General features: G+C 48.1%; 1 protein-coding gene across 1 annotated transcript; it reads left to right on the forward strand.

Annotated features, from left to right (window-relative positions):
- Nucleotides 1-11,257: 11,257 nt before the first annotated feature.
- midn (midnolin) lies at nucleotides 11,258-32,733 on the forward strand. Its single transcript, XM_072661100.1, is given in 10 exon segments — nucleotides 11,258-11,344; nucleotides 12,127-12,341; nucleotides 13,928-13,967; nucleotides 13,969-14,016; nucleotides 14,111-14,140; nucleotides 14,143-14,175; nucleotides 21,292-21,774; nucleotides 21,886-22,006; nucleotides 22,392-22,706; nucleotides 29,519-32,733. Coding segments are annotated over 10 exon segments (1,635 nt in total). The 3' UTR covers nucleotides 29,782-32,733.
- Nucleotides 32,734-71,920: the final 39,187 nt, after the last annotated feature.

Genomic DNA, 71,920 nt, shown 5'->3' on the forward strand with positions numbered 1-71,920 from the left:
AACACGACTGCAAAAATAGACACATCACATCACCCTAATTACGCTGCTGCTCTCTGTGTCAGATAACATGAGCAGTAATGATATACTGACAGAGCTAAACATAGACCAGGTGATGCTGAAGATGGCCAAGAGGGGGCGGGGGGTTGTGGGGCACTTTGGGATCCACTGTAATGGAAAATACCCCAATAGTAAGTATTACTGTGGAAGGTCTGCTGCTGTACTCGAGTATTCTTCAGTACTCAGTATTATGTACTATATCAGCTGAATTCTCTATTTTATTATAGTTATTATTTCTATTATTTTATATATATTTTATCTTTAGTAAAGAAGCAGGAAAGCTGCTGAAACAGAAAGCGACTCCTCACCAACTGATGTTGAGGTCTGGACTTCTAGGGGTGGTCAGTCCAGTGTTCTGAGAGCAGCAGCAGCTTCAGCAGTTGGATTTGTCTGTGAGAAAGTGGCGAGAGTGGAGGTGGATTCTCTCCACTCTCTCAAAGACGAGAGCAGTTTTGGTGGTCTATCAGGGCTTGCAGAGGGTTGCTGGGGGTCCTGTTTATTTTCAGGCCAATTTAGGGACTCTTAATGTTTAGAAATAAATATCCACTTTACTTTTCTGTGAGTGAGAGTGGGTGAATGTGGAAGGTGTAGTAAGGCATCCTAGGCTCACAGCAGGTAAAGCGTCTGCTTTTCTCACCTAATGTTGTTATAGGCTGTTCTTAGCTCCTGTAATGCTGGAGAAGATGAGGCCATCAGGTTAGGGGTGTGAGTGTGGGATATAAGCCTCATTTAAAGGAGAGTGTGAACAGACTGCTGTACCTCAATGTTAAACTCATCTTAACAAGGAGAGAGAGAGAGAGAGAGAGAGAGAGAATGAGTACAGTGTGATGCTCTTTTGACCATTTAAGACGTGCTCAGAGCGTTTGGTGAAGATCAGCCCTGGTTGCAGGTCCTGCTGTGCTGTTCGGGGGCTCAGAAATGCGCTGATGAGATGCTGACTCAGGCGTCACAAGGTTGGTAAAAATTCTCACTCTGGAATCACGATGTTTGCCACCAGTTAAAGCGTGAGGAGAAGGTGACCGCAGAGCTACTGTACGTCCTGATGTGAGAGTCTCTGAGTCAGGCCTGTTAGTCAAAGGAAATGTCACCTTCTAAAGTGAAACTCCAGACTAGTACTTGAAACCCTCCTGCTTCCCCAAATCAAATGCCAGACGGGCGCAGCGAGATCGAGCCACATGAACCCGGAATCAGGGTGGTGTTTTTCTGCAGATTTACGGTTCTGCTGGAAAGGAGAAACTCAGTTTACAGGTTTGCTTTGAGCTCTGTTCTCCAGAATCTGCTTGTTTAGGGCTGACGTTCAGCTCAGTTCTGTATGTGTGTCTAGAAGATCCAGCTCAGATCCAGATCCCCTCTCCCAGAGCACAGGCCAATGACTCCAATGAGGCTCTTCAGAATTTCTGCCTGTGAACATCTTCAATCAGCCATAACATTACAACCACCTGTTTAACAATGTGTAGGTCCCCCTCATGCTGCCACACAACAGTTCTGACCCTTAGAGTCATGAACACAAGGCATCTGATGGTGTCACCAAGACTAACGTTAGCAGCAGATCCTGTAAGCTGTGGGGTGGTACGTCGATGAGCATCAGCAGCCTTGAGCTCCCATTGGTTGGTTCTTCCTTGGAGAACTTTTGGTAGGTACTGACCACTGCATACCGGGAGAGAACGCCCCACAAGACCTGCCTGATGTTCTGGAGATGTTCTGACCCAGTCATTGTCTAGAACATCACAGTTTGGTTCTTGTCAGAGTGTCTCAGATTCTTACTCTCGTCCATTTTTCATCATGTCATGCGTGACCTCAGCTTTAAGGAATATTACATCAAGTTTACACAGTTTCCCCCTTCAGCCGTAGTTGATTGGCATAAGGGCTGATTAACTGACATTGTGTCGGCAGGTGAAAGACAGGAACAGGGGCGTCCCGCTTCAACCACCGATATTTACCTTGGTTGTCTCTCGGCTTCCTGACTCACTTGTGAGAGTTTTTAACCACAACGCTGGTCATCAGAGTCACGCTGGTTAGGGAGATCACTGGCGTTTCGGCTATCATCTTTATCATCTTCATGTGCTGCACTGTCACAGTTATCAGGCGTATCAGAAGTGATGTCATCAGAAACACCATGATCACACCACGAGTTGTCAGGTTCAGTGTCTGACAGTTATCTACACTAACATTCACACAAGGATGTCTGCTGTGTCCGCTGTTTTACATTACGACCTGCTCCTCTCAGATAACTGCTTAATCCTCCTGTGGATGAGCAAACTGATGCTTTCGCCACTGTTTCGCGAGTATAAAGTCTAACTGAGCCTTTAGGAAGACGTGAGATTGGCTGCTTCTTCATCTACATTCATCTACTATCATTTGAATTCCAGCCCCCTGTGAACTTGTGGTCCAGAACGGCAGCCCTGTCACTGCGACTGTGTGAATCCTGTTGCTCCTGACGCCTCACTTACCTCCTCCCAGCTAACAGCCAGTGTTAGCTACATTAGCCTCGTACGGAAGAAGCAGTGTGTCCTGTTTGAGGTGAACCTCTGCACTGAGGTGCACTGCTGCAGAACTGCTGTTGTTGGAAAACGGCTATAAAACTTTATATTTACTCACACTTTTATGTGTGCTATATGTCCAAATGTTTGTGGACACCCCTTCTAATGAATGCATTCAGCTGCTTTAAGCTGCACCCATTGCTGACACAGATGTGCAAATGCACACACACAGCTTGTCTAGTCCCTGTAGAGAAGAAGTACTGCCAATAGAATAGGACTCTCTGGAGCAGATCAACATCATGACCCTATTGGCTCCATGCTGCCTAATGCCAGGCGTGGGCTAGAGGGGTATAAAGCCCCCCAGCATTGAGGAGCTGTGGAGCAGTGGAAAAACTGTGTTCTCTGGAATGATGGTGGAGGAGCTCCATCCAGTACTTTTGGGATGAGTTGGGGAGTTGGGGATGATGAGGTTGGGTGGTGATCATTCAATATTGTGACCTCATCGATACTCTGTGGCTGAATGCAATCAAATCCTCTCAGCAATTCTTCTCCAGAATCTAGTAGAAAGTCTTCTTCTCTGGACAGTAGAGACAGTTACTCCAATAAAAGCAGGATCAGCTCTTTAAATACCCTTGATTTCAGAACAGGTGTCCCAATACTTTTGTCCACATAGTGTAGCTGTAATTGATATTTTGGGTTCATCAGTTTGAGATCTGGCACAGTGTTGTCCTGGATAAATCAGGAACCCTTTATGTTAAATCAGGAGGTCAGTCTAATCACAGTATGGGGAGGTTTCACCTCCTGCTGCTGCTGACCCCCCCAAACACTTTACAGTTCGCCCACAGCTCGGAGGTACAGTAAACTGTGTAAGGCCGGCCTGTTCCAGGAATCCATAATAACATGATCATACCTGTGTGTGTAACTCACCCCAGCTCTGACAGCCGTACACTCAACACACACTCATGTAAATGAAGTTCAGGATGGATGATGGTGAAGGAGGAAATGGACGCAGGATGGCCGACACAGACGTAAAGAGGAAGCATATGGTGAGGTGTGTGTGTGTGTGTGTGTGTGTGTGTGTGTGCGTTGTGTTGTGGGGGGTATGCAGAGCAGAGGATGTCGGGAAATGGTCCTGTCGTGGGCGCAGAGGCCTATTTATTGTAAATGGGCAGAGTCAGCCTGTGAGGTCACTGGCCATTAAGAGGGAGGACCATGTGACTCCTGATGACCGATGACTCTTGATCAATGATCAGGTTTCTGGCCACAGAGAGTGAGGTGGGTGGGAGGGGGAGGGGGAGGGGGGTTCAGGAGGTGGGAAAGGTTGCGGAGGAGGGGGCTACAAGGTGAAATGTCAGTGTGCCTCGGCTCAGCCACGCTCACCCTGCCACGTTCCGGCTAAATTAACCACACGTGGGACGCTGCTAATCCCAGCCAAAGCGGGATTAACAGGGAGAGCGCGGGGGTGAATGTGTGTGTGGGCAGGTGAGTGGGCGGTGGATAACGACTGCATCTGGAGAACAAACACCGGAGAGCAGGCAGCATTTGACACTGAGAGATCCCTTTGTCTTAACCCATTTCCTGCTGCTGCCAAACGGAGTCCTAATGATACGAGAGGCCGCTCTGAATCAGGGTATTGTCCATTGTCCTCTTTGTCCACTAAACGCTGCGAAGCCTGAGCGGAGCGTAATTTGGACGTTTTGGCAGACGGAGCATCCTTTGTTCGAGGCTTCCAGACGGGGATGTTTTCCACTGTTAGCGCTCGTGCTGCTGCAGGCAGAGGCCTGAGGCAATCCTTCCCAGATTTCCAAAGAACACAACTCCCTGTTTTCATCTCTCTGACTCGAGGCGCAGTTCCTCCGCTGCTCTCATCGTTTCCTCCTTCTATTTATTTAACTCTGAAATCTGGGGCATTATCTCCTGATCTGATATGGGTGTGACTCCCTCGGGCCGGAAGTGTTCTGTGTGTAATTCCCACAGCGTTCCTCAACCCCTGTGCCTTAACTTCCTCCCGGCGAGGCTGTAAACCCTGACGCCGGCCTGACGCAGGTGTGCTCATACGCGCTCCTTTATGATTCAAGGAGTAGAAACAACAGCAGACGAGACCAGAGACCAGAGTTCTGTGACCCGAAGCGGGTCAGGAGAATTACTCTGATGGATCGGAATGCTGCTCACCCACGTCTGGATGAACGCCCCGCACATTTAGAGGCTACGCACTAACCTCATGTGTAAAATATGAGGGTTGCAGTTCCCTCGCCGTGCCCGAAGCTGACAGTCCGGTGTTAATATTACTGCTGCGTCTCCGTCTCCAACATCTCCCCTAGAATGTCTGCCTTCACACCGGCCTCCCGAACTCAACACACCCCTAAAGAAACAGTGGAGGACAGCAGGGGCTTTGTGGAACGGCGTCAGGGCGTTTTAGAGGGTGTTTAAGGCGGCTGGTGAGTTTAGAGACTCAGACTGCCTCACAGTGGGGTCAGAGAGCAGCTGACTGACCTCTGGATTCGGGCACTAAAACAGATCAGGTTTTCAGTTCAGGTTTGTCTCTACAACCACTGACGTTCCCTCAAGGCAGCTCAGAGATCCAGGTCCGAGCCCCGAGTGAGCAAGCCTGACTCCCTCAGAGTGAGAGGAACCCGTCCTGCTCTGGGAAAACAAACAGAACAGAGCTGAAGGAGACGGAGCCCTGAGACAGCGCACAAAGGGTTAACCCTAATCCTAACCCTAACCCTAATCCTAACCCTAGCCCTGAGACAGCGCACAGAGGGTTAACCCTAACCCTAATCCTAACCTTAATCCTAATCCTAACCCTAGCCCTGAGACAGCGCACAGAGGGTTAACCCTAACCCTAACCTTAATCCTAATCCTAACCCTAATCCTAACCTTAATCCTAATCCTAACCCTAATCCTAACCCTAATCCTAATCCTAACCCTAACCCTAATCCTAACCCTAATTCTAATCCTAACCCTAACCCTAACCCTAATTCTAATCCTAATCCTAATCCTAATCCTAACCCTAACCCTAACCCTAACCCTCACAGCAGTGCTCAGACCCAACCCAACCGATTCCACAGAACCAGCGCGCTGAACCGTCCCTCAGTTCACCTCACCAGTGCGTCCGACTGAAGAGCAGCGGTACACTCATGTACTAATGTGCTCCACCCTCCACCCTCCACCCTCCCACCCTCTGCACCATCTCTGCATCTCTGCTAGAGGAGCAGCACTGAGTAAAAACTTAAGCTCATCCTCCCCTCTTCATCCTCGTCTCCTCATCCTCCTCTCCTCAATCTGCCCTCCTCATCCTCGTCTCCTCATCCTCCCCTCTTCATCCTCCCCTCTTCATCCTCCCCTCCTCATCCTCCCCTCCTCTTCCTCCTCTCCTCAGTGAAGGTGGGGCTGATTTGGTCTGAACTCGTTTCCAGTGAAAATGATGTGAAATTCGAACCCTCTCGCCGCCGTTGGTGACGTCACTGCGTCCTTTCTTTCATGCTGTAACAGTCAGGCTTCTGCGCTGTGACGTCACGGCGCTACGTAAAAGTAAGTAACTAAGCTCGTGTTTACCGCCCTGCTCTTTGTGTATCCAGGCAACGTGTTTTGCTGCGCTGGTTGCTTAGCGTCGCGCCCTCTCCCACCCCTCCCCTCACAGATGTGTTGTCATTGCTGGCCACGCCTCCTCCCTCCCAGGGGCGTGTCCCCCGTTACTCGGCCCCGTGTTTAAGGTGGAACTGCCACAAACACAACGAAACGTAATGAAGTGAAACACTGCGGCTGCGTTATTACAGCGTTATAACACCCTAATGTGCCTCTCCTGCTTTGAGTTTATTTAGTGAGGGATTTGATTTGGTAGATTTTAGTTTATTAAAACTGGAAACAGTAAAAACAAGGATAAAGAGAAATGTAGCCACTGTTCCTCCGTACTCACTATATTATCATTTAGACTTTATATTTAATACACTTTAATTTATTACATTTATATTTCACTTTAATTTCACTTTATTCCCAGATGATGCAGAATATCCACACACTGCGCGCGAGTGGAGTAACTGCTGTTGTGTTTGATTATTTATTGTAAAGTTTGTGTCCAAAAAGCCGTAGATTCTATTAAATAATAAATAAATAATAAATAAATAATAAATAAATAATGTGTCCATTGTTATCTCATCTTACTGTTTCCCATGACTGGGCGGTTCTGTGTGACTGGGCGGTTCTGTGTGACTGGGCGGTTCTGTGTGTGACTGGGCGGTTCTGTGTGATTGGGCGGTTCTGTGTGTGACTGGGCGGTTCTGTGTGATTGGGCGGTTCTGTGTGTGACTGGGCGGTTCTGTGTGACTGGGCGGTTCTGTGTGTGACTGGGCGGTTCTGTGTGTGACTGGGCGGTTCTGTGTGACTGGGCGGTTCTGTGTGTGACTGGACGGTTCTGTGTGACTGGGCGGTTCTGTGTGACTGGGCGGTTCTGTGTGTGACTGGGCGGTTCTGTGTGACTGGGCGGTTCTGTGTGTGACTGGACGGTTCTGTGTGACTGGGCGGTTCTGTGTGACTGAGTGGTTCTGTGTGTGACTGGACGGTTCTGTGTGACTGGGCGGTTCTGTGTGACTGAGCGGTTCTGTGTGACTGGGCGGTTCTGTGTGTGACTGGACGGTTCTGTGTGACTGGGCGGTTCTGTGTGTGACTGGGCGGTTCTGTGTGACTGGGCGGTTCTGTGTGTGACTGGGCGGTTCTGTGTGTGACTGGACGGTTCTGTGTGACTGAGCGGTTCTGTGTGACTGGGCGGTTCTGTGTGACTGGACGGTTCTGTGTGTGACTGGACGGTTCTGTGTGACTGGGCGGTTCTGTGTGACTGAGCGGTTCTGTGTGACTGGGCGGTTCTGTGTGTGACTGGACGGTTCTGTGTGACTGGGCGGTTCTGTGTGACTGAGCGGTTCTGTGTGACTGGACGGTTCTGTGTGACTGGGCGGTTCTGTGTGACTGAGCGGTTCTGTGTGACTGGGCGGTTCTGTGTGTGACTGGGCGGTTCTGTGTGACTGAGCGGTTCTGTGTGACTGGGCGGTTCTGTGTGACTGAGCGGTTCTGTGTGTGACTGGGCGGTTCTGTGTGTGACTGGGCGGTTCTGTGTGTGACTGGACGGTTCTGTGTGACTGGGCGGTTCTGTGTGACTGGACGGTTCTGTGTGACTGGGCGGTTCTGTGTGACTGGACGGTTCTGTGTGACTGGGCGGTTCTGTGTGTGACTGGACGGTTCTGTGTGACTGGGCGGTTCTGTGTGACTGGACGGTTCTGTGTGACTGGACGGTTCTGTGTGACTGGGCGGTTCTGTGTGATAATACAGGTTGTGTGTTTGTAATTATAGATATGGTCGTTGTGTGCAGGCTGTTGGAGCACTCCACCTTAAGACTCTCTCACACCGCAGTAACCCCACTCTCCACCCACTCTCCACCCACTCTCCACCCACTCTCCACCCACCCCGCCGGAGCTGCTTTACCCCCAGCTCCAGCGTTAAACTCGGCCAGGTCACAGCGAGCCGAGCCGGGAGAGAAGAGCAGCGACCCAGCACCTCTCCGGCAGTCCGGTTCTGGTTCTGGGAGGCTGGTGGATGTGGACTGCAGTAGCGCGGATTTCCACCCGATACATGCCCAACCCGGGGAGTCCTGAGGACTGTGGATCTGTACTGCGGAACTTTGAGGTTTTCGCCACTATTATTGGTAAGTTCATCAATACCACAACTGATCCAGGAGAAATGAAATAAACATGAGCTTTAATATGAGGTTTGATCTGATTGGTTTAGTCGATGATACATTTGTTAGATGGAATAATTAAAACTCAAAATAAGAGTTAAACTGCTTCCAGGTCCAGAAAGTAGAAACTCCACCCCGCGGTTTGGTTCCAGCGCGGCTGCAGCGGCGGAGTCAAATCCTGGGGTGGATTTTCTACTTTCTGGACCGGACCATTAGTGCACATGCATTTGTTCACCACTAGTGGGCGGTGTAGCATCTGTTTCAGCCACTGGGAGAGAAGCAGCTATGCAATCTGCTTTTCGGCTTTCATTAATCAATCAACCAATCAATCAATCAACCAATCAATCAATCAACCAATCAATCAACCTTTCAACAAGAAATAGATAACAGTCACGATAATACAAGATTAAGAGAGTCATGTATGAATACTGTATGAAGGGTATATGAGGGCTGTATGAATACTGTATGAAGGGTATATGAGGGCTGTATGGATGCTGTATGAGGGCTGTATGGATGCTGTATGAGGGCTGTATGGATGCTGTATGAGGGCTGTATGGATGCTGTATGGATGCTGTATGAGGGCTGTATGGATGCTGTATGAGGGCTGTATGGATGCTGTATGGATGCTGTATGAGGGCTGTATGGATGCTGTATGGATGCTGTATGAGGGCTGTATGGATGCTGTATGAGGGCTGTATGGATGCTGTATGAGGGCTGTATGGATGCTGTATGGATGCTGTATGAGGGCTGTATGGATGCTGTATGGATGCTGTATGAGGGCTGTATGGATGCTGTATGAGGGCTGTATGGATGCTGTATGAGGGCTGTATGAGGGCTGTATGGATGCTGTATGAGGGCTGTATGGATGCTGTATGGAGGCTGTATGAGGGCTGTATGGACTCCTGTATGGATGCTATATGAGGGTTGTATGGAAGCTGTATGGATGCTGTATGAGGGCTGTATGGACTCCTGTATGGAGGCTGTATGGATGCTGTATGAGGGCTGTATGGACTCCTGTATGGATGCTATATGAGGGTTGTATGGAAGCTGTATGGATGCTGTATGAGGGCTGTATGGATGCTGTATGAGGGCTGTATGGACTCCTGTGTAAAAGCTACATGAAGGCTGTATGGATGTTGTATTCATGCTGTATGAGGGCTGTATGGAGGCTGTATGGGTGCTGTTTGGGTGCAGTATGGAGGCTGTATGGATGCTGTATGAGGGCTGTATGGAGGCTGTATGGGTGCTGTTTGGGTGCTGTTTGGGTGCAGTATGGAGGCTGTATGGATGCTGTATGAGGGCTGTATGGACTCCTGTATGGATGCTGTATAGAGGCTGTATGGATGCTATATGAGGGTTGTATGGAAGCTGTATGGATGCTGTATGAGGGCTGTATGGACTCCTGTATGGATGCTGTATAGAGGCTGTATGGACTCCTGTATGGATGCTGTATAGAGGCTGTATGGATGCTATATGAGGGTTGTATGGAAGCTGTATGGATGCTGTATGAGGGCTGTATGGATGCTGTATGAGGGCTGTATGGAGGCTGTATGGGTGCTGTTTGGGTGCAGTATGGAGGCTGTATGGATGCTGTATGAGGGCTGTATGGAGGCTGTATGGGTGCTGTTTGGGTGCTGTTTGGGTGCAGTATGGAGGCTGTATGGATGCTGTATGAGGGCTGTATGGACTCCTGTATGGATGCTGTATAGAGGCTGTATGGATGCTATATGAGGGTTGTATGGAAGCTGTATGGATGCTGTATGAGGGCTGTATGGATGCTGTATGAGGGCTGTATGGAAGCTGTATGGAGGCTGTATGGATGCTATATGAGGGTTGTATGGAAGCTGTATGGATGCTGTATGAGGGTTGTATGGAAGCTGTATGGATGCTGTATGAGGGCTGTATGGATGCTGTATGAGGGCTGTATGGAAGCTGTATGGAGGCTGTATGGATGCTATATGAGGGTTGTATGGAAGCTGTATGGATGCTGTATGAGGGTTGTATGGAAGCTGTATGGATGCTGTATGAGGGCTGTATGGATGCTGTATGAGGGCTGTATGGAAGCTGTATGGAGGCTGTATGGATGCTATATGAGGGTTGTATGGAAGCTGTATGGATGCTGTATGAGGGTTGTATGGAAGCTGTATGGATGCTGTATGAGGGCTGTATGGATGCTGTATGAGGGCTGTATGGATGCTGTATGAGGGCTGTATGGAAGCTGTATGGAGGCTGTATGGATGCTATATGAGGGTTGTATGGAAGCTGTATGGATGCTGTATGAGGGCTGTATGGGCTCCTGTATAAAAGCTACATGAAGGCTATATGGATGCTGTATGAGGGCTGTATTCATGCTGTATGAAGGCTATGTGAGGGCTGTATGGGTGCAGTCTGGGTGCTGTATGGGTGCTGTATGGGTGCTGTATGGGTGCAGTCTGGGTGCTGTATGGGTGCTGTATGGGTGCTGTTTGGGTGCTGTATGGGTGCAGTCTGGGTGCTGTATGGGTGCTGTATGGGTGCTGTATGGGTGCTGTATGGGTGCTGTTTGGGTGCTGTTTGGGTGCTGTATGGGTGCAGTCTGGGTGCTGTATGGGTGCTGTTTGGGTGCAGTCTGGGTGCTGTATGGGTGCAGTATGGGTGCAGTCTGGGTGCTGTATGGGTGCTGTATGGGTGCTGTATGGGTGCAGTCTGGGTGCTGTATGGGTGCTGTATGGGTGCTGTATGGGTGCTGTATGGGTGCAGTCTGGGTGCTGTATGGGTGCTGTATGGGTGCTGTATGGGTGCTGTTTGGGTGCTGTATGGGTGCAGTCTGGGTGCTGTATGGGTGCTGTTTGGGTGCTGTTTGGGTGCTGTATGGGTGCAGTCTGGGTGCTGTATGGGTGCTGTTTGGGTGCTGTTTGGGTGCTGTATGGGTGCAGTCTGGGTGCTGTATGGTAGTGAGAGCAGCAGTGCAGAAGCAGTCGGGCTCCTTTTGTTATGGTACCAGTTTTGCATTATGAATGGTGTAGCAGTGGAGGGCGGAGCCTGCCTATGCCCAAACCGCTCATGCCCCGCCCACTCGGACGCGATTCGTCCTCTGAGGGTAAAAGACGCTCTTCAGAGAGAAGAGGGGGAAGGTGATGTGGGCGGAGTCTGTTCTCCACGTGGGTGCCCATGTCCCCTTACGATAGGTTTAAAGTAATGACGTCTGCGTCGGTGTCTGCTCTGATTGGTCGCCGGAGCAGGAGGGTGTGGGCGGAGTCGTAGCGCGGTGGCGGTGTGTTGTAAAGTGGGGGCGGGATTAAGGAGCTCATTCTGATGCTGTGTGAGCGGGGAGCCGCGCGCTGGAGGAGCTCGGGGGTCTGGCCGGGTGTGAAGCTTCTCTGTCCGGTGAACCGAAACCGACCCGCGCGGTAAAGGAGAGTCCGGGGCGCGCGATGAGCGGTTTGTTTTTGTGCACCGGGTGCGCGCGTTCGTCCTGTTTCTAGGCAGAAATAATCGACTGGATCGGCTGGGTTCGGGCGCGCGGAGCAGGAAAAGGCTCGGTTCTGTTGCTCCTCCTGATTCCTGGGAATATTTTTGGCTGTGGATCCCACTGGAGCGGCGGAGGGGAGCAGTGCCGGTGTGGTCAGAAAAGCACCGTGCCCGGTAGCCTATTCAAACGGACTGAGACTCTCTCTCTCTCTCTCTCTCTGTCTCTCTCTCTCTCGTCTCTCTCTCTCTCTCTCTCTCTCTCTCTCTCTCTCTCTCTCTCTCTCTGTCTCCTCTCTCTCTCTCTCTCTGTCTCTCTCTCTGTCTCTCTCTCTCTCTCTCTCTCTCTCTCTCTCTCTCTCTCTCTCTCTCGTCTCGCCTCCCCCACGTTACGCGCAGGCTACCGAATGGTAGCAGCAGCCGAGCGCACGGAGCTGCCCGAGCCGCGGAGCCCCGTCCTGCGAGGCCGTCCCGGGAGAGCCTCCCATCAGCCTGCACATCCAGTCCACCACGGGGACGCGCTTCGAGCTTTCCCTGCCGGCCGAGGAGACGGTGGAGGGGCTGAAGAGGAGGCTGTCCCAGAGGCTGAAGGTCCCCAAAGAGAGGCTCGCTCTGCTGCACAAAGAGACGTGAGTATCTCTCTCTCCCTGTCTCTCTCTCTCTCTCCCTGTCTCTCTCTCTCTCTCCCTGTCTCTCTCTCTCTCTCCCTGTCTCCTCCCTGTCCCTCTCTCTGTCTCTCTCTCTGTCTCTGTCTCTCTCTCTCCCTCTCTCTCTCTCCCTGTCTCTCTCCCTGTCTTCTCTCTCTGTCTCTCTCTCTGTCTCTCTCTCTCCCTGTCTCTCTGTCTCTCTCTCTGTATCTCTCTCTCTCTCTCTGTCTCTCTCTCTGTATCTCTCTCTCTCTCTCTGTAATCTCTCTCTCTCTCTCTGTCTCTCTCTCTGTATCTCTCTCTCTCTCTCTGTATCTCTCTCTCTCTCTCTGTCTCTCTCTCTGTCTCTCTGTCTCTGTCTCTCTCGCTCATGCTGTTTTAGGGGTAAACAGGTCAGGAAAGCTGGGTGGTGTGTTTATTACCGGGGTCATGTCCCATTATCATTGGTTGTGTGCATCTCATAGAACAAAGCACTGGTTCCCATTAAAACCAGTCTGTGTTGTCAGTCTTTCCTTTTCCTGTGGGCAGGGGGGAGCTGCGTAGGTCTCTGCACCTGATATCGCGGATTTCAGCTCGTATTTATCATCCGCCGTGCTCTGTCCCAACCTAGAATTAAGGCCTGATCCTACAATTGGTATACACATTGCACAGACCCCCTGATCCAGCTGCACCCACCCCCTCTCATGTAGACGAAGCATGGCTGGCTCAGCAGGACAATAAAGGTGCCCCTACAGAGCCTCTCAATGACGCGCTGGAATATTCCTCCTTAATGTTGAAAAGGGGGGCGATGTTAGTTTCGCTGAGCTCTTCAGCCGCCTAACAATAACACAAAGGTGGCAGAGAGAGAGAGAGAGAGAGAGAGAGAAGAGAGAGAGAGAGAGAGAGAGAGAGAGAGAGAGCCTCTTTGTCACTTGCAAATGACCCCTAACAGTTGCATTGTTTTTCATCTGAATCGGGCCAGTTTAACGACCTCTTCGAGTAATCACCACCAAATTACATCACGGGCTTCTTCTTGGTTTGGGTGCCTGCAGGCAAGGCACCCAGTCCCTTTGTTCAGTAGGAGGTGACATTTAGCCCTAGCACATGTCTGTATGAGCACATCAGCAGTTGGGGGTTGCCCTGCTTGCTGTACTGCCTAGTGGCAGCAGTAAAGGCTGTAGCCCTGCTGTGCAGATCAGACGCCTGTTAGAGGTTATTTTTGCTGTATTTTTGCACCACTTTAATCAAAAGTGCTATTTTGAGTAGCTGTGCTTCTGCAGTCAAGTTTCAGAACCATAAATAAAGACAACAGAAACTGTATCTGGCAGCAGACCGACTGCATTTGCATGGGAGAGTTGCAGATAAGCTGCCAGTCATACTTTGATAGCGCTATCTGTCAGCCAGTACAATGTTTACAGTATATCGTGTGCCTGTGCGATTATTTCATAAGACGTAAACTACATTCGGCCGTTTGGAGTCGGAGTCTCTGACTCGCTGCAGCTGAGGTGGAAAATGACTGGTTTTATTTTCATCTCATAAAGACCGCCGGCAGCTCCGAAAGCTTACTCCAGTTTCCGTCTTCTCCGCAGGCGCCTGAGTTCAGGGAAACTTCAGGACTTGGGCATTACCCGACGGGAGCAAGTTGACTCTCGTCCCGACGGTGGAAGCGGGCCTAATGGTAATGGTTCCGCTGACCTCACGCAGCAGACATTTTGACACCCATCCGAAAAGCACCTCCAGAGACACTGACTCTCCGTTCTCTTTCCTTCCAGTCTCAGACCTCGAGACCCGAGCAGTCGGTTGATTGCAGGCCTTGGAGAGTCTGACGGAAACGCAGGTAAGAGCTTGTTTATGTTCCTCAGTCGAGGCGTCTGACCGTGTGTGTGTGTGTGTGTGTGTGTGTGTGTGTGTGTGCCGAACTCATAGGTGTAAACCTCAACACACTTAGCATGCATATTTAAAGAAACACCCTCCAGTTTCCTGGCAACATCTCTGAGCTGAGACAAGCCAGGGCAGGCTCCACCTAGCACCCACTTCAGACCCCGGTCCTCTGTAAAGACAACCGTATGCTTCCAGAGTCGAGTTGCAGCAAAATGAAACCGGCGAGCTGATTCTCTGCCGTGTGTGTGTGTGTGTGTGTGTGTGTGTGTGTGTGTGTGTGTGTGTGTGTGTGTGTGTGTGTGTGTGTGTGTGAAGGGCTTGTTCGCTGCGCTGTGGTTTAGTGTCAGATAGACAGCGTTTGGGCTCGAGGATGGCGTGATGGAGGCAGACTGTGTTGTAAATACAGTCAGATTAGGGAAATGATGGCATTGCTCATTGTCTGCGTTTCTCACTCACTCTGCAGCAGCTAGGCTGTATTAACCCTGAAGATCCTTGCTCTGTGTGTGTGTGTGTGTGTGTGTGTGTGTGTGTGTGTGTGTGTGTGTGTGTGTGTGTGTGGCGAGAGAGGTAGAGAAAAGAGCTTATAATGATGACAGAGCAGTCAGGTTGTGTGTGTTTGAGCGAGAGGAGGGTGTGTGTGTGTGTGTGTGTGCGCGCTGGGGGGTTGGCAGAGGAGTGCACCATTCTTCTCATGCAGCACGCCTTCTCCCAGCAGCTGCAGCGTCGGCTCTTTCCTAAAGAAAAGCTTTTCATTCGGCCCTGAATGCAGCCCTGCTCCGGCCCGTGGCTCCTTCCAGCACTCCACTGGACGAGCGGCTTCCTGAGCCCCGTAATATGTTGGTTCTGGTACTTTTCTTCAGAGGAAGGACAATCCATCATCGGTCCCTCCATTACTTTGCTTTGCGCGTGCGCTCGCGTGTGTGTGTCAGAGAGGGAGGGAGGGAGGGGAGGGAGCGGGTCGGGTTATGTACGTAGAAACTCGCTCATAGAGTTACAGCCCATAAGGCCGCCTTACAGCAGCGTCAGAATTCCAGGAGCGTGGAGCCGCAGAGCACTGATAGCATCCCGAGAACGACCTGTCTTGGACTTCCGTGTAATGAGACGGACGGAGTTTGATGGAAAAGGAAGAGCGGCGATTATTGGAATAGTGTTTTCCCTAGTTACTCTAGCTCTGTAATTTGAGGCTGCTGTGGTTTTACATGTCTCTCACCTCCCCCCCCTCATTAAATACAGGCGAATTCGAACCCAGGCCTGCCGTACTGCATTTCAAGGCTTCAAACTCGCCTCGTTCGTCCTCACCCTGAGCTGTGTCGCATTAATATGACCTCACAGCCTATAGCCATCAGCAGATAAATAGGTATTTCTCAGGAGAGATCCGACAACAAGCACAGAACACCTCTGACATGATTATCACAGATCCCTCCGGTACAAATAATGACCAGTGTCATATTCTCCCCAAGCTGGAGACTTCCCTAATTGGCAGTGTCTGCTGCTACCCTCCTCTGAAGGCAGGAACATCACTCTTTCTGTCCTCTGGGAATAACCATGCCAGTTTGTCTCTCATAGCTGCTACATCCTCCTGGATGCTCTGTTGTTCTTAGTGATGTGTTCCTGCCATAACTCCCCACCTCCACCGGCACCACCCACCGTCCCTCCTCAGAGTTCTCCTTCCTCAGTGAGCGAGGGCTTGCTGTCGTGTCTGGAAACGGACAGATGCAAAATAGTGGGATCAAACGATATAGGGCGAGTCACCCCCCCCCCCCCCCCCCCCCCAAATAATTCCCACCCTCTCCACCCTCCTAGGCTTAGGCTAAGAGGGGCCTGCGGGGGAGGGGAGAGGACGGGAGGGACGGATATTGTCAGCGAAGCTCCGGCTGAGAACTGCCCTTTCCGACGCCCCCCCCGCTTGGGTTCTCATGGAGTGTATATGAGATTACCAGGAAAGTCGGCTGTGACTCAGAGCGCTGTATATTGGCAGGAGATAAAAATAGGTAGGAGGACACAAAAGGTTCCAGTGACGCGACCCACTGGTCAACACTGACGTGTAAAGGGCCTGAAGTGAAGCAGAAGTCACTAGAAAGGAGATCGTCTCGCTAATCAGAGCATTTGTGCTGCTGGCTGTGTGGTCAGCTGTTGGCCAGTTGGATGTGCTTGGTTTCATGAGGTGTCTTTGCAGATAAGACCACAGAACCAGGGTTCACCTCCCAGGGCTTCTCTCTCACAAAGCCTGTTACTAACTGAAGGAACAACCTTTATAACACTATACCGCTCCATCCCAAACACCTTTAAATAGAACATTCTGTAATTATCACTAAAATCTGTCTGTTATGCAGCTGTGCCTCACTGGATGTCTCTTATAGCACTTAGTCCTTCACCCATCTGAGCCAATTGAGTCTGAGTCAGGAGGTGTTGAGCTTTCACAGTTCATATTTCTGATCCCTCAGAAAGCAAACCATCCGAGGGGGGGGAGGGAGGACCCAGCAGGAGTTGAGAGCAAAGTCTAAGTGGATTGCTTCTTTGTAGCCCTCAGAACACCTCAAAGCGATTTGATTGCTGGGTTCAGATCGGATAGAGGAAAGAGGAGGGAATGACCGATGCTTTAGCAGGCATGCCACTCTGGATTTGGTAATCAGTCAGCTGATCAGATCTCCCAGCCCCATCCCAGACCGACCCAAATCTCTCTCGGTTAGACCTCAGAAGTCAGTAGTGTCCCTTCAGTGAGATCTTTGGGGCTGGTGTAGAGCACGTTATCAAAGCCTTCTCGTGGATGTAAAGGATTAATTAGTTTTGAAATTTCTGCTCTGACCCATCCTCTGGCCCGATGACCAGGATATCAGGCTTTGGGTTTCTCTTCTATAAGGGCTCGTTCTCTTATTTGACCCCTGCCGCCACTCCGCCAGGAAGAGGAGTCATTGGACTGCGGACTGATGGCGCCATTCTGTTGTTCCAGGCTCTGGCCCCCTGGCCTACTGTGTGCAGCAAGAAGAAAAGGCTGCAAATGAGTTCCTTGAACCGCAGGGACCCCAATACATACGCGCTGTCAGCCTCGGAGTTTGGGGGGGTGGGATGTAAGGAGCCAGAGGCGTACTCTCACTGAATATTTCATCACAATCCAGCAGCATCTCCACTCAGCTGCCACCCCCACCCCGTCTCCCGCAGCCCAGCATCTCTCTCTCCCCCAGCCTGCTTCCCCATCTCCCTTTCTCTCGCCCTCACTCGCTCTCCACTGCATAACAACCGCAGCCCACTGCAGAACGAAATGCCACCATAACCAACCTAAACAGACAGGGGCTGTCGAGGTAAAGCATGGTCCCAACAGTCGCCCGTTCACATGTGCACTGCTTCTCTAGGAACCGCAGTGCTCTCTCTATCTCTATCTCTCTCTATCTCTATCTCTCTCTCTCTATCTCTCTATCTCTCTCTCTATCTCTATCTCTCTCTCTCTCTCTATCCCTCTCTCTCTATCTCTCTCTCTGTCTCTCTCTATCCCTCTCTCTATCCCTCTCTCTATCTCTCTCTATCTCTCTCTATCTCTCTCTCTCTATCTCTCTCTCTCTCTCTCTCTATCTCTATCTCTCTATCTCTATCTCTCTCTATCTCTCTCTCTATCTCTATCTCTCTCTCTCTCTATCCCTCTCTCTCTATCTCTCTCTCTGTCTCTCTCTATCCCTCTCTCTATCTCTCTCTATCTCTCTCTATCTCTCTCTCTCTATCTCTCTCTCTATCTCTCTCTCTCTGTCTCTCTCTCTCTATCTCTATCTATCCCTCTCTCTCTCTCTGTCTCTCTCTCTCTCTCTCTCTCTCTCTATATATATATTATATATATATATATATATATCTATCCCTCTCTCTCTCTCTCTCTCCCTCTCTCTCTATCTCTATCTATCTCTATCTATCCCTCTCTCTCTATCTCTATCTATCCCTCTCTCTCTCTCTATCCATATCTATCCCTCTCTCTCTCTATCTATCCCCTCTCTCTCTCTCTCTCTCTCCTCTCTCTCTCTCTCTCTATCTATCTATCCCTCTCTCTCTCTATCTCTATCTATCTCTCTCTCTCTATCTCTCTCTATCCCTCTCTCTCTCTCTCTCTATCCCTCTCTCTCTCTCTCTCTATCCCTATCTCTCTCTCTCTATCCCTATATCTCTCTCTCTCTATCCATATCTCTCTATCTCTCTCTCTCTCTCTCTATCTCTCTCTCTATCTCTCTCTCTCTATCCCTCTATCTCTCTCTCTCTATATATATATATATATATCTCTATCTATCCCTCTCTCTCTCTCTCTCTCTCTCTCTCTCTCTCTCTCTCTCTCTCTCTCTCTCTATCTCTATCTATCCCTCTCTCTCTCTCTCTCTCTCTCTCTCTCTCTCTCTCTCTCTATCCCTATCTCTCTCTCTCTCTCTCTCTCTCTCTCTCTCTATATCTCTCTCTCTAGCTCTCCCTCTCTCTATCCCTATATCTCTCTCTCTCTCTCTATTTTCTCTATCTCTATCTCTCTCTCTCTATCTCTCCCTCTCTCTATCCCTATCTATCTCTATCTCTCCCTCTCTCTATCTCTCTCTCTATCTCTCTGTCTACCTATCTCTCTCTATCCCTGTCTATCTCTCTCTCTATTTCTCTATCTATCTCTCTCTCCCTCTCTCTCTCTCTCTCTCTCTCTCTCTCTCTCTCTCTCTCTCTCTCTCTATTTCTCTCTATCTCTATCTCTCCCTCTATCTCTCTCTCTGTCTACCTATCTCTCTCTTACCCTGTCTATCTCTCTCTCTCTCTCTGTCTCTCTCTCTGTCTCTCCTCTCTCTCTCTCTCTCTCTCTCTCGTTACACTGGCCTGATTTTTATTTATTTATTTGGCCCTTTGGGAGACTGCGAGGAGGAGGGGGTGGAAGATGCAGGTTGGGGCGGTGTTTGAAGGTCAGTTGAGTTCAAAGACGTTTTCATGCCGTGGTTTGAGAACTCGACCTGTCATCTCTGGCACGAGTGCTGAAGTCAGTGGCCTTTAGAACAAAGGGACACATTTGAACGTGGCGTGTCGGTCTCTTTGGAGCGCCTCGACCCGTTTCAGATGCCGTAGACTCTGCAGACCAACAGGGGCTATACGACGCCCGCCTCGCTAAATCCTGATTTTGGCATTTCCAGCTACAGGTCACGTGTGTTTTCTCGTCATTTGTAGAGAAAGGAAGAATGCTGAGGTCTGGTAGCTGACTAAGACCATTCTTCGAGAGCTGCTGCATGATCTCCACGCTGGCTTCCTGATGCATTTCAGTGGGCTCTGTTTGTCCTGCTGTACATGTGGAAACACTCTGGCGCTCTGTTGTCCCTGGCTGTAATATTATAGAAGACGGGAAAGGAAACTCGTTGCCCTGCAGTGGTCATTTGTTGTTTTTTTTTATATAAGAAGTGTGCGGTGGGCGACGTATCGACAGTCTGACTCTGACTCAAGCGGCGGACTGCTGTGGGGAATGTCCTCTGCCGCCTGCAGACTGCAGATTGTCCTCGCCTCTCAGGGCCACTTTTACTGGTTGGTTGAGGTTAGCGCACTCTCTCATTATGCTGGGTAGCGTCTGGGCCTTGCGAATGAGTCAGTGTGACTCTTTGGCTCGGGGGGACTGATCTGCGAGGCTAATGCAGGGTCTGCTGTGCCCACTCGTCGACTCACAGTCCCGAAGCGTAGCGCTCCTCGGGGCTTCGCGCCAGAGCCACACGTCCTGCCGCTTCGCCTCTCACCTCCAAGTTTGTTCATGCAGCTTTGCAGGGGCTTCTCTCCAGCATCTGAGCTGTGTAGGTTGATGCAAATCAGTATCACTACTTACATGACAGCTGTCAATCAGTGCAGGGATCCTCACTGCCCACCATGTGGGGTGACTCATTGGTGACCTTTGCAGTAGAGTTTCCATAGACCCCTAATGTGACCTACACGTTCACACTCAACAGTGTCTTCATCTCAAAATATGTGGATGAAGTGTGATGCTGCTGAAGAAGATGATGATGATATGAAGATGCAAAGAGGGCCTCTCTGGTTAATGCTGTTGTGCTAAGGTCACTCTGCAGCTGAGAGTGAATTGTTGATGGAAAAACAGATCAGCATAAGAGACGATGGAGGGGGAGACCCCATCGCAGCGGAAGGTTAACAGCACGTCTCTTGGTTAAGGTGGCTTTTCTCTTGGTGTAGTTCAGGTAAATCAGGGTGCTCAGTCCTGGCCCTGACATTTCCACCCTGGACAGGTCACTTCTGCACCCTCATGTAAATGTAGCTCCGTTAGTTCGATCTTCTGCAGAATTCTCTTTGCTCTGATAGCTTTTACTCATCAGGTGGAATTCTCACTGTTCCTCAGTTTAGGAGCTCGTCTTCTCTCAGAAGCAGAGAAATAGTTTTTGCTGTATTACTGTATTGGGTTATGTACTGTTGTATGCTGCCTGAGAAGGTCAGAAATTATGTGTGAGAAATAGATCTGGATCTGAATAGTTGAGGGAGATTCTTTTAGCATGGCTGTTCCTTTAAGGTGTCTGTCCTCCTACCAAACCAGTAAGTGGCAGCTGTTACAAAGGAAGCCTGGGGGCTTGAGATGGGACAAGAGGGAAGTTGTTATGAGTATGCTGAGGGAGCCAAGTCAAGACAAGCCCTGTGTGCTTCTCTTCCTGATTTGTAGGGGTCAGAGCCCCCATGCTTGGCTCTGCTTCCCATTCGGGGCACTCCTAAAATGGGCAAGCCTTCCAGATCCGTCCTAACCCCTCGAACAATCGTCTATTATGTGGCGGCGAGGCGAGTGGGTCTGCATCCTGTTTCTATGGTGGATTTTTCAGGCCTGAGGCCAGACAGAAGTTAGCCCTTTGTGGGTGTACTGAATGGTAGAGTTCAGGGCTGGGGGAGTGTTTGTGTGTGTTTGTGTGTGTGTGTTTGTGTGTGTGTGTTTGTGTGTGTGTGTGTGTGTGTGTGTGTGTGTGTGTGTGTGTGTGCGCTCCTGAAAGCCGTTCATAATTCCGCGCTCAGTCAGTGATTGTGATGAATTTGTTGATTTGGAGTTCCATGCTTCGGGGAGATTCCTAAAACCTCCCTTTCCCTCTCTTCCTGCTCTTAGGTCAGCGACTTCCTGTCTGGCCGCTCTCCTCTGACCCTGGCCCTGCGAGTAGGAGATCACATGATGTTTGTCCAGCTGCAGTTGGCAGCGCAGCACTCGGGCAGCCAGCAGTTGCAGCACCGACACCTCATCTCACGCGGGGGCTCAGAGGGCACGACGGGACACTCGGCGGGGGCCATGGGTTCGGCCACTCGAGTCTCGCACAGCCCCCACCCGCACCCGCACCCACACCCGCACCCACACCCACATCAACACACTCACCCACACCATCCACACACAACACTCCCACCCAGCCCTGCAGCCTTTAGCCCCTCCTCTCCCAGCCACTCCATGCCACTCATGTACCCCAACTCGACCTCCAGACACTGCAGTACCCCACCCTGCCCCTCGCCTCTCCCGGATGGCCTCCTTTGCACCCAGCAGTCCTCGTCAGCCGGCCCAAGCTCCCCCAGCAGCTCGAGCCCCGCTGCCCCCTGTCCAGAGGTAAGGCTCAATCCTTTCGGTTCAAATCCCAAAAGATTATTATGGATCATGGGATTAAATAGACTGGGAGTTTGGGACCGTTTTTTCACCATCTGCCCCTGTCCTCCACAGACAAACTGTGCTGCTAAGACTGCCAGCAACTGCAACGCTCCCTCACGCTCCCGCAAACCAGGTGCTATCATCGAAAGCTTTGTCAACCACGCTCCAGGAGTTTTCTCTGGAACGTTTTCAGGTATTCCGAACTGCTGACACTCTGCTCCCCTATTCCATCTTTGTGTTGACTTCCCCTTCACCCTCTGGAATTTTGGATGTGTGTCATACATACGTGTATGTGCTCGCTCGCTGATTTACACACTAGGCAGCTAACCTGACTTGACTAAACCTGATAACAGGAGAAACACGCTCTCATAGACGACAGTGGTCATACGAGACAATAGCTGGATATGGTGTCTGAATGGTTGCAGCTCTGTAGGGATGTAAAGAAATGCATCTTGGGAAACGACTCTCTCTCCTTCACATCCACCTGGGGATTTGAACTGTGGGTAGTGCCGCTGTTTAGGAATCAGAACTCCGAGCAGAGGTTGACCTCTGGTGTATGTTCACTTTCTCTCCTTCAGGCACTTTGCATCCAAACTGTCAGGACAGTAGCGGGCGCCCCCGGCGGGACATCAGCACCATCCTGCAGATCCTGAACGACCTCCTGAGCGCTACTCGCCACTATCAGGGTATGCCTGCATCTCTCACGCAGCTCCGCTACCAGACCCAGTGCGGGAGCTCGGGATCCCCAGCACCCTCACCCCCGCCGTCCTCTCCATCCACGTCCGAACTTGCTGGCCTCTCCTCCAAAGCTACCTCCGTGCCATCAGCGACCCAGCCCTCCCTCCACCCGCTGGTCCAATGCCAGAGCCAGGTCCGAATGTGCAAGCCTCATGGTGAGTAACCATTTGTTTCCCTTTAATAAAATAAGCTTCTTTTTTTTGGTGTTGATGAGGGGACGGGGATTCCAGTGTTCTGAACAGAGGTTCTATGCTTATTACTCAGTTATTAATCTTAAGGATAGGTCGTTTCTGTACTGCTGTAAAATAAAGTAGTAAGCAGTGTGAGGGTGGGAAGTGTGGCTCTACAAGCAGGCCTCTGGGCAAAGGGTAAAGGCATTGTTTGAAGAGATGGTGTAAGGCTGGCGTTTGTGCTGGTGTAGGAGGTAAAGGAGAAGTTAGGAAGTAGAGTGAGGTGAAATGATGGCACTATCTTGGGATTCCAGTGCCTTCCTTGGCAGACTTGTTCTGTCAAGCTTCAGTGGCTGCGATCTGGCAGCAGCAGCAGGTCTGGCTTTGTCTCTGTGCTGACGGTGTCGGCTTTCCTCTAGGAGAGAATGAATGGGAAGGGGGAGGAGGGTGAGCTTAGATAGTCAGCTAAGATCTTTCACGGGCGTGTGGCAGGTACCCTGCTTTGTCTCCAGGAGCTGAATTGCCTTTCTCCTGGTGTATGAAGGGAAAAGAACACAGCTGCTGCAGAGCTTTCCAATAATGGCAGAATGATCTCCATCTCTGTACTGCTGAAAGCTCGGCCAGTTTCATCAACACTGTGCGAATGTGAACTGTGGGAGAATACCACTGATTATCTGAGCAGAACAGGTGATTTTCCACCAGTTTTTTTGTATTTTATGGGTGGGGGGTTGGGGGTGGGGGGGTTCACTCTTTTGTGATAATGCATAGTTGATCTGTGTGCTTTGTGCACTCACCCCCTGCTTGAATTATCAGCCTTTCTTTGTTTCACTCCCACATTTCCAGTCAATGGGCCATCCTACTGTTTCCACTCTGGCTGGCCAGCACTCAGGCCCCGTCTGTAAAAGCCATCCAGGCACCACGAGCCAGGCCTCCTCAATGACGCCTTGTTTTCCTTTCGGTCTTTAAATAGAGAGATTTATACAAGAAACATGAGCCCGAGGAGAATGCTCATTGTGTTTGCAGTTCTGCAGGAGAGGAAAAAAACCCTACAGAGAGTCCATTCATAAAAAAGGTGTTTATATCAGGCGACGGGCCGCTGATCAATTGGTGCTTCCTTTCGGGAGGCAGGGGGAGCGTAGTTCAGGAGAGAGCCGGCCTGTTTGTTGGTTGTCTGTTTTTTTGGGAACGTAGGGAGCAGGTGACCAAACAGCCAGCTGAAGCTGTCTTAGCACCTGGTGACCTGATCGCTTTATGACCGTTTTAGTTTTCACAGAAATTTGCTTCTGTTTGCCTACAGGAATAGCCCTGGAGACACGCATCTCTGTTCCCCGGCTTCTGGGTAAGCCCAGCTCCTGGAAATGTCACATACTTGCCCTGTCTCCATGAGGCCGCCACTCTTCTTCTAGTCCTAGCGTGCATAAGTGCATGTGAATGAAGAAAGTAACTGATCACCCCCAGCCCCCTCCGGCCTCATTTCGATCAGGCGTTTGGTTTTGACTGCCTCTGGCCTGTGTGAGTGAGGGGTCTAGGGAGGAGGACTGGATTATGAGCCACAGGAGGGGGAAAGGTCGCCTGCGGAGAGGGGTTTGGTGATTTGGAGTAAAGTCCTGTGCTCAGTGGGGTCTCTGCACTCCCTGCCCAGTGCGGGACTGCCCCTTTATTTGACCAGTGTGAGTAAATAGCGCCGCAGAGCCGCAGCCTGCTTTACTGCAGTGCCACAGAGATAGATGGACGGACAGAGGGAGGGAGGAGGGAGGAGGGAGGAGGGAGGGAAAGGGCAAAAGAAGTGAAATAAAGAAAGATTGAAAGGCGTGTGGACAGAACGAGGTCCGGAGGGCTGAAAGATTAGCCAGAGCCTTTAGTCCCGGTGTTTGTTAGCCCCGGAGCTCAACAGTAGGACTAAAGGGGGAGCGAATGAAGTCTGAAACAGGGTTAGTGGAGGGGAGGGGGCAGGAATGCCCTCCTCCCTCTCCTCCCCTCACTATCTGTCAGGTCAGGTTAGTTTAGTTTGGGCTCGGGAGGAGACGGCCTGGGTGGAGTAGAGTTTCGAGAGAGTGAGAGCTAGAGGGGGACTGGGGTGGGGACTGCTCAAATTCCTCAAGTCACTCCTTTAATCCACCCAAAAGCTAACACTCCCAGCTCCTGTGTACTTTCTGCAGAACGTGAAATGTCAAAACCTTGGGCTCTCTTTGTCTTCGGTGGCCCCTCGTTTAAACAGGGCCGTGGCTCTCTCTCCCAAAGCCCCTGCTCCGGCTTGCCACTTTTGCAACTCTCTTTGTGCTGGAGTGCCCCAGGCCTCTCTCCCTGTCGCTATGGAGCTTTGACCTGCCCATGCCTGGCCACGGTTCAATAATTCATTCCCTGGTGCAGCTATGACATCGGCGGGTGTGTAAGAAGCCCCCCATTCCCCCGGGCCGCCTGTTGGCTGCTGCAAGGCCGTAACTGAACCTGCCTCCCTTCCTGTCGGGCTGGGCTCTATAGAACCCCCTATCTGATGCCCTTTATTGCTCCCAGTATGCAAATAACAGTTATTTGAGACGCAGGCTCCCTGTGGGGTCATTGATGGCATCGCATCCAAGAGGGGCTGGAGGCTGGGCTGGTAAAGGCTCCCCTGGTTTAAGGCTCCAGATGGCTGAGCACAATGCCTGTCCTGTGCCGTGCCGTGCAGCGACTCTGAGCCTGCCTTAACCCAACCCCTCCCTCTCCGCTTCCGACGAGGTGGAGCTGGCTTCTTCTGCAGCTGGATCCCAGCACAGTAGCAGGCTCGAGTTTGAGGGCACAGCTGGGCACGGCCATTAACGTGAGGAAAAGTCTACTGGACATTTCTTCTGTTCGGGCCTCGCTCATGTTTGCTGGTCGAGGTGTGATATCTGTATCAGATCAATAGGTTCTCTGGTTGGCTTTGCCTGGTGTTGTGGTGATCTCCTCTGCTGCTGTGAAATCTCCCTTTGATGAGAGCACTAGCATCCAGACTCGGAAAGATCACAGGACTTTTCTGGAAAACAAACAAACAAGTCAAAGACAACCGTTAATTACGCTGATCTTTAATGGATCAATGGAGGGGGAGATCACAGGAGCTGCTCAGCTGTTGTAGCGTGGGCCGCTTGACTGGGCTGAGCTCGCTGCTTACCCTCAAGTATTCCGGGACCGACCCAATGCCTGCAGCTAGGCCAACTGCTTTATTGATTGAAAGTCTCTCTCTCTGTCTCTCTCTCTCTCTCTCTCTCGCTCGCTCGCTCACTTTGACCCACCCAACCAGCCTCACGCCCCCCTTCTCTTTTCCTCCCTCACGTGGCGATCGGCACGAGGCCCGGGTCTAAATGCTCCTCTCGTAATGCAGCGATCGATACATTCTCATGCATCAGCCTCTCTGCGCAGATGCAGGGGCAGGCCGGAGGAGTCCGTCCCCTTTCTGAAACGCTGTTCTGCTGCGAGCGACAGCTTTTGAGAGGCTGCTGCTGCCTCCAGATTCCAGAGGGATTTCCAGTGTAATCTTTTTCCAGCCTCTTGTTCTGCAGGCAGGCTTGTTCTCATTTGCTGTTTTTCATGTCCCTCTGAGGCCCCCGTCGCGGCGCTGTTCTGGGGGAGGAACGTGGGTGGTTGGGGGTTGAAGAGGAAAGCCAGGTGTATATGTCATGTGCAGACTTAACAGCTGAACGGCTCCTCCTCCCCCGCCTGCACGTGGCTCTGGGCCCCACGTTCCAGGTCTGCATTAGTGCTTAGCGTTCAGCGCTCTGGGCTCAGGGTGTCTCGTTGCGTGTGACTGACTGAGGACACTGCAGCATGCGGCTCGCGTGGAGACAATGCGGCGTTGGCGTAGGGACTTAGCTGGGGCGGAGGAGGCTAGCGAGGGGAGGATGGGAAGGTTGCAGAGAGGAAGAGGAGGAGAAGGGGGGGGCGCTCTCTTCTCTCTCTGCTTTACACCATCCACCCCCCACCCCCGCCGGTGACCCGCTTTTGTGTTCGCTCATGATTTGCTGCTGGCAAAAATCACTCTGTTCCTGTCCTGTGTGTGTGTGTGTGTGTGTGTGTGTGTGTCAGCCTTGGCAAAAAGGGAGGAGTTTTAAAAGCATGCGAGGCAGTGAAGGGAAAGCAGAGCATTTTTACTCTTCGCTTTTGTTCCGAGTGTATCCCCGCTTCCCCTCAGCCCAGCCCCCACACTCACTGCCTGGCCTCTCGCGCCCTCTCTCTCTCCCTCCCTCCCTCTCTCTCTCTGCAGGAAGGCTGCAGGCTAGGCCAGCCTGTCCACAGATAATAGTCCCTGCTAACATAAACCGAGGCTGTAGTCCTCCCCTCCCTTCGGGGCAGATTGTTCAGCAGGCTGACTAATGATGTTATCCAGATTTTCGCAGGTTAAGTCCCATCTTCATTTGTCCCTGAAGTGAAGAACCGTACGCTCCTGCTGGTCTCTGCGGGTACTAGATTCAGGCCGACAGACGATCGCAGCGCTTTATTTAAATGCTTTGATTGAGCCAAAAGCTCCCATACATACACTCGGATGGACGGTCTACTATCAAGACTGTCGACGATCATATCGTGAAGCTAGAGAAGGGTCCGCCAGGAGCGTTTAGGAAAGGTATCCCTGTGTCCAGCAGCCATGTGTGAGACTGGACAGAGTCCAGGCCTGTCGATTCAGTATTAGAAGGAAAAGCACACAGTCCTACTCCAGAGAAACGCCTGGTCTGGTAGGAAGGGTCTCCCTGAGCCTCTTTGAGCTATTGTGATGGCGGTACAATACCTCTGCGGAGGCATGCCGTGCTCCGTGCTCCTAATGAGCTTCTCTGGCTTTTTTTTTTATTTTTGTCCCTTGGAGCTCATGGGTTTGCATGCAAAGTGTGTGTGCATTCTTCCCCTCCTCTCGCTCCCTGCAGTTATCACGGCGAGGCACGGCTGACAGGCTTGAGGGTGACTGCCCTACATTTGCGCCTGCAGCAAGCAGCGCTGGGACTGCTGGAGAGGACACGTGAAGGAGAGAGCTGGAGCTGGATTCACAGCCGGGGAGAAAAACAGCAGCAAATGAAGCTCAGAGGCTTTATTTTCTCTGGGTTAGAAAAAGGGGGAAGTTGGTGGCAGCTCATGCGAGCGGTATGGAGGGTGGAGGGGGGGCTAGCGGAGCAGAACAAAGACACACTGCTCTGCAGTACGGGCTGTAACCTACGCTCACACTCCTTGCTCTTATATACGTATATAAAGACACACGGTGGGAGTGCTCCTGCTGGACCCCCGTCCGCTGTTCTGTTTACCCTCATGCCACTTCTGGCGAGCGATGTGAAAATGCAGTGGTGCCTTTGTTTGTGTTTGTGTTTGTGTGTTTGTGTGTGTGTTTGTGTTTGTGTGTGTGTTTGTGTTTGTGTGTGTGTTTGTGTGTGTGTTTGTGTGTGTGTGTGTGTGTGTGTGTGTGTGTGTGTGTGTGTGAGCGGTAGTGCTGGCGGTAGTCGAGGCGGCGCGCCGAAGTCATTTTCAGCCATTTTTCCATGGAAGAGCTGCACCCCCGCCCCATGAAAAAGCTAATTAAGTACAAAGGGAAATTGAACCCACACAATCTCCCGTTTTCAGGAGGGGAAGGTGATTGATTTGGGTCCTGCCACACATATCTGATCCCCACCCCCTAGAATCCATCTCACTGGGGTAGAATGCCACAACACCCCTACACTTCACCCCTCTTCCTCTCAGGGCTGTGGAGGGGGTGGTCTGAGCTGTGGGGGTCTCTTTACTCAGGGAGGGGGGTGATTACTCGTTCAATAAGCTTAGGCCAGGAAAAGGGTGGTGGTGGGGTGGGGTGGGGGGGATGGAGGAGAAGCCTGGCTTGCTTCGCTTACAATTTCCATTCGCTTGCATTTTCTATTGAAAGCCAATAGCCGTGTCCTCGCCTGGAGATGGATTGCCGCACTACAGCTAAGGTTTAATCAATAGGTCTTTTTAATTTGCCATCGATCCATGTTAAAAGCTACTGGTGTGTGTGTGTGTGTGTGTGTGTGTGTGTGTGTGTGTGTGTGTGTGTGTGTGTGTGGCAGACTGCATCCAATGAAGGATTGTCCGTGCTTCAGATTATTGACATTCTAGCCTTTTATTTCATTATTTAATTGTGGGATAGATCCTAATGGAGCTGGCTAATAGATTGTGGTTGCTTTTCCCCTCCATCCTTCTGAATATATTTATAAATGAAATTAAGGCAGGGCAGAGGAGGGGTACAGAGGAGTAACCCCGCAGGGTTTTCTTTTTCTGAGGCACGTTAACAGCTGAGACTGTGTGTCGAGCCTCAGCAGGGGTGGAAAATGATAAGCAACAGAAGCTCTGTACCTGTGAAACCTCCGCTCCGCTCTGTTGTGGCACTCGAGCACATGAGTGTGTTTTTGAGGCGAGAGCTGAAGGTGTTCCCTGGAAGTCTCAAGGTCAGATCCAGCAGGACGTTCTGAGCAAACCGCTCAGCGATAAGGTTGACCGAAAGGACGCTCGGACACGCACAAACACTTCGAGCACGTAGTGTGTGTGTGTGTGTGTGTGCGCATGTGTGCTGAAGTAACGCCCATGGAGCACTTGGTCCCCGCGCTTGGTCTCCTTTTCTAACAGCCTTTACCTGGCTGATAAGCTCTATAAGAACACAGCAGTGATTCCTGGTGGTTACTGAATACCAGCTCAGTGAGGCCTTCTGGAGCTCTGATGTGTTCGTTAGACCAGTGAAGTTTTCTGGAACTAGGAACTACTGGAATCTGTAGTGCTCACTGTGCTCCATCCATTTGTCCCCCCCTTTGTGACCCAGACTGGCACTAATTCTGTCTCCTCCCTGTCCTCTGCAGGTGACCGGCTGCGGCAGACGGAGAACCGGGCCACGCGCTGCAAGGTGGAGCGTCTTCAGCTGCTCATGCAGCAAAAGCGTCTGCGCAGAAAGGCTCGGAGGGACTCTCGCGCCCCCTACCCCTGGCTCCTTAACCGCAAGGCTGGCCGCAGCAACAGCAACAGCAGCATGTCCAGCGAGGGCTCCCTGGACCTGGACTTTGATGACTCTGTGTGGAAGCCGGACGTCAAGGCCGACATGAAGTCAGAGTTCATCATGGCCTGAGGCGGTGCGGAGGACGCGGAGGATGAGCGTCCTCAGCTAAGAAGGAGTGTTGTGTACAGGAAGGGGAACTGTGTGAAACTTCAGGCTGGTGACAACTGAGAAACATTCAAAGGCTCGTACGCTTCTCTCCACCACAGACGCGTTTCACAACGGAAGTTAAACTGACTTTTTATGGTAACGTCCCCGTCAGCCTGTTCTTATGGAAACGGACCGATTCTGGGTTGATGATGTGCTGGACGTGACTGGACTGATGACCACAGAGGATGCAAATGCACACTGTCACGAGACAAAAACTCAAGAACAGAGCAAAGCAGACTGTAACGGTGTCGGTGTTCCCTTTTCTTTTCCTTTTTCTTTTAATCTTCCCGAGGAGAGCATGGCGCGAGCGCAGCCAGTCCAGAGTCCAGAACACTTCACTGGACTTGCTGCTGGTTCTGTTTTTTTTTTTTCCCCCACTGGGGCATTTAAGACCATTTAGGAGCCATGAAGCAGATCTGAAACGTGCGGGGGGGGGGAGGGGGGGTCTTCTTTGTTTATGCTTTTTATTAATATTAATCAATGTACTATTTTTTTGGAAAAGAAAAAAGTATGTAGCATTACCCACATAGCATTCAGGTTTTTAATCTTATGGGCGAGGAGGTTTTATTTGCACATATCTTTGATTTTTCAGTGGATGGTCAAAAGTAAGAAATGGTACAATGCATGTTCCAACAACACAAAGGGTTCTAGATGCAGCTCGGTGTCGTAACAGAGGTTTAAAGTTGGATTCATTCTCAAAATAAAAAAACAGAAAAAACACCAAAAACAAAATATAATGACAAGATCTGTAAAGTCAGCTTATATATAAATATATATAAATATATATACATATATATTTTACCTTTTTAACATGATAGTTACTGGATATGGCTTTGGGTGGAGCCGCAGGGTCGGTCGTGTAAGTGGTTTAGCTCCACTCGGTTTTCTTCGGTTTGTCCTCATATCTTTGAACAGGTACATTTTAGCGTAGGCTTGAAAAAGGTTCGTCACGACCGCCGCTCGTTCCAGCGAGGCTTAAAATCACTGATTTAGACCGAGACTCCAAACTTTGGAGTTTCCCATCCTTCCAGGCGACAGCTACCCTCTCCTGTCAGGGGTGTTCTTAAACCGCAGGGTGTTCTTAAATTGCCCTTATTTAGGCCCTCAGTCGTCCCTGAGATCAAGCAGGAGAACAATAGGCCTAACCTGCTCGATACTGAGCTTCACTGGTAGATGCACTAACCTCCAATTAGGCCTTCCACAGACCCGACAGTCCTGCTGCTGAATGGGACTTTACTTTGCATGTGTGGGTTAGACTCGTTATTGTAGATGGACAAAAAAACAGGACACGAGAAACTGGTGCTTAAGAGGAAAAAAATGCATGAATTTCTGATACAGATCAGCTGCTCCGCTGACAGGGGTCCTAATCATGATGATGATGATGATGATGCATATCAGTGAACCAAAACACAGACTTTTAACAGTATTCATGGATCATTCCTGGACTGTGATAAGCTGAGAGCAACCGAACTGAATTTTGTACTCCAGCAAAAAGGGGGTCCACAGAGCCCCCTCTCCAAACGGCCCGCCCCAGAACCAGCGTCCGCCCCGTGACTTGAAACTACTTTCAAAGATTTCGAAAAAACCCAGAAAGAACGAAGACGTGAGAAGATCACGATTGCACTCGCTGAGTTTGCAATGAGATTATTGCCTGAAGGGGAACCTAGTCTTTACTTTTAATTACATTTTTTTTCAAGTGGCCTTAACTTTCACAATGAGACACTTGGGGAACGGGGGACTAGATAGGGACGTTCTATTTTAGTGTTGTTTTTGTGTTTTTTGCCAAAACATCATTTCTCAGATTATTTCTGAAAGGTGGAGGCTCTAATATGTCAAGGCTTCTGTGCCTTAAAATTGCCCTTCAGTGACCAAGAAAAAAAAGAATCCGTTTAGCAGAACCCGGTTCTTCAGCAGAGCTATGATATGGGCTCTGCTACAGTAACAATATTATTATTATTATTATTATTTTATTTCTTTTTTTGTAAATGACTAAATTAATTTCTTCCATTCTTTGTTGTAAGATCAAATCCTTTAAACCCTGATCTGTCCTTCCACCAAGAAGCTGAAAAGCAACAAATTGAAATGTTAAATTGACTGAATTTAGAGAACTAGTGAGGAAGGTTCCACTGTAGTGCTACAGCTAAAAAAAAAGTGCCCTGACTCTGAACGGAGACGTCCTGTAAGGACAGGTTACTACATGCACTTCCTCCTCCTCCCTCCTCCTTCGATAAAAGATTTCAGAGGACTACCCCCTTCCATCCCCATCCACACCCTGACCCCCCCCCCCCCAAAAAAAAAACAACATTTTTTTTAATTTCCATATATGTATGAACTATACTCTGTGTGTGCCTCACCTGTATGTGAAATGAGAAAAACAAGAAAAAGAAAAAAAATGTACGAGTTTTGGAGTGGGACATTTTATGGGGTGGGTAGGGTGGAGCAGGGGTGGAGCAGGGGTGGAGCAGGGGTGGAGCAGGGGTGGCGTTTACAATACAGTTTGTTGAAGTTCACATCATTTAAGTTGCCTGTTCTTTCTTGTAGCCAACAATTAAAGATAATAACGAGTCAAAAATACAATGTTCTAGCTATAGACCGGTGTAGCACATGTGTGCCTGTATTAATTTATAAAAAACCAAAATGGTAACTGTGAATTATGTATTTCTTTGTGCATTTTTAAAAGTGGGGGAAGGAGAAGGGCATGACTGTGCCCTGTTTTTGTTTTTGTGGAATATAATGGAAATAATCAAGTAAAAAAAACAAACAAAAAAAAAAACAAAAGAAAATATCTAAATATATTTTTTTCTTAAGCAATACATTTCAGTGTGACTTGTGATAGGACATTTTCTTTTTTAGGTAATAAATTGAAAGAAAACATTTTCATTGTCGGTGTCATTAATTATTCTAATTACCTTCTCTTGAGATTAGGCTCCAGAATATCTCCAAGTATCCAGAGCTCACCTTCTGCTTCTTCAGATACAAGGAGAACCTAATGTAGAACATCTAAAGATGTGTGTAACCTCCATAGAAAAGCACTGACCAATAGAACAGGACACTCTGCAGCAGCCATGATCACATGACCCTGCGGTCACCGGGCCAGGCGTGGGCTCGAGAGGTGGAGGGGTGGAGCAGTTGGAACCTGACCTCACTGCAAGGGCTGAATGCAATGAAATCCCTGTCACAGCTATGTTCCAAAATCTAGAGATATAAAAGGCCCATTTATTCTCTTTCAGAGTTTCAGTCACTTTTGGACATTTTCTAGTCCCAGGGTTAAGGATGAAGTCTGGTCCTGGACTGCCCGTGTCTTTCAGAGAGGAGTAGTGATGCTGATAAACTGTACCGCTGCTCTCCGAACTGAATCCTGATCCTGTCCAGGATCCGGTCCAGACTAGGCTTAATCCACACCGGTCTGCATCCGAGACATGCAGCACACGATGCCGCCTGGGTCCACCAACACCAGCTCTTCTCCAGCTCCTCGTCCTCAATTCCATTTGCTCCCTCTGAACCGAGCCCTTCAGAATGTGTGATCAGAGGGAGTGAGCGGGACGCCGCGCTCGCACACCGCCCTGCGCCTTCCCGGCACGGCGGCACGGCTGCACAGCTGTATGGAGATGATGAAAGCAGACGTGGTGGCTGCTGGCTCCGCAGCGGGGGGGCCTGATCAGAGCCAGGCTCCGGGGGGGGGTAGGTGGCTGGGGGGTTTTGGTTTGTGATGCTCATGGAGAGTCCAATGCTCTCCCCCATCTGTCAGCCGGCTCGCTCTCCCACTGCAGGAGGAAACATAAGACGAGCTGACAGATCGGGATAAGCCGGGTTGGAGCTCAGGCTGGTGCTGCCAAGCCCAGGGCTCTGAAGTGTCTGAAACATGTCTAGAACGTCTAGAACCAGTAGAACCTGAAACTCACATCTTGCGGGCCTGCATCAGCAGTTCCTTACACTAATAATATATTTGATCACAGTAATAAACCAAATAACGGCTCATCATCCCAGTCCCACGTCCAGCGACCCATATTAAAATATTAAAGTTTTTATCAGTTTTTATAAAAATCTGTATTTTTGCAACGTGTGAAAATGGGCAAATGTATCTGACACATATCTTCTAAAAATTAATGTTTGGCCATTTTCACAGATTACAAAATACTAATAAACCTAACTAATACATTCAGGATGGAGTCGATTTGGTGTGAGAAATGTAGTTTGGAATGAAATGCAATATATAATTGAAATGTATAAAAATACATGTCCATATATATCCGTATATGGATAGTTCAGTAAAAGTAGCAAAAATTCCAAAACATGAGCAGGTAAAGTCAAATTACACAATTTTCTCCCTGTAGACGATCAGAGACACAGCTGTGAAGCTGGCGTAGCGGATGTGGAGATGTGCGTGTTTTTGTGCATTATTGATCTAAACTAATGTCAGCTTTTGACAGTGCAGCGATGTCCGCCTAAGGACTGACGTCACAGTTGTGGGTTGGGCAGGATAGTACACTAAATCTTAGCACACTAACCCCTTCTGTACTAACAGGAAGTGATAAAGCGTTGCTATGCCAACATAGCTCTGCATGTTCTCCTGCTGCCGTTCACACGTGCATTCTTATCCTCTATTCTTTTCCTAATAATTATTCCAGAAATGGGTAGCTCCTCCCTTTTCCATTTTGCATGGCATTGTGGGATAACGTGGTTGGTGTGGTGCAACAGATAAAACCACTAGCTGCCAGTGAGCTATTACACCATGTGGGAGACCAGGGTTCGATTCCCAGTCTGGGTGACTGTGTGCTGCGCTACACCAGTCCTTGGGCAAGACTCCTAACACTACATTGGCCCACCTGTGTAATACGAGTTACCTTGTAAGTCGCTCTGGATAAGAGCCTGGATAAGTCCATCATAACCACACTTAAACCGACTGGTTCTGAGTCTGCATCCTGGATATCTGAGTAACTCAACTTTAACACTTTTTAACCACTTTTTTTAACCATACTACATACTCAAATACTAGTTAGTATTAGTAATTAGTACACAATTGGGACCTGAACATGTGAAAGTTCCAGGACTCTGCCTGGGCAGCTCTGGTGGACTTTCACTTTCCTGACCCTGACCGTTAGCTACATTAGCCTCTTCGCTCCAGTGCAAACGTACAGAAACTTCAGCCACCAAACACGCCTTTCTGATTTGACTGCATTTGGGATAAGAGGAAAACTGGGTGTGTTTCTTTTTGGGTGAACCATCATCCCCGTCTCTCTCCCAGGTTCAGGACAGCTGAGGGAAGCGTTTGGGTTTGAAGGCAGAGGAGAAAGGCGGGTTAGAACCGTCTCATGTTGCTCTAATAACAGAGAAAGAGAGATAATTAGAGGTTGAATTTTGAGTGGTGGAAGCCTTCACCGCCAATCACACGGAGCACTCCCGTTAAACCAAATCAACAAGCCAGATCCTGCAAACATTTCACTCAGCCGGAAAATCTGCCTTTTGAGTCGTCCTACGTCTGACAGCACCACCGCGTGCTAAAGGAAACATCTGGGCATTGTGTGAACGCTGTGTACTGCACACACTTGTTCGACACTCCGTTCGGACGCTGGTAGGAAATTCCCTGTGTTCCACAGCTCTGTACAGTGGGTTCTTTTACCTGGTCGGAAGCAGGTGGACTGTCTGCTGGCAGTGTAAACCAGGACCAAGTGTGGGCAAAGAACAGAAACCCTGGGTTAGTGGTTAGTGGGAGGTCCTGGGAGTTGGTGGTTTACCAACATTAGAAAAGATGCAAAGAAAATTTAGGACTGGAATTAATCATAAGGGGGTTCTCTTTACAGGTCCTATAGCCTACTGAAGTCAACGAATATATAGAAACCAATACGCTCAAAGAACCATTTGAATGTTTATGTGGTTCCTGACACGGTTAAATCATGAACACTGATCAACCAGAACATTAGAACCAGGTGAAGTGGAAAACATTCATCTACAGCAGAAAATCAGTAGGACCATCTTAAATTTCATGTTGGTTTTTGCTGGGTTATGATGATCTGCTCCTTGTTGACCAGTTTACCAGTGTTCAAAACTGGTAAGACTTTAGTAAAAACAACAGCAATTTAAGGAATCACAATAACTCAGAACACTTGTTTCTGTTCTTTGCTGGTTTAAACAGTTCTCCACCATGATGGACAACCTTGTACACAGTTCTTTAAATAACCTTTAATAGCATAAAACAGGGTTCTGCCATTGTTACAGATCATACAGCCTTTTAGCAAGCATAAGAATCTGAGACACTCTGACAAGAACCAAACTGGGATGTTCTAGACCATGACTGGGTCAGAACATCTCCAAAACATCAGGCAGGTCTTGTGGGCAGTTCCCGGTATGCAGTGGTCAGTACCTACCAAAAGTGCTCCAAGGAGGAACAACTGGGTGCCCAAGGCTCACTGAGATCACTGTCACTGTGAGATGCTCATGGAGATCCCGCCTCACGACTCTAGACAGGATCTAACATTAGTGTTGCTGCCAGAAACAGCAGGACGCCTTCAGAGGGCTTGTGGAGTCTTTGCCTTTTTTTTAAGGGGGGTCTACCCAATACCGGGCAGTTGGTTTTAATTTTATGGCTGATGGATTTGCACAGTCCTTTCCGATCACCGGCTGCGCCGTGCTGTGCGGTTATGCCGTCTCTATCCTTACAGCTTCACAGCCACAGAAAAGCTGACTAGCATTTCCTGGTCTGCCGTTCATAGACTGGTTTTGATATGTATGTCAGTGACCTGGCTTCTGATAACACAGTGCAGCGCTCTCTGCCGCTGCTGCCACTGAGCTGCCTCAGCAGGCGGGGTCAAAGGGCCAACCTTTTTAAGTTTCCAGTAATACTACAATTTCAGTTAAGAGTGTTTCCCAGAACCCACGGCCTGGTTCTGCAGCGCTTGAGCTTTGCATCTGCCTCCACACACTCGGCTGCTGAGAAGAAAGGGCTCGCTGCTCGCGTGGCGCAGAGCGGCGCACTGAAATCGAAACTGAGCGTTGAGGAAGAGAGACGCGGCTGCGGCCTAGAGCCCTCCACCACACCGCCGCGCTCCTCAACGGCCCAACGACTCAGAGTCCTCCTCCTCCTCCTCTCGGTGGCCACCGTGTGATTCACAGCTGAAGGGGCTCATGTGATTGTGATGTTTCTACACTCAGGATGCTCTGCGTGGGAAAACGAGGCAAAACAGAAACTTTATGGTTTAATTTTAGAACTTTAGTTCAGTTGAAACTGGTTCAGTCAGTGAGGACACTAAATACCAGTTACCCCCCCATTACTCTGAGCTGTGCTCCAGAAAAGGAAGCATGTTATTGAACTGTTAGCACTCTGCTCGCTGTCTGCTCACTGTCTGCTCACCGTCTGCTCGCTGTCTGCTTACTGTCTGCTCACCGTCTGCTCACTGTCTGCTCACCGTCTGCTCACTGTCTGCTCACCCTCTGCTCGCTGTCTGCTCACCGTCTGCTCACCGTCTGCTCACTGTCTGCTCACCCTCTGCTCGCTGTCTGCTCACCCTCTGCTCACTGTCTGCTCACCGTCTGCTCACTGTCTGCTCACCCTCTGCTCGCTGTCTGCTCACCGTCTGCTCACCGTCTGCTCACTGTCTGCTCACCCTCTGCTCGCTGTCTGCTCACTGTCTGCTCGCCGTCTGCTCACTGTCTGCTCACCCTCTGCTCGCTGTCTGTTCACCGTCTGCTCACTGTCTGCTCACCCTCTGCTCGTTGTCTGCTCACTGTCTGCTCACTGTCTGCTCACCGTCTGCTCACTGTCTGCTCACCCTCTGCTCACTGTCTGCTCACCGTCTGCTCACTGTCTGCTCACCCTCTGCTCGCTGTCTGCTCACCGTCTGCTCACCGTCTGCTCACCGTCTGCTCACTGTCTGCTCACCCTCTGCTCGCTGTCTGCTCACTGTCTGCTCACTGTCTGCTCACCGTCTGCTCACTGTCTGCTCACCCTCTGCTCACCGTCTGCTCACCGTCTGCTCACCCTCTGCTCACTGTCTGCTCGCTGTCTGCTCACCCTCTGCTCGCTGTCTGCTCACCGTCTGCTCACTGTCTGCTCACCCTCTGCTCACTGTCTGCTCGCTGTCTGCTCACCGTCTGCTCACTGTCTGCTCACCGTCTGCTCACTGTCTGCTCACTGTCTGCTCACCCTCTGCTCACTGTCTGCTCACCCTCTGCTCACCGTCTGCTCACTGTCTGCTCACCCTCTGCTCACTGTCTGCTCACCCTCTGCTCACTGTCTGCTCACTGTCTGCTCACCCTCTGCTCGCTGTCTGCTCACTGTCTGCTCACTGTCTGCTCACCGTCTGCTCACTGTCTGCTCACCCTCTGCTCACCGTCTGCTCACCGTCTGCTCACCCTCTGCTCACTGTCTGCTCGCTGTCTGCTCACCCTCTGCTCGCTGTCTGCTCACCGTCTGCTCACTGTCTGCTCACCCTCTGCTCACTGTCTGCTCGCTGTCTGCTCACTGTCTGCTCACTGTCTGCTCACCGTCTGCTCACTGTCTGCTCACTGTCTGCTCACCCTCTGCTCACTGTCTGCTCACCCTCTGCTCACCGTCTGCTCACTGTCTGCTCACCCTCTGCTCACTGTCTGCTCACCCTCTGCTCACTGTCTGCTCACTGTCTGCTCACCCTCTGCTCACTGTCTGCTCACTGTCTGCTCACCCTCTGCTCACCCTCTGCTCACTGTCTGCTCTCCCTCTGCTCACTGTCTGCTCACTGTCTGCTCACCCTCTGCTCACCCTCTGCTCACCGTCTGCTCACCCTCTGCTCACTGTCTGCTCGCCCTCTGCTCACCCTCTGCTCACTGTCTGCTCACTGTCTGCTCACCGTCTGCTCACTGTCTGCTCACCCTCTGCTCACTGTCTGCTCACTGTCTGCTCACCCTCTGCTCACTGTCTGCTCACTGTCTGCTCACCCTCTGCTCACCCTCTGCTCACTGTCTGCTCTCCCTCTGCTCACTGTCTGCTCACTGTCTGCTCACCCTCTGCTCACCCTCTGCTCACTGTCTGCTCACCCTCTGCTCACTGTCTGCTCACCTTTGTCTGGTTGAGTTGTTTAGAAAGTTCTAATACGGATTCTGTTCGATGAACCTTTATCTATAAAACTCCTGAACAGCTATGTATTTAATGCTAATTACACCTGCATTAATAAAACGACTGCTCCTTCACTGAAGACATCAAAACTATAAAGGAATTGTATTTATTTGCTAGTGAGGACCACTCTTTAAGATGGAACGGGAAGGTAGACTCAGAATATTTTTGGCCCGTCGTCCGGGTCGGCTTTCCTGAGGTCTGTGTGGTGAGTGATGTAACAAAGTCAGGAGAAGGGGTGTGCACGGTGTTGAACTGAGAAGCGGGGTTATATGAGGGCCTGAGGGAAAGGAGGACGAGTCCGAGGCACTCAGTAAACCAATTCCACAGCTTAGCACACGCTGGGCGTTCTCTCAGTCAGCTTTGTGGGGTGGTCACCTGGAATGGAGTTCCCAGAACTGCTGAGCCCTTACATAGCCTGGAGCTCCTACATAATTCCATATGTTTATCATAGTCTGGATGTTTTTAATATTAATGTCCAACATATAAAATAATACAAATATAGAAAAAGCGATGTGCAAACTCATACAGATATATTGTGTTTTACATCAGCTGTTGCATAATAGGATTCTTAGTTTTCTGTTTTGGTTGAATTTCATAAATACATTATGGATAGTATTTTTATTGTAACTTTTCTAAAACATTTCTAAAATATATATGTTCATTTATGTATTCACAGATTTCTGATCTTGTGTAATTATATTAATTTGTGAAGCTGCACATTAGAATAATTTGATATGTTATTGCTTCTAAACTTTTGGACACAGAAAATCAGCCAGCTCAGGGTTCTCAGTGCTGAGACCTAAACCAGCCCAGTCCCTCCTGCGCTTCTGGGTGGAATGTGTTCCCAGTGCAGTTACAGAGGAAGAATGGGAATCTGTTGGAAATGTCACATGGCTCTTATTTATGCAGCTGCTTTAACTGAATGAACCTCTAATGCCATTTCTCTCTCTCTCTCTCTCTCTCTCTCTCTGTGGTCTTAGATGGTGTAGGGCAGCACTGCGTGTCCCTCATGCTGTTCCAGCTGTTTGACCACATCACTGCGAGCTGCCCTGTCGCTGTGAACTGGAAAAGGAAGCTATGGGATTTGCAAACAGGTCTCATAATTCTGGAGGAGCTCCACAGAGACCCTGCGAGACGGGGGCTGATATGCAAAAGGCTTGCTTGATGTGTATGATGGTGCACTTTCGTCCACCCACACTGCAGTTCCCGCAACAAGTGAAGGGCTGTCTGCCTGCGCGATTAGCTGTTAGCAGTGTTTTGGAGGCATTTCTAAAGTACGCTTATGAGTGTGGTCACCTTATCTGTAGTAAAGGGGTCATCACGCACATACATAAGCACATACTACTGACCTTTAGCATGAGCAGCTACAGCATTTCATCACCCCTCCCCTCACAAGCTCTCACCCACAGGCCACAAGCTCACCCCAGAAATTAATAATCCTCGCCTTTGCCCCCGCGCCCTCATCACGCCTCATTTACCGATCATGACAACGAGACCTAACCTGTTACTCGCTGTGCCTCAAACTGAGCTTTAGCCACAGTCAGCGGTCCAGACATGCAGTGTAATTAGGAGCTGTCCAACATAATTGTGTTCTGAGGGGCTGCTCGGGGGGTCGGGGGGTTGTGGTGGAGAGGCCTGCTGTAGAAGTGATTGAAAGGCCAGGCCGTTGTTTAAGCTCCTTGTCCAGCAGGTGAAAGTGCAGCTGGCTGATTTGCGTGTCCATGCCTAGGCTAAACGCTGGATCGTCCAGGATCGTCCTTTATGAGAACAGGAGGTCGGCCTAATCCTAAACCAGCAGTTTGAAGCTGACAGTCTTCCTGACAGCAGGAGTCACGACGTTTAAAGCAAGGGCAAAAACAGCTGACCTCACTCTCACACCACAGCCAGAGGCCCAGAAATCCTCAGCATTTTTTCCGCTCTGCATACTTTCTGGACCTGAATTTGTCACCTTCTGAAGGGGTTCCAGTAATAAGCTGCATATGATGCTCAGAGCTGCAGCAGAGCTGTCCAGACAGTTAGAACAAAATCTTGAGCAGATGTTTTACCCTCTGGACCTGGTTTGCCACCAGTGAGTCCAAGACCTTCTGAAGATCTGGTTTGGTGCCAGTCAGGAGCTGGATATGATGCCTTTGGAGGAGCACTACCAGTTCACAGGTGACGGTGAGTTAATCGGGGTGATCGGTTGTTTCTGTGCTTCCCATGATAAGCTGTGGTTGAGCCACATTTGCAAAGAGTTTACAGTTGTGAGGTTTGATTAAGTGGAAAACACAGAGAAACCCACACAAACGAAACAGATCACCCTGCGACAGGTCACCGGCTCTCTCCCTCAGCACCTCCATGAGAGAGGTTCAACCACTCTGAGAAAGAGACCGATGACATAATGGCTCTGTGTGCACGGCGGCTCGAGCTGCAGCAGACAAATGTGATTACTGTTACCCCTCCTCCATGTGCACACTTACACACAGGCGGCTCCATCTGCAGAACAAACGGTGTGAGAGATGAGTGGTGCTGCAGCCGAGGGGGGGGGGGTTTCCCCTAAAGAACATAAAAGCCGTGATTATCTGAAATGAGTTAAAAGTGCCAAGTAGACATGAGGGCAGGAAACTGCGCTCAAACACCCAAAAACACTGTTCCCTCTGCATGTGACCCTCCTCGCCCTCAGCTGCCCAGAGTCAGAGTCCATAAAGCAAGAGAACAGGTAAAACCCAACAACGAGCGTGTTACGCTCAGATCGGTTCTTTCCCATAACACACACACACACACACACACACACACACACACACATATATATATCAGAGCAAATCTTACACATCTGATCTTTATAACACACTCCCCAAAAATCCCCCACTTTAAAAACTCAGAAAAAAACAAAAACAACGAAACACTGGAGGAAAAACCCGGTTCTGCTCAGGTTCAGGGTTTGATTTAAACCCATTGTTTATTTGAGTTGTGTGTGAAAGTGTGAGGTGAAGTTAATCCAGTAGAATTCCTCAGTATATTAATGTTCTATTACAGGTGAAGTGAGTAAAAATAGCTGAAACCATTTAATTATAATTTCAGTTCTTTTCTAATGTTCTGTTATTGTTTCTTTAATGAAGATAGATAAAAGGATTTACATAGATATTCTATGAATACTATATAATATACTATCTTTTCAAATAACACATATTGTTGATGTTCTGAGTAGTGAATTAATTCTATACAGTAAATTAACTTTTGCCCCATTAATTTATTTATTTAATTTGAAATACTGAAAAAATCATGACATTTCTGAGGTGCCATTACTTTTGCACATGACACATCAGATGTGTTTATTTGCGATCTGTTAAACTGAAAATTTCTAATACATAAATATTTTAAATACATAATCTATAAATATAAATATTAATGTATTTCTGGAATGTAAAAAAATACAGCAGTAAAATAAGAAACACAAGCATGTCTGTGGACATTTCAGTCCATTCAGCAGAGCTGCTGACCTCCAGAACGCCCAGCTCCTTGTATGGTGTTGTCCACAGAGCTGAAGGCAGGCTGAGGAACACATGCAGAAGAAAAGTGAATGAACACAGGAAACCTCACACTGGCAGGAAGTGGGGCTGCTGCTATGGTAACAAACTGAAAGCAGGAGCCCTGGTGGAGCTGCTGAGAATTGCTCTGTCTTGACGTCATTTCGCGCTCTGAGAGACGGAGAGAGAGAGAGAGCAGCTGCCCAAGACATAAAATAAACAAAGTGGAGGATGAACTTTAAACCGCTCGCCAAGAAATGCAGCCCGAGGAGGACGGCCCAGTGCTGGAGAGGCAGCGTCTCCTCACACACATCTTACACTCGGTTCCTCACAGTTCCTCACAGTTCCTCACAGAGGGGAGGAGCACTTACACAATGCTGATCTTCTGGAGCAGCAGGAGATCAGGAGATAGGTTAGGAAGCTGAACTATGTGGATGAAGATTCCCATCATACAGTTCAGCTGTAGCCCCTCTGACAGTGGAGCAGAGCAGAGAGCAGGTGTAGATGTAGGTGTAGATGTAGGTGTAGATGTAGGTGTAGATGTAGGTGTTGTCCTCAGTGGGGGGAGAGGGGTCTGTTTACGAGCTGTAGTGTCAGGTTTTGTAACAGTGAAAGGAGCAGCCCGATACTGCCGTGCTGAAGCTGAAGGTGGAGCTGAAGGTGGAGCTGTGGGTGGAGCTGAAGGTGGAGCTGGAGCTGAATGAAGTAGCGACGTGACGCAGTTTCCCTTTATGGCCACGACTTTCTCAGAACAGTTGTTTAGTCTCACACTCTCAGCATTTTCTCACTGAGATGTTCATTCTGTTTAACTGTGTGTGTGTGTGTGTGTGTGTGTGTGTGTGTGTGTTTGGTAGGAGGTATAGAAGGGAAGAAAAACCCGGTACCATCCAGCATATACACATTTATACACACAGTTCCTTCTGAACACAGTACAGTACACACACACACACACACACACACACACACACAGAGAAGTTCAGACTTACACACTTCTATTATTAAGGAATAGTTTCACCAGTTCACTCTGATCTCTTTACATTTGAGGTGATTGGAACCAGGTGTCCATTGCCATGACTACAAGACAGATGCAGCCCATAATTTATCTCCTATCCAAACCATCATTATATGGAATGATGATGATGATGATGATGATGAAGGTAAAATAGTGAATAGAGAATCTCCACTAATCCAGTTCTCTTTAGGGACTACTTTCTGTAGCTGCACTACACCCTGCAGCATGTATCCCTCCACCATTTTAATGATCTGATTTTAAAAGCAGGTTCTAGAGCCGAACTCTTCTCAGAACTCTGGTAGAACAGTGTCTCAGGCATCAGGCAGCGTCTTCATCACCATTAGGTGAAGAACTTTCTGACTGGGTAAGGTTATCTAGAACCAAGCATTTCACACCAGACCCCCCTCTGAATAGCTCTGTTTACTTACTCACTCTACTCAGCCACCCACCCTGTCGTCATGAGGGCAGGTCGGCCTCTCTCTCTAATACGGCAGTGAGAGAGCGCAGGCAGACAGTTGGGAGGACGGGAACACGCGGACATGTGACATCACTGAAGCTGAGGACATGTGCTACGCTCATCTCTGACTGATTAGCCGAGCGGCTCAGTACAGAAACATCCAGCAGCAAGACATCCGGGTCTCAGTTAATCCGGGTCTGAATGAACAGAACACAAACAGAACAGGACATTTTGTTTCATGTTTTCAGACGTTCTGTCTGTCAGGAGCCCAAAAACACTCAAACAGGTTCCTCAGTGGTTTCTGGCTTGCAGGTACAGTTCAGTAAAAGGACTGAACATGTACGTATGCTTTATAATCAGGTTCTTTCAACGTTAAGGACTTTCTTTAAAATGCAGCCAGTCCTTATTTCCCATCTTTAGGGAACAAAAGTTCAGAAAGTTCAGAAGCACCGCTCTTAGGTACCAGAAAAGGTTCTTTGCTTATTGCCTTACAAGAACTAGTTTCTGTCCCCAAACAAACATTTGAAATAGATGATTCTTCACAGATCCATTTTTGTGAGTAAGAGAGTACGTGTGAAGAACCTCCACATGCTATACAGGTTAGCTATCAAGGTTAAAACTTAAAGCGGTACAGGACCTTTACAGTACATCTTCAGAGATCTTCAGAGAAGTTAGAGACGTGAACCTTTCTGACAGCTGAAAGAACCTCCACAGTCTAGAGAGGTCTAAAAGGTCTCTTGCAGGTCTCATTGTTCTTTAGGGAACCGATGTGGTTCTTCTGTGGGTGCTATCAGTCGGGGTAAAGAAACATGTGTTTATTAAAAGCGTGGTGAACGTGTCTCTCTGCACGCTGGGGTCCGCTGCAGAAATGCTGATATTTAAGTTGGGATTCAGATGTTAAACAGATTAAGATGTTTGGGACATCTGGATTTTCTGGCCTCTCTAAAATGTCACCAACCCAAATGCATATGGTTCACTTTTAAAGGGCACCTCAGAATATCCTGACCCGTGCATGCATCTGTTCTCCCAGCTGATCAAATGAGTGTGTATACGTGCACCAGCGTCCTCCTGTGTCCTCATTCCTTAATTTAGAGCTGCTGTGTCATGGGCCTGCCCCACACATTGTCCAGGTCTAAAAAAATGACCACTTCTCACTGACAGCCTGTTTCTGTTTTTACTAACCATATTTATTCATTGCTCTCCTGACCTGATTTTAAATGCTCCAGGTCATGTCTGCACTAAAAGAAAAGCCTTTACATGAGGTAAACACCTCTCAGCGTGATCCAATTGTTCATGGTGGGATCAGTGGAGAACCCTGGAGAGATGTCCTTACTTCAATCTGGAGCCTCCTGGTGCACAGGGAGCTTAAATCAATAGGGATTTTGTAAATGGGGATTTTGGAGACAGGTGCAGACCGGGGGGTTGGGGGAGGGTCACTGGTGATTGGTGATTGGTGTGTGAGCAGTGAGGTGGCGGATACTCTGGGTGTTGGCGTTGGTCGGCTGAAAGGCTGTCTGGTCGATTGATCAGGGGCCGTCGATAGGCTGGAATGTGCCTTTAACCTTGGCATGGCAGCAGGACTGTGAATCTATTTAGCGTAAGGATAGAGAGCAGAGCAGCTGTTTGTTAAGATGTTTATTTACATTTAGCAACAATACTCCATATTTAACTGCAAATTCTGCAGTTTGTCGTAGAGCCGCCCGTGCAGTTAGAACAGAATCCTGGGCCGGATTGTACCTTCTGGATCTGCACTTTCCATCTCTAGTCAAACAGCACATTTATGTCCGGTGTGAAGGAGGCTAAAACGGAGCAGTTACAGGGAGTTAATGACAGCAGCATTTCTTTAAATGACTGTTTTAGTTTGACCCTTTTTTTTAAGTTAAAAAAATAAATCAATTGTGGCTAAAAATCAGCGTCTATACATCGGGGCATTTTTACACCCAAAAGGTATTCACATATACTCACACTGCAATCACATTCAGCAGTGCAGGAGCTCCTCGGTGCCAGCGTGGGTCAATTCAGCGTGGGTTTTATTATTTTATTTTGATTTATTGACCTTCTGTGTGAGAAGCGATTTGGACGCTTTATTTACAGATGTATTTACAGACTCTGTACAAACAGCTCCGTACTGGCTATTGCAGTGACATCAGCGTGTGTGTTATTCTCAGCTGAACTGGTGTAGCAGGACGGTCGGAGGTGTGTTTCTGAAGTCATTTCTGGTAAACATCTCATCGCAGGGCTTCACAGGAACATCAGCCGTGTCATTTCAGCCAAGAGCTGAAGCAGCGGCTGGAGCCCAGTTTCACATTCACACACATGCACACACTCACACATGTGCAAGCACACGCATCTGCACATGTATACACACACACACACATATATACACACACACACACACACAGACAGACACATAATGAGAGGCACATAAAGGCAGTCGTAGCGCGCTGCTGTCAGCCTGCATTTCTCTAACAGACTCTGAACTACGACTCTTTGAACATGGATTGCAAAACAGATCTGGTGTGAATTAAAGTGAGTCAATGCAGAGCTCTGATTTCCTCAAGACGTTCTGCTCTCTCTAAAAACAAGAGATTCTTTTCTCGCAGTTGCACCTCAGACTGGAACCAATGGGAAACAGGCCTGTTGGAGGGAGAAGCAGCAGGGCAGACGGGGCTCTGCTGCATCTGAAACCACACACTACACTACTACTACTGTACCATTCACATCATAGCTTTACATGCAGCCTCCATTATGCTGAAGATTATATGGATCAGACATCGGCGGTTGTGCCTCAGACTGGGTTCAGTGTCATGCCCGTGTTGGGAACTCCGGGGATGGGAAAATGAATTCTGAATATTGTTTTTGGTGAAAAACAAAAACAAAAACAAAAACAGACCTGATACTTTTACCCCCTGAGTGACGGGACACGCTTCATTTTTTAGATGTCCTGCTACAAGCAAGTGAACTCTTCTGCATATTGTCCTGACTGACGACTGACCTTTACTACCATTACAGAACAACACCAGCTACTCAAACTATAAAAGCCTCCTGACCGCCTCACTGGACACTGCCTGCAGGTTTGTGCTGGGTATTTTGGTACGGGGTCTTATGATGTCGGTGTGTGCAGCAGTGTTAGCTTGCGTAAGGCGTATTCATTTCTCAGCTCTTTAAATGACCCAGTAATTCACAGGATCCACTGAAATTCAAGGCAAAATTGTACACGCTGCGGCACGTCTCAGGTTTGGACCAATTTAGTTTACCACAGGGTGCAGCAGTGCTGACTTTCAGTGTCATGATTCATTTTCCCATTTCTACAAATCAAGACAATATTCCACCTCAAAAAGGATGGGTCTGATGAGTAGAATACATTAGTTTTACTCATAAACAGCAGGGCCCATTTTAAAGTGTGTAGAGGACTTTTATTAAGGTTTTGTAGACAGTAGGTTTTGACAGCCTGTGGCTGTGGCCCTAACCGTTCAGAAATGGTGGGCTGAGCCAGGAGTGTCGTCTTTAGTGAGGGTTGAAGTTGCTGGCTGCATCTAAACCTCAGTGATGTAAACATAGTGCTCCATTATCAGAAGCACATTCATCAGGTGTAGGTGTGTGGAAGTGTGGTTTGGGATGCAGGATTTGGAGCCTTTACATCTTCATAACATCAGATAGTAGCCTCTTTGTATCTGAATAAATTTTAATGCATGGTGACAAATTCATCATCATCATCATCATCATTTCCAGTCTAATTATCTAACAACACAGTCTATCTTGGTGATGAAACATAACGGCTAACTCTAATTATTAAAGTGCTCATTTGTGGACGGAGCATCAATTCACAAAGAAACGTTGCATAGTATAGACCCCAATCTCAAACCACACACTCACACTCACACAGGACACACACTTACACTCACACAGGACACACACTCACACAGGACACACACTTACACTCACACAGGACACACACTCACACTCACACAGGACACACACTTACACTCACACAGGACACACACTTACACTCACACAGGACACACACTCACACAGGACACACACTTACACTCACACAGGACACACACTCACACTCACACAGGACACACACTTACACTCACACAGGACACACACTTACACTCACACAGGACACTATGCTAATCATTGAAGTTTACTGTGTAGTCGGGCACAAATAACAGAGCTGAGCGCCGCCCCCTTCAGGTCGATCCAGGTCGAATTCCATTTGAACGATATTATATATTGATTGGTGCACACTGACCTGAGAGAGAGAGAGAGAGAGAGAGAGAGAGTGATGCACCATCCTTTGACCTCCACATTCTATCCTTATGATCATTAGAACACGTCCCTCACACTGTCTTCAGTCACAGAACCAAAAGGCTGATGTTCCTAAGGTTCTTTATTCTCGGAACGTTGAGGAACACTGCAGGAGTAAGTGTAGCAGAAGAGCCCTGTGTGCTCCCAGCCTCTGTTATAGCCTGTGTGCTTTATCTCTGAAGACGAATGATAGTGGACACACCGTGTGCTCCGGTCTGTAGAGGTAAGGAACTAGAGCATGCTTTCACGCTGTATGACCTTATTACAGCACAGAGGATTATCACAGAGGATTTTTTATGATGGAATCGGAGATGGCCGGGCCTCCCACACACGCATCCGAGAGGCACAGAATAACATTTTGCCAAAGCAGCAGGTCCTAAATCTGCCCGATCAATAGCCCTCCGCCAGGCGCTCTTTCATGCGCGAGAGTATTTCATTCAAATGAGACGGGTTCGAGTGTTTGAAACGTGGAAAAGGTGAAAAATCTCATAGTAAGCCGGCCTGCTCCTCGCCTTGCTGATATTCCTCCCTGCCTCCAGGAGCCAGAAGAGGTTCTGTAAAATGCAAGATTAAATCAGTGGCAGCCTGACAGGATAAACCGAGAGCCGGGTCGGGTATATCTGGCCTGCATGAAATATTCAAACCCAGTTCGAACACGGAGGAACTGCATTTACACTCTGAGCCATAAGGTTCTGTATAATAGTGGAAGAGGGCTCGCTGTATACAAGTCAAGTCAAGTCAAGTGGGTTTTATTGTCATTTCTACTACATACAGAGTACACAGTGAAACGAAACAACGTTCCTCCAGGACCATGGTACAACACAGACACAGTGCTTACAGAACACAAGTGCAACACAGTAAGTCTGATGGCTTGGGGGAAGAAGCTATTGCAGAGTCTGGTCGTGTTGGACCGGATGCTGCGGTACCTTCTTCCTGATGGCAGGAGGGAGAACAGACATCCACAGTGCTGGTTGCTTTGCGGATGCAGCGGGTGGTGTAAATGTCACATGACGGAGGGGAGAGAGACTCCGATGATCTTCTCAGCTGTCCTCACAATGCGTTGGAGGGACTTGCGGTCAGAGGCTGTGCAGGTCCCAAACCAGGCAGTGATGCAGCTGCTTAGGATGCTCTCTATGGTCCCCCTATAGAAGAGGGTGAGGATGGGTGGAGGGCCAGTGTAGAACATCTACATAAGATTTCCCATCAGTCCTTCACCCAGCCGGAGTTGGACTGTAGAAGAATACGGACAGTAGAGACAGTTACTCCAACAAAAGCAGGATCATTTTTAATACCCTTGATTTCAGAAGAAGCAGGTGTCCCAATACTTTTATCCACAAAGTGTGCATACTCTGAACTAGGAATGTACAACGATGATAATCGCTTAAGAAAAACTGATCTCCACGTTCCAGGTTTCATGTTTATATATATACATAAACTAAATAACTGAAATATAATACCATACAGGAATATACACAAAATATACAGGAGGGACGTATGTAAAATAAAGTGTATAGGCAGGTTAATCCAAGAAGATGCTGCGGTATCTCCTGCCTGGTGGCAGTGTGGTAAACAGGCCGTGTGCCAGAGTGGTGCGTCCAGTGTGTGTCCAGTGTGTCCAGAGCAGGCTGTGGAGTTAGACTCTATATAAAAGAATTCGGATCACCAGAATATTGTTTATTGCGATTAACCTGTGAATGATATCCGCTTGTCTAAATTTACAGCATCACCCAGGCTCACCTGGTGAAGGGTGGTAGGTTTGGGTGATGTAAAAGAGAGATGTAAAATATTACTTATGTTTGCTACCAGTTACAGTACATGATAAATATGATGTAATCTTTTGTGATTATTGGCCAAAAGACTGTCGGACTGTGAGACTGCTGAAGGGTTGGAGGCGATGGTGAGAAATATTCTTATTATTGCAAAGATGTTTTCCCCAGAAGTGAGACCTGCTTCTACACCGATTCCTAGAAACTAAATCTTACACCGCTGTAGATACTGCACAGATGCAAGTTTCTTTTTTCTTTAGAAACCACACTGGTTCCTTGACTGTTTTCTAGAGAACATCTAACGTCTCACCAGCCTTGCATCAGCCAAACCTTTTTAAGTCAGCAAGAACACATTTTCATTTATGATGAAACCTTGTCAGTCTTAACACAGGTGCCGCGTGGGGCTGAACCTCCGAGCAGGCGGACACTGGAGTCTGGAGTGGCACAGGAGACAGGACTCCTTCAGTTCCCATCTTAATAACAACAGCAGTCCAGCCGAGGTGGGAAACCCTTCATTTACACTCTACTTCCTCTTCCAGCAGGCAACGGGGGGAACGCACAGCCCCCACAGGAAGTCCAGAGCACCAGGGCATGCCACATGACTCCTGTCTCACACGCCAGCAGTGCTAGCCATGGAGTGAAAGCGCAGCAGCTGGGGGAACGTTTCCAGCTCGAGCTGACCGTCTTTATTCTCCTTCTCTCTCAGTTTGTTTCTGGATGTAATTTAGAGTTTCTGCTAAAAGTTCGTGAGTAATTAGCATTAGCATCCCTCCCCTGCTAATCAACTCTAACCAGCTCTAATCATCTCTCAAATATCCGCTGTTATAGTTGTCTCACCTTTATTAAAGCCTTCACCAGCGTTCAGCCACCAGTCAATCAATCAATCAATCAATCTACATCTGCTTTTGTCATTCGAGCCCAAAGACAAACGTCTCAGTTGCACTGCAGAGGCCTACGCGGATTAGCCCGTTAGCAAGGAAGGGAGATAAGCTGTGGAACAATGGAGTCTGGACTGGCTCAGCTAGCACGGCTAACAGACAGCAGATGCTACGACCAGGCGGGTGGATGGACAGGTCCAAGGCTGGTGATGGAGTGCCTAGGCCTTGTGTCAGGAGCTCTGAATCTGACCCCAGCCTTTTTAGATTTAAAGAAGCATCACCTCCACGCAGCAAGACGGATGGGCTTTTAAGCTCATTAGCCCTGCAGCCCCCTGCTTTATTTCAGGGTGGGGGAGAGGAGTGTGTGTGTGTGTGTGTGTGTGTGTGGGGGGGGGCTGTGGTCATCTGTTTGCTTCTGTCTGGGGACTGAATTACAGCCCCATTCATATCCCCTCCTCAAGTCTAAAATTGTATTCCCTGCTGGAGCTGAAGAACAGTAGGTTTTCTTTTGGGAATGTTATGTTGGAGAACAAAGAGAAAGCAACAGCGCACCAGCAAATGGTTCTAAGGTTCCAAGAATGCTGAACGGAACCAGTTCTAGATCCAGAGTTTATTTGGTTTGAAAGGGAAATCAGAGCAGCTGCAGTGTCCCATCACCAATCACCACACCGAACACCGACAGGACATAAACAGCGGCTGGTCATGGCCAGGCCTCCGGGTGAAAGCCTCATTGAGTTTCACTTCACATGTCCTGACTCAGCAGTACTGTAGTCAGACAGGAAGAACTCTTGATATTGGAAGAGTTCTGAGTTGACAGTATCGTTACTGTCAGAGCAAAACCACGCATTTCTAGAATGGAAAGTGAATAGGAGAAGATCATGAGGATCTCAGCTGTAATGCAGGGGATAAGATTCTATTCCTCATCGTTTTGGGTTCATTCATCTTAACATCCTCCTTCAGTGGAAGGGTGACCATATTACTGTATTTCAAAAATGTTGTTGCTGGGTAGCCCTTTAAGTAGGACTGTGGTGGTGTGTGTGTGTGTGTGTGTGTGAGAGAGAGAGAGAGGGTGGGAGGGAGTTAAATATCTAATAATAAATTTGTAAACTTTATTAATGAACATTCATACATAAACATTAACTCATTTACCAAAAACTAATAAACAGCCTCAATAGCATGTATTGCTAAATCACGTCTTTTACAGTTTTACTTTTACCACCCTGTCATTTTTACATATGTAATTAAAATATTTTAAAAACTCAATCTGATTTGTGTATATTAACATTTTCATGTAGGCATTTTTAGGCTGTGATCAATCAGCTGTGTTGGAAAACAGTTGGACCAGTGGCTGGTGTAGATGCAGGTACATGTAGACCAATAGTGGCGCTGAGGAGGCGGGGCTTAAACAGCATATTTAAAGCCGTAAAACACACAAAGGGATTCTCAAACGAAGTATGGCGAGTTCCGAATAGTGTAAAAACCTCCAAGGACGGGAGGACTCCATACGGTAATTTTGCAATTGGAATAGCAGTGTGTTGCAAAATGCATTCTGGGAAATTTGGCTGTGTCCAGGTCAGGCCAGGCCAGGCCATTTGGCCAGGTCCACACAAGTCACCTCCTGACCAAGAACACATCCGAGCATTTGGACTTTACTCGGCTAGATGCGAACTTTTGAATGGAGCAGTATTTGGTCTGTGACCGACAACCCAGGGAATCAGATTATCCTTTATTAGTCCCACAGTGGGGAAAATCAGGCCATTTCAGATTAAAATAGTATTAACATCCATCTAAAGCCATAACATGCCTTTATGTCATGTATTTTAATGTGTTATGGTGTAATTTAAGTTTTACTTTAAGTTATTGAATAAAAACATTCTAATCAACTCTTACCAGAATGCTATTATCGTTATCTGACATATAGTCATATTAAAGTTATTACCAGCATTCGGCAAACACACTGCAAATTAACACAGGGTATCTTACCAAGTGAAATTCTGTTTAATGTATGTCTGGTATTTATTATCTGTACATTGTAGTTGGAGTATTATGAGATTATGCAGGTTGAACTTGTTACCAATTTAGGCTGTTACCAACTTTGTTAAAAAAAATAAGAAAGTTTTAGTAGATAAAATCTTAAAATAAGTAAAAAGAAGCTAAAATAAGTTCCAATAATCCATGCATCATTACCTGTTCCCCAATGGTGAGAAAGTAAAAATCCACCCAGGACTTTGTTCTAACTGTCTGGATGGCTCTGCGGCAGCTGAAGCTGGATTTTTACTCTCTGGACCTGAATTTGCCACCTTTGATGTGGTATGAAGGGCAGCTGGTCTGTTCAGCTGCAGGGCAGTGCAGTTATTGACACTGCAGCTTCAACCTTAAAAGTGTTGTGCTCCACCTTTCCTCACCTTCTGTTCACTAAAAACAAAAACACTACAGATTGAAGCAGAAGTCCTCTCTCAGCACTGTTCTGATCTCAAAAGTGTGTCTTTCTGTATGAGTGCATCGCCGCTCCTCCGGTGCGTCACACAATCATTGCAAAAGATAATGCTTACTCATTTCTGGTCTACAGTTCTGTATCTCTGTCTGAATGCACTCTATTGCTTTTCACCTTTGGTGACTAAAGCTCAGCTAAATCGTGAGAAGCTGCATTTAATGGGAACATCATTCTTAATGCATCGTGCCCCCTACCGACCTGTCTGTCTCTCTCTTGATCTGCACTATATGTACAAGTGTTATAACTGACACCACTGCTGTCACACCCACTGCTGACCCTGTAGCGTAGAACTGCCAATAGAATAGGACTCTCTGGAGCAGATCAACATAAACCTATCGGCTCCATGCTGCCTAATGCCTAAATGCTGAAATGATGGTGGTGGAGCGCCATCCAGTACTTGAGTTGGGGATGTGGGGATGAGGTAGCGCTAAATGCAATCCTCACAGCAATTCTCTTCCAAAATCTAGTGGAAAGTCTTCCTTTTTGGACAGTAGAGACAGTTACTCCAACAGAATCAGGATAAACTCTTTTTAATACCCCTGATTTCAGAAAAAACACTGAGTAAACAGGTGTCCCAATACTTTTGTCCATAGAGTGTACATGAATGTTTGTTTTTAGTAAGTGAAAGTACTCTGGTCCACCACCTGTTCTCCTCTCACCCACACTCACATATCACTGAGGCTTCACCTTTCCCCTCTCTCTCCTCTGTCTAACACTGTCTATTGAACTGCTGGATTGATCCTGGCCGGCGTCCATCTGCTGTGGGCCTGGTTCTGCAACCCTAGCGGGCTCCTGGAGAGAACCTCCAGGAACCTGATACCTGATAACCAATCTGCCTCTCTCTGGCACGCTGTAAAACAAGATATCAGGCAACCAGATGAGTTACACCAAAAAGAAGAGCTAGAAAAGGAACAGTTCAGTAAGGGAAGATTTTCTATGCAAATGAAATATAATGCAGTGAAGTGATATTCTAGATGATTGGCTCCAATGAAATCTTCAGAACAACCGTAGACACGGGAGGTCTGAGGTGCCCAGCTTCTGCTCTCTGAACCTTTTGTTCCTGCTGACAGTTCAGTCCAGTTCTGGACAGTGTGGTGCTGAACATGGAAGAGAGGCTCAGAACCACAACCACAACACAGCTCCAGAGAAAATGCACATAATTAATGATAGAAAACAAAATACTGACAGTGATAGTATTTGTTTTGGCTATTACATTCATCACACGTCAGACATACACACGTCAACTCAAAAGGCCTCGAACACATCCACAAGACAGTCTGGGGGCGCTGTAAGCGACTGGTCGTCTGCTAGTGTGAACGCAGAGTAACTCATCCTGTAGATGGAAGTGGAACAGGACCTGACTGTCAAAGATTTGGAAATTCTGATAGACTTCACACCTATACCCTACCTATCTGGTACAGATTTGACCAGGACACTGGACACCAAGAGCATTTTGCGTGGAGGAAGGATGGAGGCCCTCAGCAGGGCGGAGATGGGATGGAGGTCTTCTCTCAAATTTGAATTTGTTCAGTGAGGAAATGCAGCTTTAACTTTATTATTGGATGGTCCATTTAACTGCTGAATCTGTATGAACTACAGCTGATCTCTAAACTGAATGTAAATACTGTCTAACTCTGACCTTACTCTTCAGGGTTAAGTTTAGGGTTAGGTTTAGGGTTTAGGTTAAGGGTTGATTCCAGGGTTAGGGTTAGTTATAGGGTCAGATTCAGTCATTAGCATTCAGCTCAGTTCAGTTGTATTTAATGCAGATTCAGCTGAAGGTTAGCTGAGCATCTATAATGGATACATTAAATCAACAAAGACCTCCAACATTTAAACACATCGCATCAGGAACAGAGCTTTACTGTTTAGAAGATAAAGCAGATCTTTCAGACGACGTGAGAACCATGTACTGGAGTGAAGAACTTCAAGAGGTTGATTGGTTTAGAACCTTTATGTTATTCAGAGGTTCTTTAAGCATTAAACCACTCTTCTCATTTATGGAAATGGTAAAGAACCATCCTTTGAATGTTTCTTCATGACACAAGACAAGTTGCTCCTCTATGGAGGTTCTTTGTTTTAAGACTGTTGCTGGTCTCAGAGGAAGGCAGGCTGTTAAAGGTCATGGTTGGGTTTTCTCTCTAATGACTCTGTGGTTAAACGAGGTTACGGGGTTATTTCTTCTGTTTGCTGATTTCCAGACGCCGTACTCGTGAGCGTGCTCTCTAACAGGCTTTAGGCAACCCTTCACGAGTCTGTGATTACGTCATGCTCACTCGGGTGAAGCTAACACTAACACCCTAACACACACCCTTCTGTATGGCTCTCAGATTCTGGCTGGGTGCCCTGAGCACACCTGTGTCAGCATTTGGTTAGGCCGAGGGGGTGGGAGGGCTTCCTGAGTGATCTACAGCAGGTGTGTCAAAAACTCAGGTCCTTGTGAAATACAGTGCAGCTTATTGTAATCCATACAGATTACTGTTTCTTCTCAGGGTGGCGTTTGTTCGGTTGGGGATAAAATCTCCATTCTGTTTCTCCACAGATTAAAACGAGGCACATGGGTTTGGTTTTTTCATTCACATGAGATCCAAGACTACAATCACTGGAAGACAGCTCCAACTACAAAAGCCCATTCTCTCCACAAATTATACTCACAGCCTCTGAAACTACAAGGACATTTGAGATTTGTCCTGGATTAACACTGTCGTACCTTCTGAGGTAAAACTAATCCAGCTTGACAAGAGCTTTATCCCGAGTTCCTCTCATAAAGGCCTTTGCACTGAGATGATGAGTTGGATCAGGTGTGTTAAATGAGGCAGAATGCTCAACTCTGCAGTGTTATAGCCCTCCAGGACCTGAGTGAGACACCACCTGATCTGCAGCAAGGCAGATGCGGTGCAGCCGGGCCTGGAGGAGGCATGTCAGTAATGCGATGATTATCAGCACAGAGAGAACACAGAAGGCCGCCTGTTCTTGTTGCTGCCTGGGCCAGAGACGCAGTGGCTGCCGGCCAAACCAGGTGTGCCTGGAGGGGGTGGGGGTAGGGCGAGATAGAGAGGAGCTAAGAGGGTAAAAGGGACGAGGCATGGCAGTAAAGACAATAGCTAACAGGGCTGCGCGACAATTTGTAGTAGCAGACAACAGCCCTGCTCTTTAACCCTTTATAGAGTTGCTGGTCCGGGCTCGGCTCCAGAACTGCTGTGTAACGCTGCGGAGCCCATAGAGTCATATTAGTGAATTAATAAATTAATAAATCCTGTAGTATTACTCTACCGCCTCAGCTCACATGCTGCTCCACCTTCAGATCAAGCTTCTGGAGCTCTCACACTGTCCAGAAATGCATGTGTACACTGTGTCCTTTAGGGGCGACTCAGATCACACTTCCTGACTGTAGGGGGAGCCCAAGAGCAAAACAATACCAATTATCACATAATGCTGCTAAAAGGCTTCTGATTCTGTACCTACAAGCTTTTCTTTGGTATCTCGAAATGAACCTTCTGAACTCAAGTCAAGTGTGTGTGATTTTTAATAGTGTATAATAACTGTATTCACAGACAAATGACCAGCTTCATATGAGATGGTCACACATGCCATGTTATTTTTTAGGTCGGCTACCATACGATATCGGTTTAAATAAATATGAACAGAATTGTATATGACATTTATTATTTTAGCTATTAAATAGAAAATGTAAGAAATGCCTGAAATATATTTGGAGTTTTAAATGTAACGATTATAAAAACAGCTTGGTTATCTTATACTGTATGTTTATGATAAACAGTGTGAATTATGTCTGTAAGTTATGAACCTGGAATAAAGCCATGGCTTACGCTACTTAAGAGACTCGTCCATCGATGTTCTTGGATGATTGACCACTTTCCACCTTGTAGTAACACTGACACTGCCATGCCTGATACATTTGTAGCAGCCCTACACACATTAGCCTACCACTGTCACCCGCTGTGCTGAGATCACCACCCCAATAATATCTGGTCAGCAGTGGTCCTGTGGTCAGAAGCTGACCAATGATGCGTGAAGTACAAGGTGGCTGACAAATTGTGCATTGGCCTACAATCTGTAACTGTGCACTTAGTGGACCTGTAAGATAAGTGGAAGTCACAAACTGGCAGGTGTTTAAGTGCAGGGTAGGTGTTTCTAATAAAGTGGCCTTAATGAGAGAAGCTGCAGGATGCTCTGCTTTGCCTCCTTTGGGCCATGGTTCATGCTTACTGGCCCTGCTGCTCTTTAAATGAGCAGTTGTGGTGTGTAAGTTGTGGTTAGTGCACATGAAAGCTATCTCCTGAAAATGTGTGTGTGTGTGTGTTTGTGTGTGTGCTGACCTCTGAAAAACCGTGGGTGTGAGGGCGCTCTTCTGCAGAAGGAAAGTGGCTTGATATGCTAAGAACTAAGGCAACCCTTTGGCTGAACTGGACTAAACTGGATGAACTGGTATGAACGTTCTGAGAGTTCATGTTAAAACTCCAGCATTACTAATAACACCCATTACACACAGACCACCTTCACAGTCAGCCGGGTTCTACACTGGAGGACAGAGAAGAAGACTTTCTACTAGATTCTGGAGGAGCATTGCTGTGAGGATTTAATTGCATTCAGCCAGAAGCTTGTTAGTGAGGATGTTGGATGATGATTGATCACCACCCCACCTCATCATCCCCAACTCATCCCAAAAGTATTGGATGGAGCTCCTCCACCATCATTCCAGAGAACACAGCTCCTCCACTGCTCCACAGCTCCTCAATGCTGGGGGGCTTTATACCCCTCTAGCCCACGCCTGGCATTATTAGGCAGCATGGAGCCAATAGGGTCATGTTTGACAGTATTTCTATAAAGGGTGTGTGTGTGCATTTGCACATCTGTAGGATACCACCATCGGGCAGTGAGTGTGCTCCTCTTGACTAATCCAGTTTACATCAGCTCCTCCTTCCTGTGGACTGCAAGAGCCCACTTGTGTAATACAGGTGAGACACACTTCCGATGGATGAGTCAAGACAAAGGTGTGTAAAAGCCAGCACTGAAACAGGACTCAAACACACACTGAGACGCAGGCCTCAAACACACCTGTCAGCAGCAGAGCAATGCAGCAGATTCCAGGTGTGTGCTGGAATGTGCTGTGAATGAGGTGTGTTGAAAGACATGGTGATCCATGAGGAGTTTTCTTCAGCTTCACACACCTTCATTCAGCCCTGTGATCAGATTGCTCAGTGTTACAGTTAGCCTACAGGCTACACAGTTTATACAGGGGCAGTGGAGACTCGGTGAGAGCACTGGGTTATTGAGCACAGGGTTGTGGGTTCGATACCCAGGTTCCACTGTTACCACTATTGGTCCATGACACACAGTGCTCCTGAGCAAGGCCTTTAACCCTCACTGCTCATTGTCCACTCTGTGTTTGTGCCTACAAACTATACTTAGCGTATAGGCTCCATAGTTAGCATATATACAGTTAGCATATAGGCTATACAGTTAGCCTACAAACTATACAGTTAGCATACATAGATTGTAGAGAGAGAGAGAGAGAGAGTGTGTGTGTGTATTTAGCTCTTTGTGGGGACCCAGGACAAATCCTGTGGTGGTGGTGGTGATGAGGGGGGTGTAGTGTGTGTTAGAGAGTAAGCGAGGCTGAGGATAAGATAATAACCACCAGTTAGCATGATGTAATTCCCATTAAACTAATCAATGTGTGAGTGTGAGAGTGTGTGAGTGTGTGTGTTTCTCAGTGTGTAGATTACCGACTCCTTCTGACTCCTTCTGACCCTGGCTGACTTCTGACTCCTCAGTCTCTGTAGTAAAGAGCACCAGTCATCTGTTTTTTATTATTGTAATACTTATTGATTAATATCACCCCTGATTCCATGCCCATGTCCATCACCATCTGCATCTCAGGATATCAGGAGATGTTCTGCCGTGTTCTTGTCTGGTGTCTTACTGTATGTTTTAATGAATACTCACCGAAAGACTGGCCGAGCCCATCAGTGGTCTCGCAATCAGCTCCACCATCAGCCGTCATCCCCACGTCACGTCATCCCCACGTCTTCTGCTGCAGAAACGGAATCTGAGCATTGTTAGCTGTCCTTCACCTTGTGAAAAGGGAAACCCTGTGTAGGTGGTTCTGTGTACAATGCGTGTATAGTGTGTGTTTAGTGTGTGTTTAGTGTGCATGTAGTGTGTGTTTAGTGTGTGTTTAGTGTGCATGTAGTGTGTGTATAGTGTGTGTATAGTGTGCGTGTAGTGTGCGTTTAGTGTGCGTATAGTGCGTGTAAAGTGTGTGTATAGTGTGTGTAGTGTGTTTAGTGTGTGTTTAGTGTACGTGTAGTGTGCGTATAGTGTGCGTATAGTGTGTGTACTGTGTATAGTGTGTGTATAGTGTGTGTTTAGTGTGCATGTAGTGTGCATGTAGTGTGTGTTTAGTGTGTGTTTAGTGTGCATGTAGTGTGTGTTTAGTGTGTGTATAGTGCGTGTATAGTGTGCGTGTAGTGTGCGTGTAGTGTGCGTTTAGTGTGCGTGTAGTGTGTATAGTGTGCGTGTAGTGTGTATAGTGTGTGTATAGTGTGTGTTTAGTGTGCGTTTAGTGTGTGTTTAGTGTGTATTTAGTGTGCGTGTAGTGTGCATATAGTGTATGTAGTACGTGTATAGTGTGTACAGTGTGTGTATGGTGTGTGTAGTGTGTGTATGGTAAAGGTAAAGGTGCACGTATTTGTCACTGTACAGTGTGGACTGTACAGCGAAATGTGTCCTCTGCATTTAACCCATCTGGTAGTGAACACACACTCACACACACACACGTGTTAGGGGCAGTGAGGACACACACACACACCCAGAGCGGTGGGCAGCCAACTCCAGCGCCCGGGGAGCACAGAGGGTAAAGGGCCTTGCTCAAGGGCCCAACAGTGGCAGCTTGCCGAGCCTAGGAATCGAACCCACAACCCTGTTATCAATATCCCGGAGCTCTAACCACTGAGCCACCACTGCCCCGGTGTGTGTATAGTGTGTGTATAGTGTGTACAGTGTGTGTATAGTGTGTGTATGGTGTGTGTAGTGTGTGTATCGTGTGTATAGTGTTTATAGTGTGTATAGTGCATGTAGTGTGTGTATAGTGTGTGTATCGTGTGTGTATCGTGTATGTATAGTGTGTATAGTGTGTGTATGGTGTGTGTAGTATGTGTATGGTGTGTGTAGTGTGTGTATAGTGTGTGTATAGTGTGATTAGTGTGTACAGTGTGTGTGTGTATCATGTGTTTAGTGTGTTAATGTGTAAATATTCAGTATTTCTATTTTGTGAATGTGAGTTGATCTGTGTGTTGATCAGTGTGTTGGTCTGTGTGTTGATCAGTGTGTTGATCAGTGTGTTGATCAGTGTGTTGGTCTGTGTGTTGATGAGTGTGTTGATCAGTGTGTTGGTCTGTTTGTTGATGAGTGTGTTGATCAGTGTGTTGGTCTGTGTGTTGATCTGTGTGTTGATCAGTGTGTTGATCAGTGTGTTGATCTGTGTGTTGATCAGTGTGTTGGTCTGTGTGTTGATCTGTGTGTTGATCAGTGTGTTGGTCTGTGTGTTGATCAGTGTGTTGATCAGTGTGTTGGTCTGTTTGTTGATGAGTGTTTTGATCAGTGTGTTGGTCTGTGTGTTGATGAGTGTGTTGATCTGTGTGTTGATCAGTGTGTTGGTCTGTGTGTTGATCAGTGTGTTGGTCTGTTTGTTGATGAGTGTGTTGATCAGTGTGTTGGTCTGTGTGTTGATCTGTGTGTTGATGAGTGTGTTGATCAGTGTGTTGATCAGTGTGTTGATCTGTGTGTTGATCAGTGTGTTGGTCTGTGTGTTGATCTGTGTGTTGATCAGTGTGTTGGTCTGTGTGTTGATCAGTGTGTTGATCAGTGTGTTGATCAGTGTGTTGGTCTGTTTGTTGATGAGTGTTTTGATCAGTGTGTTGGTCTGTGTGTTGATGAGTGTGTTGATGAGTGTGTTGATCAGTGTGTTGGTCTGTTTGTTGATGAGTGTGTTGGTCTGTTTGTTGATGAGTGTGTTGATCTGTGTGTTGATCAGTGTGTTGGTCTGTGTGTTGATCAGTGTGTTGATCTGTGTGTTGAACAGTGTGTTGATCAGTGTGTTGATCAGTGTGTTGGTCTGTGTGTTGATCTGTGTGTTGAACAGTGTGTTGATCAGTGTGTTGGTCTGTGTGTTGATCAGTGTGTTGATCTGTGTGTTGATCTGTGTGTTGGTCTGTGTGTTGATCAGTGTGTTGGTCTGTGTGTTGATCAGTGTGTTGATCAGTGTGTTGATCAGTGTGTTGATCTGTGTGTTGGTCTGTGTGTTGATCAGTGTGTTGGTCTGTGTGTTGATCTGTGTGTTGATCAGTGTGTTGATCAGTGTGTTGATGAGTGTGTTGGTCTGTGTTGATCTGTGTGTTGATCAGTGTGTTGATCAGTGTGTTGATCAGTGTGTTGGTCTGTGTGTTGATCAGTGTGTTGATCAGTGTGTTGATCAGTGTGTTGGTCTGTGTGTTGATCAGTGTGTTGGTCTGTGTGTTGATCAGTGTGTTGGTCTGTGTGTTGATCTGTGTGTTGATCTGTGTGTTGATCAGTGTGTTGATGAGTGTGTTGGTCTGTGTGTTGGTCTGTGTGTTGATCAGTGTGTTGGTCTGTGTGTTGATCAGTGTGTTGGTCTGTGTGTTGATCTGTGTGTTGATCAGTGTGCTGATCAGTGTGTTGGTCTGTGTGTTGATCTGTGTGTTGATCAGTGTGCTGATCAGTGTGTTGGTCTGTGTGTTGGTCTGTGTGTTGGTCTGTGTGTTGATCAGTGTGTTGATCAGTGTGTTGGTCTGTGTGTTGATTAGTGTGTTGATTAGTGTGTTGATGAGTGTGTTGATTAGTGTGTTGATTAGTGTGTTGATTAGTGTGTTGGTCTGTGTGTTGATCAGTGTGTTGATCAGTGTGTTGATCAGTGTGTTTATTAGTGTGTTGATGAGTGTGTTGATTAGTGTGTTGATTAGTGTGTTGATCAGTGCGTTGGTCTGTGTGTTGATCAGTGTGTTGGTCTGTGTGTTGATCAGTGTGTTTATTAGTGTGTTGATGAGTGTGTTGATTAGTGTGTTGATGTGTGTGTTGGTCTGTGTGTTGATCAGTGTGTTGATCAGTGTGTTGATCAGTGTGTTGGTCTGTGTGTTGGTCTGTGTGTTGATCTGTGTGTTGATCAGTGTGTTGGTCTGTGTGTTGATCAGTGAGTTGATCAGTGTGTTGATCAGTGTGTTGGGCTGTGTGTTGGTCTGTGTGTTGATGAGTGTGTTGGTCTGTGTGTTGATCAGTGTGTTGATCTGTGTGTTGATCAGTGTGTTGATCAGTGTGTTGATGAGTGTGTTGATGAGTGTGTTGATCAGTGTGTTGATCAGTGTGTTGGTCTGTGTGTTGATTAGTGTGTTAATCAGTGTGTTGATCAGTGTGTTGATCAGTGTGTTGATCAGTGTGTTGGTCTGTGTGTTGATTAGTGTGTTAATCAGTGTGTTGATCAGTGTGTTGGTCTGTGTGTTGATCAGTGTGTTGTCTGTGTGTTGATCAGTGTGTTGATCAGTGTGTTGGTCTGTGTGTTGATCAGTGTGTTGGTCTGTGTGTTGATCAGTGTGTTGATCAGTGTGTTGATCAGTGTGTTCAGCAGAGCTGCAGATCTGAGCGCTGAGGAGGAGTTCAGCTCTGTCTGTAAATTTTTCAGCAGTCTGTTCTTCACACTGGCCGCCTCTCAACAACCCTGACCTCAGACCCCTCACACAGTCCGTTTGTTTAGAGGTTAGATATGCAAACATTCTGCTCACATTCTCGCCTTCTTCACGCAGGGTGTGCGTTTCGCTGGGGTTCAGAAGGCACGCAAGGGTTTCTTGGCAACAGCGCTGCGCTTTGGCCTCGTTCCCTTTTTCGGAGAACTATGAAAGGGAACTGGGTGAGGAACAGAACGCATGTGAAGTAACGCTGAACAGATACAAACATATGGCTCAGTGTTTCTCTTTTCATTGTTCCAGATAAGCTCATGTTTATTCAAACCTCTCCACCAGATTTAACCCGGAGTTGTGAACTTGTCGTGACTGCCGCTCTACAGGCTGCTATCTCACTTGCAGCTTTTTCTACACCTCGCTTTAACAGAGCGATTTCCAGAGATTCGACCGTCATTTACAGAATTCCTTTAGAGCACTTTCACATTCCCCCGCTCTGTACGTCCCGTCCTGCTCCTGCCGTAACGAACCTGGAGTTATCATAAACAGATCAGACGACTCCAACGAGGCCTGGCTCTTCTGACTTAATGACTGGAGCAGTATGAGCCATTTTCACCATGTATTCATGACTGGACTGTTCAGGATGTGATGTTTTCAGTAATTTGATGTGAAACAAGAAGAAGCCTGATTTCTTTACAGTGGTGGTGAACCAGGGGTCACGACCTCACAACACAATTACACTTTCTGATTTGCTCTACAATCCAATCTAATGGTGTAGATTAAGTTGTAGGTAAAGGTGTAGATTAAGGTGTAGGTAAAGGTGTAGATTAAGGTGTAGATTAAGGTGTAGGTAAAGGTGTAGGTAAAGGTGTAGATTAAGGTGTAGATTAAGGTGTAGGTAAAGGTGTAGATTAAGTTGTAGGTTAAGGTGTAGGTAAAGGTGTAGATTATGGTGTAGGTAAAGGTGTAGATTTAGGTGTAGATTAAGGTGTAGGTAAAGGTGTAGGTAAAGGTGTAGATTAAGGTGTAGATTAAGGTGTAGGTAAAGGTGTAGATTAAGTTGTAGGTTAAGGTGTAGGTAAAGGTGTAGATTATGGTGTAGGTAAAGGTGAAGATTTAGGTGTAGATTAAGGTGTAGGTAAAGGTGTAGGTAAAGGTTAGGAGTAGTAGAGTTGTAGTTGTCCTTGGTTAATGCTGGGTTTGGAGAGTGGGTTCTCGGTTGTGAGTCGACACTGTTCCACCATCAGCTTCTAAAACTTTACCTCAGAGCTCTGTGTGTTTGACAGTGTGACGGTATCTCAAGCCCAGGAGTGACCCACCGTTCTGGTTCTGGGGTCACTCCGGCTCTAAATGTATTATATGTCTTTCACAACAAACATTGTCACAAAGCTCTTTACAGAGAAACGGGTCCACGCCTCTTATGAGCGAGCACCACAGTGGAGGTGGTGGTGACAGTGGCAAGGAAAAACTCTCAGACTAAGAGGAAGAAACCAAGACTCAGTCCGAGGAACCCGTCTGCCTTAGTCTTGAAACTGTCTGCAGCAGGTCAGGTTTGTACTGGTTTGTACTGGTTTGTAATGGTGGGAAGGAAACCGAAGGTGTGTCTGTGCCTGTGCTGAATCGATGGTGAGCACACGGATCTGTCTGCAGAAATGTTGAATGTTGGGTCATCTGAAAAGTGTGTATACAGAATCTGCACAAACTGTATAATTAGGAAACACTGGGCTGGTCTCTGTCTGCTCCAGAGGAACCACAGCACCAGGAGGAATTTCGAGTGTATGCCAAAAGTACAGAACCCGGTTCCAGAGCTGAAGTTCTGTCCTCTTACTCAGACTGTGTTTCCACAAGTTCTTATAATCAACAAATGACTGGAATCTACTTGAACAGAGAAGGTCCAGAGGGAGGATCTGTCAGAGACTGGAGGAGACTGGAGCTCTTTCTCAGCGCTGACCTCAGGGTCCGTCTGAATCCTGGACACCTTCACCACCTTCACGTCCTCCACCTGCAGCCCTGAATCACTCTGATGGAATCAGTCAGACGAAGCACTCAAAGTCGGCTCTATCACTCTGTGTGTGTGTGTGTGTGTGTGTGTGTGTGTGTGTGTGTGAGTGTGTGTGTGAGTGTGAGTGTGTGTGTGTGTGTGTGTGTGTGTGTGTGTGTGAGTGTGTGTGTGTGTGTGAGTGTGTGTGGGCGGGTAAGCAAAAGTATATTGACATGCTCTTCCGATATCCTGCCAGTAATCCTGCCAGCCTGTCAAAAGCGCACTGGCCGGGAGAGCATGGCGGTCTGACCCCATAATTTGTCATTAATGAAGCAGGGGGAGGTTGCTAGGCAGGGTTGCTGGGTAAATTAGCATATTAATTAGCGCCTCATCCTCATGAAGCCTGGCTTTGAAGCTCAGACAGAAACAACATACAGGAAACACACAAACTCCACTTCCCTTCTGGGGGAAACTGAGAGACGATGTTCCGCTCCTGTCCCCTCTTCTGTCATTGGGTAATAATCTGATCAGCCATAACATTAAAACCATTGTGCAGGTCTGCTGTTGCAGACAAAACAGCTCTGACAGCTCCACAAGACCTCTGACGGTGTGCTGCTGTGGTCTCTGGTACCAAGACTAACGTCAGCAGCAGATCCTTTAAGTCCTGTAAGCTGTGAGGTGGGCGGAGCCTCCATGGACATCAGTGAACCTTGGGAGACCATGACTCTTGTCTCTGCATCCTTGAAGCACTTCTGCTAGGTACTGACCACTGCAAACCGTGAACACCCCACAAGACCTGCCTGATGTTCTGGAGATGTTCTGACCCAGTCGTCTATAACATGAGTTGGTCAGGCTGCTGCTAGTTTATGAATCACCCCCTTCATTAACAGTGTGCAATAATACACAAACCAGCACACAGTGTACACCTGTGCTAACTTTGCCGTAGCCTGCAGGTGTCTCTCACCCGCTCTCTCTCTCTCTCTCTCTCTCTCTCTCTCTCTCTCTCTCTCTTTCTCTCGCCTGCTCTCTCTCTCTCTCACCCGCTCTCTCTCTCTCTTTCTCTTACCCGCTCTCTCTCTCTCTCTCTCTCTCTCTCACCTGCTCTTTCTCTCTCAAGATTCAAAGAAGCTTTATTGGGAGGACTGTAATAATGATATGTCTAATGCACTCCAACAATAACATTAATTACATCAATAAAATCAAAATAATAAAATAATAAAACTATTAAACAGGTGTAAAGTGTGCGCTGCTGTCGTTTCTGACGCCCCTCTGGGCTCAGGCTGGTCAGGCTGGCTGAGAGTAGATCCGGAGCAGGACTGGGTCGGGGCGGCTGAGGGTGTCCACTCTGTGGCTGGACACAAACCCCTGTAGGCATTCACACTTCTCATTTCAGGACCACAGCCCGGGCTTCAGGCCAACATCACACACACACACACACACACACACACCTCTGAGAGGAGGGTCAAACAGTTGAAGTTCAGAGCAATGTGTTTCAGCAGGAATGTGTTTAAGAGCTCACTGGGGTTTAAACAGTTAACTGGAGTTATAGAGGAATATTAATAATTATAGCTCATATTTCTGTGATTTCAGTTTTTAGATGTGAAGTGTTTTCCTGTGTGTGTTGTGTTAATGTAATGTGGAGAGAGAGAGAGAGAGAGAGAGAGAGTATTGAGCAGATGTGAACTGACCTGCTTTAGCAGAGTGGGGGCTGATGTAAATACTGTATGGGTGGAATTCCGTACGTACACACTGACGTTTATCAGTGTGTGTGTGTGTGTGTGTGTGTGTGTGTGTGTGTTTGGAAAGGGTTGAGTGGGAGGACGCCTGCAGGCTACGGCAAAGTTAGCATCCTCCCTCCCTGCAGATGACACACACCTCGCCGTGTTTACGGCTTTAAACCTGCTCTGATTGGCCGAGCTGGAATAGGGCCTACAGACAGCGCTGGTTCAGGCCTGTGGGCTGTTTTGGAGAACACACAGATGTTCTGGTCCTGTAACACATTGTACTGGTGGGCACGCGGTGTCTGCACACCCATACACACTCTACCCAACACGATCGGTCAGCAGCAGGACGGACACTAGGGACCAGAGGGGGTCCCCGCACCGCAGCGCACCAACACAGGAGCCTCCTCTCGTTCATGTGGACGGTGCTGCTCCTGGCTGTGTGAGTGTGAGTGAGTGTGTGTTAGTGTGTGTGTGTGTATGTGTGTGTGTGTGTGTGTGTGTGTGTGTGTGTGGTTGGAGTGGTAGATGAAGAAGAAACCCCAGCTGCTCACACTCCCACCCTCACAGCTCTTCACAGAGTGTGTCCAGGCTGACCGGAGAACAGCTGTGAGAGCAGCAGATCCAGGATCTCGCCCTCAGAGGGGTTGGTGTAGGTGGTGTTTAGAGGTGGACAGTAAGAGCTGGTCAGAGGTCAGGGAGGTTATTACCTGGTTATAAAGGTTTATTACATAGCAGTGGCCTGTTTTATAAAGGTAAAGGTAAAGGTGCACGTATTTGTCACTGTACAGTGTACAGCGAAATATATCCTCCGCATTTAACCCATCTGGTAGTGAACACACACTCACACACACACACGTGTTAGGGGCAGTGAGTACACACACACACACACCCAGAGCGGTGGGCAGCCAACTCCAGCGCCCGGGGAGCACAGAGGGTAAAGGGCCTTGCTCAAGGGCCCAACAGTGGCAGCTTGCCGAGCCCTGGAATCGAACCCACAACCCTGTTATCGATATCCCGGTGCTCTAACCGCTGAGCCACCACTGCCCTACAGTCACGTTTATTCATCTGCCGTGGCTCCAGTTCAGTCGTCGTGCAGAGAAGAGCATGGAGCGGGTAGTGTGTGTGTGTGTGTGTGTGTGTGTCATATTTATCTCTTTGTGAGGACCAGATGGCTAAGAAGTCCAAGTCTAGACCTTCACTCAGTAGAAATAAGCCTAAAAGGTGTCCAGCAGCACTCATCACTGAGCTGCAGCAGTTCTGTAAGGAGCCAGAATGGATCAGCAGTGAAACGTTGGGCTGAATGGTAACTGAGTGGTCCTTCCTTTGTCCTTGATGTTCTTGATGCTTAAATACTTTTCCCCAATGTGAAGAACACCCTAACCATTAACCACTCAGAGCACTCATAAGCATCCAAAAGGTTTTGTAAGTTGTCAGGTTTCTACATAAGACCATTGCCTTCACTAAAGAACCCTTGAGGAACCCAGTTATAGGAGGCTTAAAGCTTCACATTTTTACTGAGGGCTTTTACACTGTATGTCCATATGTTAGTGGACATCACGTCAAATGAATGCATTCAGCTACTTTAAGTTGCACCCATTGCTGACACAGATGTGCAAATGCACACACACAGCTTGTCTAGTCCCTGTAGAGAAGAAGTACTGCCAATAGAATAGGACTCTCTGGAGCAGATCAACATCATGACCCTATTGGCTCCATGCTGCCTAATAATGCCAGGCGTGGACTAGAGGGCTATAAAGCCCCCCAGCATTGAGGAGCTGTGGAGCAGTGGAGGAGCTGTGTTCTCTGGAATGATGGTGGAGGAGCTCCATCCAGTACTTTTGGGATGAGTTGGGGATGATGAGGTGGGGTGGTGATCAATCATCCAACATCCTGATCTCACTAACACTAATGTTGCTGGATGCAATCAAATCCTTACAGCAATTCAAATCAAGTAGAAAGCCTTGTGTAGTGTATTAGCATTGAGACATCAGACCCGGTATCACACGGTACTGGATTGAAACGCTGTGAGTAGTATTGTCTCTTAAACTGGGCCCGGATTCTGATTCAGTCCGTGTGTCTTTGCTTTCACAGTTCCCAAAGTTGGGAAGATGCACTTTTACAGAACTGTTCCAGTGTGGTTCTGATTCCCTCCCTCCCTCTGCTAATGAAATCCCCCCGGCTGCAGCCCCCTCAGGATGAGCTCCAGCTCCAGCGACATTGTTTTCTGCTCCTCTCGCTGTGAAACCTCCTCCGATAAAAGCAAAAGCCCCAAACTCTGCCACAGTGTGGGCCGGGAACACAGCGCGCTCGCATGCCCGCGGGCTTTGATCCGCTGTGTTTGGGAGGCTTTCTTTTGGGGGGGGGGTTGCACTGGCACGTCTGTTTTTAGTTTTAGTGTTTTTGCCTCAGATTCATCTCTGGATTGAGAGGGAGAGAGAGGGAGAGAGAGGGAGAGCGAGGCTGTCCTCCAGAGGCTCGCAGACTTGTGTACACATGCCGAGTGTGGGTTGTTTATTTACTGTGTCTGCTGCCCACCTCTCGGGTCTCCAGGGGGGGAAAGGCTCCCGTCCCGTCGCTCTGCAGCCCGGCCGAGCTGCGGAGGAGAGGAACTCGGTTGGCCCTGGGGCATTCTGCCTCCCTCTCGCTCGGTCTGCCTCTCGCAGAAAGAGAGAAAGAAAGAAAAAGAGAAAGCAGCTCAAGCCTCCGCACAGCCAAACACACTCTCCCTAATGCCAGAGCAGAGCTTATTAAATCACCCGCCGGTCAGTCACAACACTCACCCCTGCCTCTCTCCCAGTCCCTCTGCTGATCTAACCCTGCCATGGCTCCTCGCTGTTCTGGAGAGGCTCGAACCTCAGCACTGGACCCTAACCCTGAGCGGCCCACCACTACAGACCAGACACCGCCCATGCTTGAGAAGCACTCATCTTCACCTAACCTCACTGCTCACTTTATTTAGACCACTATCTGTCCAAATGTTTGTGGACACCCTTTCTAATGAATGTGTTCAGCAACTTTATTAATAACTTTACATTGCTGACACAGAAGCGCAAATGCACAAACACAGCTAGAAAAGTGCTGCCAATAGAATGGGACACTCAATAGAGTGGGAGTCTGTAACCTATTGGCACCATGCCTAATGCCAGGCATGGGCTAGAGGGGTATAAAGATGGAGTGGTAATTATCCAGCATCCTGACCTCATTAACACTCTTGTTGCTGAACGCAATCAATCAAATCCTCACAGCAATGCTCCTTCAAAATCTAGTAGAAAGTCTTCTTCTCTGGACAGTAGAGACAGTTACTCCAACAAAAGCAGAATCAGCTCTTTAAATACCCTTGATTTCAGAAGAAAGAGTGATTGAGCAGGTGTCCAAATACTTTTGTTTATACAGTGTAGCTATCTTATTAGTGGAGGTTATGTTTAAAGGTTAGAGAAGTTAGCTTGGGGCAAAAAGGTCACTGGTTTGATCCTCAGCAGAAAGGCACCCAACCCCCAAACTGGTCTCCGGGCACTGAGGTGTGTGTGTGTGTGTGTGTGAGTGTGTGTGAGCACCAACACACTCAGAACCACCAGACTCTTCATTCTAACGGAGCGGACCACGATAACCAGAACAGGAGAGATGGTCGTGGTTCCATAAAAGACAGAAGCCGAGGGTCTGTGGGGGAGGAGTGTGTGTTGGTCGGGTGTGAGGAAGAGGAGGGGCTGAGGGGGCGAGTGATGAAGAGGAAGCGTGGCCTCTACTGTCCTGCCATTTGTAGCTCCTGCTGACAGGCGTGAAGGCTGCCTGTCAAGCGCACACACAAGCACACACACACACACACACACACACGCACAAACACACACACACATATTCACACTAATCTCTCTCTCCAGAAGCTGCTGGCCTCACACTGGGCATTAACTTAGCTTCAGGGGGCGGCAGCACCGAATCTGTACTTGTAAAACACACACATTTGTGCACACTTCCATGTTTACACACACACACACACACACACACATTCTTACAGTACATTTTTAATTTAGGGTTCTTTGGAAAAGGCAAAGAAAAGATACGGCACCAAAAAGGGTTCCCCTATTGGTCCAAGTCAAAGAACCCACTTTATTCATAATTTAATCATGTAAATGTTTCCTAAAATATACTGAATATAAAATTACTTTACTGAATAAATTACTGAATAAATTACTCCCCCACCCCTACCCCCTGCCTGCTGCAGTGTTCTGAATGTTAGCCCTATGTCTAGTATATAGTCTGGTCTATAGTCTGGTCTATAGTCTATAGTCTGGTCTTCAGTCTGGTCTATAGTCTATAGTCTGGTTGTCAGACTGGCCTATAGTCTATAGTCTGGTCTTTAGTCTGGTCTATCTTCTATAGTCTGGTCTATAGTCTGGTCTATAGTGTATAGTCTGGTCTTCAGTCTGGTCTGTAATCTATAGTCTGGTCTATAATCGGGTCTATAGTCTATAGTCTGGTCTATAGTCTGGTCTATAGTCTATAGTCTGGTCTTCAGTCTGGTCTGTAGTCTATAGTCTGGTCTTCAGTCTGGCCTATAGTCTATAGTCTGGTCTATAATTGGGTCTATAGTCTATAGTCTGGTCTTTAGTCTGGTCTGTAGTCTATAGTCTGGTCTGTGGTCTCTGCTGAGTGTCTGATTGTGTAGGTTAGTGGTTGTGGTTTGAACCCATAGTTTAGCAGAACTTCTCTTTGAGGTCCTCCAGCCACCAGGCTCCCTCTGTGTTTACGAGACACCTCCTTAACAGCAGGCCACTGGAGCCCTCTGGCTCACCTGCTTTCCATTTCTACTCATATCACATGTCCTACATCCCCACCTCCTACAACAGCCTCGACCCCTCCGCCCAGCCTGAACCCATCAGCAATCCATAATTAATAATAATCCATAATAACAAGAAGAGCTTCTCACTCTGAAGAACGTAGTGAGATCTTGTCGGTGAGCTAGTCTGAAGAACAGAGCTTGGTTCCTCCAGGTTTCTCCTGGATGCCCCCCAGTCCAACCAGCACAGCGTGGAGGATGTTCACCTCCAACTTCCTTCCCTCTAATCTAATGTCCTGGTTTTGAGGGTCAACAAGGCTTCAGTGTACATGTCCAGCAGCTGGTCTTTGTCTGCCA

The sequence above is a fragment of the Salminus brasiliensis genome, chromosome 17 (assembly GCF_030463535.1).
Source record: "Salminus brasiliensis chromosome 17, fSalBra1.hap2, whole genome shotgun sequence".
NCBI classification, from domain to species: domain Eukaryota; kingdom Metazoa; phylum Chordata; class Actinopteri; order Characiformes; family Bryconidae; genus Salminus; species Salminus brasiliensis.